The sequence below is a fragment of the Chrysochloris asiatica genome, unplaced genomic scaffold, assembly GCF_000296735.1.
Source record: "Chrysochloris asiatica unplaced genomic scaffold, ChrAsi1.0 scaffold00014, whole genome shotgun sequence".
NCBI classification, from domain to species: domain Eukaryota; kingdom Metazoa; phylum Chordata; class Mammalia; order Afrosoricida; family Chrysochloridae; genus Chrysochloris; species Chrysochloris asiatica.
The window spans coordinates 4167382-4239470 of NW_006408532.1; positions in this window are offsets into that span (position 1 = coordinate 4167382).

A 72089-nucleotide genomic window follows, 5' to 3' on the forward strand; every position below is an offset into this window, starting at 1 on the left:
GCTTGGGTCAGGCTCATCTTAGTTCTCAAAGTGACATCTTTGCTTTTTGATGCTTTAAAGAGGTTTTTTGTGCAACAAATTTGCCTAATGCAATACCTGATGTGATTTCTGGACTGCTGTTTCCATGGGCATTGAGCAGACCCAAGGAAAATGAAATGTTGGACAATTTCAATATTTTCTCTATCTATCATAATGTTGCTTATTGGTTAAGTTGTGAAGATTTTTGTTTGCTTTATGTTGAGGTGTAATCCATACTGAAGGCTGCAGTCTTTGATCTTCACCAAGTAAGTGCTACAAATTCTCTTTGCTTCCACCAAGCGAGGTTGTGTCATCTGCATATCGAAGGATGCAATAAGTCTTCCTCGAAACCTGATGCTGCATTCTTCTTCATGTAGTGCAACTTCTTACATTATTTGCATGGCTTCTGTCTACAATGTTTCCACTGGCTATTTTTGTTTTGTGGGGGAAGTGTGTCCACAGGCCCTTCTTCCTAGGTTGTCTTAGTTTGGAAACTCCATTGATACTCATCCACCATAAGTGAAATTCTAGCATCATAGCAACAGGAAAGCTACAACAGTATAACTAACAGTCAAGCAGTGAACTAAAGTAGAGAATAAATATATATACTGAATATATATATATATGTTTGTATTGTTGTTAAGTGCCGTAGAGTCAGTTCTGACTCATCGTGACCCTATAAGTATATATACTCTCCATTTATTAATAGGATTAGGTTCCAAAGATCAGACCATTGTGGAAAATAAATGTTGTGAGAAAATGGAGGATGACTACATAGCATTTTTAGAAAGAAAGCATTATATAACCGCCAAATGACGTCATGACATAACTGCTGAGTTGTATCATAACATAACAATCAAATCACTGAGCCTCATGGTCTAGCCATAGCCATACCAGTCAGTTCTACTCTCCTGTTATACTGTGGCACTCATTACTGCCAGAGGTAAGTTGTTAATATGCAAAATCATCTGATAGTTGATTTTTTTAAACTATTGTCATAAATGTGAAATGTCAGATAATGAGATAGTTGACAAGTGAGGAGTAGGCGTATGAGGGTAATTCAAAAAGTATTGCTACAAAATCAGCGAAGACTTTATTAAATAAAAATTAGAAAGTGAAGCTATTGTTTCTCAACACGTCCTCTTCTAGGCTTATACACTTCTGAAAGCAGATGTTTCCATCTTTCTAACCCTTCCCCAAAACATTCTGTCAAAATGGCAGTTTTGGCACTCTTGAGGGACTAAAATTGTATTCCTTTTAAGTGTTCTTTGAGTTTGCGGGAGCAAAATGAAGTCTGAAGGAGCAAGATCAGGACTGGAGAGTGAATCGGATAAAGTTTCCAACAAATTTCTCATGGAACAGCCCTAGTTACCCTGGAAGAATGGACAGATGCATTGTCGTAATGGGAAAAAAATTTCTCTGTGCAACTTTTCTGGCCCTTTTCTTACCAGTTAAGTTTTAATTAAAAAAAAAAAAAAACAAAAAACTCCCTTATAATAAGTTCCCATGATCACTCTTATTTCCCTTGAGAAAATCTATCAAGATGACCCCTGGAGCCCCTCAAAACAGTTGCTGTAACCTTCTGAGCTGACTCTCTGCTGTAGAGCTAACAGACCTTTTTTTTTGAAGGCAACCTAGTAATATAGTGAGATGAAGACAAGTGTATTACTGAGAGAACTTGTCTGTAGCCAGCCACTGATGGGAGAGGCATATTTAAACACGTTGTTTAGAAAAAACCTGTGATGCATGAACTGGCATCCTAGTAACAATGCTTTTTAACTTACCCCCATAAATCTTTCTCCTCTCTTTTCTCCTCCATTTCCTTCCCCATTACCCTCCCCAGGTGACAAACATAAGCTCTGCAGCTGGACAAACCTAGGTCCAAATCCTTATAGCCTTGGCAGATCACTTAATCTCCGTGAGCCTCATTCTCAATGTGAAGTGGGCATGATTTTATCTGTCTCTTAGGAATATTGGGAAATTTCCATGAGGTTGTACACAGAAAGAATTAGCACCAACACTGTCTAATAGGAAACACTCAACAAATGTGAGCTAATAGCAACATCAACCTCCCAATTAGTTTCCAAGGAACCCTGGTGCCACTCTAGGATAAACACTTGATTACTAACCACAAGGTTGGCAGTTCCAAACCTCCATCTGCTCTAGTAAAGATTTACAGCCTCAGAAACACTATGCAGGGTCACTAGGAGTTGAAATTGACTCTATGACCGTGAGTTGGGTATTATTTTCTTATTGCTGCTGTAACAAATTATCACAAAATTAATAACTTGAAACAACACAAATTTATTGTCTTATACCCACTAGCTACTCCTCAGAAACCCTATACAGGATTGTTAAGTGTTGGAACCATCTCGATGGCACTTAACAACAACAACAATACCTCTAGAGGCCAGAAGTCTGAAATGGGTCTCACCGGACTCAAATCAAGGTTTCATCAGGGTTGCATTCCTCCTGGAGGCTCTAAGAACGTATCCATGTCCTTGACTTTTCTAGCTTTAGAGGCTGTCTGCATTTCTTGGCTTGTGGCCCCATTTCTCTGTTTTCTAAGGCAACAATGTTGGGTTGAGTCCTTCTCACACTTCCATCTCATTAATTCTCCCTCTTCTAGCTCCCTCTTCCACATACAATGGACCGTGTGGTTACATTGGTCCCACAAGGATGACCCTGAAATCCAGGCGTCTGTTACAACAGACCCATAATGTGCATTAGTTTTGCAACAAATTCTGTCTGCCACAATTGTGCTGTTGTGTTGTTCATCTGTTACACCTGTGTGGTGTGAATCTATGTTATCTGTGCTTAGACCCCTGTCACTAGATGCCCTTGAGTGTGTTGGGACCACCAGCTTCACCTGGGTGGGCTGACCTTGTGGTTTCTCCAGCTGCTCTGCTGGTCTGATCACAGAGTTTCCCCTTCAGTTTCTAAAGAGAACTAACCTGGGGTCCTCTAGGGAAACTGAGGCTGGACAGCCATAAAAGGAATTGGGACAGAGGTTTGAGGTCAGCCATTTGGACTTGGGGCTGCCAGGCATAGAGGGTGATAGCAGCTGGTGGGCCCAGAGTGGGTGGAGTCTGAGATGTTAGTTCCTCCAAGGACAGCAGAAAACTTGGCAGAGGCACCCCACAGGGTAGTGTAGGGGTGCTGTAGCCTCCAGGATCACCCAGGTCAGTCCAGTGCAGCTGCAGGGCAGACTGTAGAGGTGATGTCCATTGTGTGTGAGGGATGTATGTGAGTGCAGGTGAATGTGGCGGGTGTGGAGAGGTGTATGTATAGAGCACATTTTGTGAGCAAGTGGGTGTGACTGTGTGTATGATACTAGGTACATTGTACACACCCACCTCATGCTGGCGGCTGGGGTGGGGGTCTTCCCTTGTTGGGTCGGCTGGAAAGGGTGATGAGCAGGGGTTCTGGAACCATTTCAGTGGTGGGATCTGAAGCCAGAGGTCTGAACCTCAAGCACAGTGCCAGGAGCCAGACTCTCTCCTAGCTCCTCTGCATCCTAGCTGAGTGATCTCAGGCTAGACATGTGCCCTCTGAGCCTTGGTTTCCTCCTCTGGGAAATGGGAAGAGATGTCTTCCTTATCATTCTATTGGGAGGATTAAGTGAGATCATAGATGGAAGAAAGTCTGGTATTTAGGTGGCATGCAACCAAAACTGGGTCATTCAATCACCTGTGCATTTATGACCTACTTACTGAGTGCCCGTTTGTGCCAGGCTCTAGACATGGAGCAGTAAGCAGCTGGCCTGACCCCTCTCTACTGCTAATGTCCCTGTCACCCCATTTATAACTGCAATCCCTACTGAACAGCCTTTGGTCTCCCTGCCTGGTTCTTCCTTTGCTGCATCTCCATGTCTGTCTAGTGGGCTTGTCCCTCTCTCTTGGTCCCTCTGTCTTCTCATGTTCCTGCCTCAGTCTCTGTCTCGCTGCTGCCCCCCGAACCCTCATCAGAGGAAAAATCAGACTTGCCACCCTACAATTATTGGAAATCACCTTCCAGCCTCTGACTCTTACAGAAATAGAGTTTCAGTTTTCCCTTTGAATTGTGCATCAAAAAGAAAAAAAAAAAGTATGGCTTATGCATAGTTTTCTTGGACAAGGTGTCATTTGCTCTGAGGCCAGGACAAGTGATTAGGAGGGGAATTTGCTTCCAGATTGAACTCATGTCTTCACAGAAAGGGGTAGCAGTGGGCGACTGGGCACAAAGTGGCTATGGGAAGAAACGGCTCTAGTATGGAAGAAGCTAAGGTCTGAGGGGCTGAGTTCACGGCCTGGAAATACTGCATTTTGGAACTGACGTGGGTGGAAACTTACACATGGTCTCCCCATACCCCCAGCCAGGGGCACATCAATGATAATGATACCCCTGGCAGTCATGGGGTCCTGGGCACCCTTACAGCACTGCTGAAGTCCTGTGCTCTTCTCATGCGAGAGCAGCTTCACTCCTACACTAACTCCCAGGATCCACAATTCTGTTATCGCCACTTAACAGAGTCAGAAACTGAGGTTCCGATAGGGTTGAAGGGATGAGACAGCAGAGCTCTGGAGCCTAGTGACCCCACTCCAGGGAGTCTTTTTCACGAAGCAGATAAGATGGTGGTTTTGGATTCAGACTCTGCCTCCAGTAGGGGAATTGGTCTGGGGGCAGAGATTCTGGGGTTATCCTGCCATGCCTCACACAGTCCCTGGGTCTCTGTAGCCTTCAGTGAGGGTCTGGGAAGGAGCCATGTAGGAAGGGAAGGGAAGACTGGAGTTTGGACATTTCGTTGGTCCTGGAGAGAAACGATGAGGCCTGAAAGGCAGTGGCTGTATAAGAGGGAGGGAAGGAGACCAGTGGTGTTGTTCTAGGGGCTCAGTTCTCAGTCTTGGATGCTCAATAGAATCTCATGCCAATCTGATTCAGTTGGTCTAGGGTGCAGCCTGGGCATCAGCATTTATTAAAGTCTCCATTCCCCTGGCAGCCTGGACATCAGCATTTATTAAAGACTCCATCCCCCTGGCAATTCTTTCCAGAGGGGAAGCTATGGCTGTAGGGCTGCAATCCAGGCCTAGAGCATGAGTCAGGATGATGAGTCTGACTAGGGTTATGGATGGAAACCCAAGAGGGCCAGACCTGAGATGGGGGCCCATGGATGTTATGCTCTTTCTCCTGCCCGGTTGGCATTGTTTCTGAAACTGGAAGGCAGGTGGAGGCATGGACAGGGATAGAGGTGTGGCATGGGTGGTCACTGCCTTGGGCAGGTCATGGCAGGCTCAGGCTGCTCAGCCTTGTGAAGGACCTGCGCTTAGACTGAGGGGACAGCTTGACAACTGCCCACGCTCTTTCCCTACACACCGCCTTTATTCAAAGCAGCTTTCTGGGTCCCAGGACTGGGTATGGATATGTATCGTGGTGGTAGAGTGGAGCCCAGAACAAGTCCTGCAGCTGATCCCTCCTCAGACCTGCAAGCTGCAGACAGACAGGGTTTGCTTGGAGACAATGTCAACTGTCCAGAATGTTGGGGAGAAGAGACTATGTCTCCTGGAGCTGAAATCTGGCTGGAGGAAAGGCTAGGCCTACATCTGCGGGAGTTGTCGCCCAGAGCCCACAGACTTTCTCGACTTCAGATTTACAAATTGAAAATCATTAATAATTCTAACCAGGCGGTGATAAATCTGAGATCTCTCTCGATGAACCCAGACAGCATTTCATAAATCAAAAAGATTACTTAGGAATTTTTTAAAATCTGACGTCAAAATGTCATGGTTACTAATGGTTTCGGTAGATCTCGCATGGTGATATATCATTTATCTACGCTACATCTCAGATGTGACACAGGGGGCAGAAATGGGATGTCTTTTCATATCGTGAATACATTTCAGCCCATAATAAAGGTATTAACAACTTCTTGGTGCAATTTCTTCTTGAGCCGAGGGTCTGATTTAATGTCATTGTGATGGTGGTCCCGCCCCCTCACTCCCCAAACTTCCCTTAGCCTGATAAGGATCTGGAAGATTCTTGAGAGGCGGACAGAGGCGGCAGCCCCAGCCTGGTTAGGGACAGGCTAGGTTGTTCAAATCCAGCTCCTGTCCACAGAGAAAAGACCCTAAGGCATCCACATACTCTACCTCCCAAAAAAGGCTTTTGTTGTTAAGTGCCGTCGAGTTGGTTCCGACCCATAGTGACCCTGTACAGGGTTTCCGAGGGTGTAAATCTTTACGGGAGTAGAAAGCCTCATCTTTCTCCCGTGGAGTAGCTGGTAGTTTCGAACCGCTGACCTTAAGGTTCACAGCCCGATTCGTAACCACTACGCTACCAGAGCTCCCTCCAAAAAAGGCTAGGAATTGTTTAAATATAAGCATCAATAATGACAGCTCTTATTAATTGAGTACTTACTATGTGCCAGGTAATATACTAAACACTTGATGTGCATTAATCCACAGACTCTTCACTGCCGCCCTGGGTTTTTCAAAGTTCAACATGCTCTGTTTCATGGCCACCTCTCTGTCTTTGCCTTCCACTCTTTCCTGGGGTTGCTTCTTCAGGCCCAGATCTTCTTCCTCCTCCTCCAATACATCCTGCCTCAGGGCCTTTCTCCCTCTGTGAGGAACAGTTTTCCCCAGGCATCTGAAGGAGTATGACTAGGACTCCCTCCTTCAACACTCTCAAGTCTTTGCTTGAATTTGTCCTCTTTGATGAGGCTTACCTGATCCCTTGTTTAATCCTCTAAAATGTCCCCATGTCCTACCCTCCTCTCCCCTGTGTTTCCATAGTGCTGACCTAACAGGGTGTATAATTCACCTCCCTCTTACATTTGTTTTGGGAGCCCGGGTGGTGTTGTAGGATACGTGTGGACTGCTAACAGAAAAGTCAGCAGTTCTAACCCACCAGCTGCTTTGAGGGAGAAAATGAGGTTTTCTGCTTCCATAAAGATCTACAGCATCTGAAACCCTTATATAAGGTTGCTGTGAGTTGGGATCGATTTGATGGCAGTGGTTTATGTTTATTTTGATTTTGTTAGGTTTGGTTTATGTTTATTTTCCATCTCCCCTGCTAGAATGTTAGTTCAATGAGGGTCAGGATCTTTGTCCGTTCACTGAAAGGTCAAAAGTCCCTCCAACAACTAAAAGTCCATTTCACAGAGAGGAAACCAAGGCTTAGAGAGGGGCAGCCACCTGTCAAGGGCACACAGGTCTGTCCTGGCATGTTGGCACAGAGAGGAAGGGAGCCTAGTGGGTTGCCCTGGGAACACCCATTGAGTGTGGAATCTGTGCCAGGCTGGGCTCTTGTCAGAGAGGCTACCTCATGCCCCCAGAGTAGGTGCTGTGCGTCAAGAAGGTTCCAACTCCTAGTGACCCTACAGGGCAGCATAGAAGTGCCCCCTCCTCCCCCATGGGCTTTCCTAACTTGTAATCTTTCCAGGAGCAGATCCCTTGGGCTTTTGTCCTCTGCAGCCACTGGGGGGTTCAGATTGCCTGTCTTTCAGTAACAGTCGAGTGCTTATTCACTGTGTTACCAGGATTCCCTCACTTGGAGCTGCACAGCTGCAGTTCAAAGGCAGGAGTGACAGAGGCTCCCAGAACAGCCTCTCATTCCACTGGAACCCCAAAAGTGGCTCCTACCTCAGTTCTGCCACCTTCAAGCTGTGTGACCCTAGGCTAAGTCTCTGCCTCTCTGGTTCATTTCTTAACTGTGAAGTGGGGGCAGGATTCCTGTCTACCCTTCAGGATTGCAGTAGGTGGTGACAGGTGGTGAAGACATGGGTAGAACACTGCACATAGTAAGTGCTTGAAAAATTATTTGTTGTTGTTGTTGTTATTCTCCAACTGCCTTACTGCTCAGCAGAGAGATAATAAGCCTGGACCCAGAGAAGGGCAGTAACTTGGCTGAAGATTCACAGCATATCCCAGGATGCCTTTTTATCAGGCTCCAAGGATACAAATTGCTCTCCAGAGTCCTCATTGGATTGGAAATGGCCATTGGCCTCTGGCATATGGGTTTGGAGATCCCAGAGGTTACAGTTCTGCCTACCTTGGCCTACCAACTAGTCTTATCCTCCATAAGCAGGAAAACCTCATGTTGGGCTGTTTCTCAGAAGAGCTCTGGGGACTGGTACAACCTAGGCAAAGGACTTGACGACACCTAACAATAGCAACGACAATAACCACATCCAAGGCATGAGGAAACCCTGTTGGTTCTACCTTCAAAATATCCCACATCAGCCACTTCTCAACACCTCCTGGTCCAAACTACCATCCTCTCTAGTCTGGATTAATGCAAAAGCTTCCGAAACACATCTCCTTAGTCCTGCCTGTGTCCCCTTCACTCTTCTCCACTCAGTAGTCACAGGGCTCCCTTTTAAATCTCTGCTCACACCCTTCACTGCCCTCCCTTGTAGGTTGCTCCTTCTCAGATGGCCTGTCCTTTGTCCTCTGCCCTCCAATACCTTGCCTGTAGCCAGAAGAGCCTCCTGCCTTTGCTCCTTCCTTCCCTCCTGGGTCCCTGATCAGCTTTCACACCCCCAGTGAAGTCCATCCCAAAGACTCCCTGTTAAACATTGCACATACCTCACTCCTGTAACTCCCTCCCCCATGCTCCTACTTACTTGTCACTTACTATGCATTTTTTATTTGTTCTGCTTAACGTCTGTTTCCCCCACTAGAATGTCAGCTTTGCTGGCTGCTGTATCCCCAGCTTCTGGAAGAGCTCTTGGCACATAGCAGGAGCTCAATAAATATTTGTGCAATGAATGAAATCGTTGAATGAATAAACAAGTAAAGGAGTGATTCTGCAAAGGCTGGGAGGCTAGATCTTCCATTTCTTTCATCTCTGTCCTCTACCCTAAGCTCTGGAGCAGGTGAGTGTGGGCCTGCTATTGGCTCTGTTTTCCCTCAAAGCCACTTTGTCTATTCTGGCTCCCACACAGGTCCCAGATGGAAGAGCAGCTCAGAGGAGTCAGAATGGCCAGAGAGTGAGTTCTGACTCTGCCTCGTTCTAGTCCAGTCACCTGACCTTTATGGTCTCCTTTGTCTATAAATGGGGATAATGATCACTTCACCAACAGTTCTGAGCATCCTCTATGAGCCAGGTCCTTTACCCTCTTCCCAGGTGAGATAAGGGCAGAGGCTCAATGAAGGCAAAAGAATGGGCATCACCATACTGACCAATGGGAGGGTCTAGCCTCACCTGGGCATCTTGGTCATTCTCCAGACCTATGTTTGTTGTTAAGTGCTTTCAAGTTGGTTCTGACTCATAGCAACTCTGTATAGGGTTTCCAAGGAGCGACTGGTGAGCTTGAATGGCAAACCTTGAGGTTCAAACTGACCTTGTAGTCCAGTGCATTAACCAGCAGCGCTACACCAGGACTCCATGTTTAGTGTGTGGCTTATTGAAGCCTGGCAGGAAAGGGGGCAAATCGACCAGCCTGCCTGCCTCCCTGGGGAGCTGGAGAAACACTGGTATTTGTGTTGGTGTTGCCTGTACTTCAAAGTTCTGTGTATAAGGAAGAGTGAGTCCCCCACCCCTACTTCTAACCCCCCTACTCGATTCTACAGTCTGCCCCCAAACCCGACCCCCTACTCTGGTCTGGGCAGCAGATGAACCTGTCACATTCAGGGCTTTTATTTCACACAATTGCTTCTGCCTCTGGGAAGAGCTGATCCTTGCAAATCAAATCCACCCCAGGTGAAGGGAGTGAAAATCAATGCCCGGTAGAAAGTTCCCCAGTGAAAACTAATTGGTTCTCCTGGAAAGTTCTTTAACGGCAACAGGCTCTGGCATCCCCAGAGCCCTGCAATGTTTGCCCAGGGCTTTTTGGGATGCTAGTAGGAGGGCAGAAAGAAGCAGAGTGGGATTTCCTGGGCTACTTACTGGAGGCCCAGCAGCGACCCAAGCACTCCCAGGCTGGGGGACAGAGTGGTGCAAGGGAGAGGTTTAGAGTCACACTGGTGTCTGTCTGAGTTTAGCTTCACCACTAACTGTCTGACTATCCCAAGACAAATCACTTCACCCCTCGTGATCACTGTACGGTTGTAGCTAGCATGATGAAAGAGGCCTAGACAACCCAACAGAGCTCTGTTGTTGGGGCAGAGATCCGAGTCTTCCAGCTGCCTCTACCAGTAATAATTATTTTAGTTGTTCCATTTATGAGGTGTCCTGGTGGTTGTGTGGGTTAAGTGTTGGGCTGCTAACCACAAGGTTGTTGGTTCAAATCCACCAGCCACTCCTTGGGAGAAAGATGAGACTGTCTGCTCCCATAGAGATTCACAGACTCAGAAACCCTATGAGGCATTCCTTCCTTGTCGTTGCTGTGTATCAATCAGAATCAATTAATTCCACAGCAGTGGGTTTGGTTTGGGGTTCTATGTGCTTGGGACTGACTTTGTGTGTGTAACTTAATCTTCTCAGAGGCCCAGTAGATGACTATTGTTAATATTCCCATTTTACAGACTCTGAAAGGTAGAGAAATTAATTCTAGGTCACACTGCTGGCAATTCCCAATCCTAGAGGCCCTGAGAGCCAGTCTGGGAGTTCATCTGCTGCCCTGGGCCTCTCTGGGCACCCACTCTCCCAGAGGATCCTGCGCTCACTCCTGTCACAGCTACTGGGCTTTGCCTGGTGACTCTAACCCTCCCAGAAGTGACATCTATATAAATATTGTTAATGGCCTGAACATAATGTTAAGTCAGGTTTTACTGGACTCCCTCGTCCAGCCTGCGGATTTATGGCGATAGGATTTGAGGTAAATGTTTATTGGCCCAAGTGGGAGCCGAGCCTTCCTCTCTCCTGTCTGCTGGCTCCCAAGGCTCTTGAGAGCCCTCAGTCCACCTGTCGGGAGCATGCCAGGATAAATCTCACCGAATGAAATATTTATTAATTTTGCTAACCAGTGTTGATCTCATAAATTATGCCGACTTTTTCATGAAACGGTTATTAACATCTGAGGCGCTGTGTTAATGGTTTATTGACCAAATATGGGATAATTAGGCCCGGGGAGCATGGCCTAGCTGATCTGCGAGAGGCCAATTTGGCCAGGATTACGCCAATGACCTATTTTACATTGCAGCCAGGGTCATGGGGAGATTCTGGAGCCTGGGGCTTCTGAAAGCTGGGTTCTTAAGGGGGATCTTGGCAAGGAGCCACTCTGCTGCCCTGCCTTCATTCCAGCCCCCAAACCACCCCAAATGTGGTCAGAATTACTCTTCAGTAAGGAAAAGGAGGAGCAATGCCAGATGCCCTGTCCCATCTGCTCGTGCTGAAGAAGGGAAGAGACTGGCTACCTTAAGAGAGCATGGCTTCTCCAGGTGGCCTCTCTCTGGGCAGTGGGCAGGCAGCACCTGAGGAATGGAGGTACTGCATCAAGCAATGAGCTCTCCCCACCCCCGGGCACTGCACATGGGTCTGCTCCTGTGCACGCTGCTCAGGTGCACCTGGATGACCTGGATCCCTTCATTGTCCCAGGTCTGTGACAAGACCTTGATGTGTGGCTCCATGTATATATGAAGCTTGTGTAGGCTGCCTCTTAGAGACCTCGCTTGCCTGTGTGGCCCCAGAGTTTGGGAATTCTGGTCAAGAAAAGACAGCATAGGTTCTCCTGGAATCAAAAGTGAAAACCGCTCTCTCAACAGCCAACGGCCCCATCCCGGTTACCCCAGGTGAGGTCTTCAGAAAGTTCCTGGAAAGATGGAATGAAAAAGTAATAGAATTTCCCCATGAACTTTGTGAAGCTCCCCTGCCTCGTACTAGTTTCCTATTCCTGCTGTAATACATTACAGGGATACCTTGTTTTAGTGTGTTTCACTTTCTTGCACTTTGCAGATGCTCCATTTTTGTAATAAATTGAAGATTTGTGGCAACACTCTGTCATTTGCCATGCTCTCACTTCTGTTTCTATGTCACATTTTGGTAATTCTTGCAATAGTTCAAACTTTTTCATAATGCTACTGCACACTTGAAGTCCTGATATGGCATTGTAGGATCAGCACTGGACTGTGAAAAGTTGGTGGTTCAAACCCACCAGCTGCTCCTTGGAAAACCCTATACAGGGTAACTATGAATCAGAAGCGATTTGACGGCACTTACCAACAACAACATTAGATCCTTAATAGACTACATATGAGCATATGAAGATCGTTTAATAGGCCATCCACCCACTACCATCAGATTAATCCCAATACATAGCAACCTTTACTGGGTGTCTGAGGCTATAAATCTTTATATTTTTCTCCTAACGAGGGGTTGGTGGGTTTGAACAGATGACCTTGCAATTAACAGTCCAGTGCTTATCCTATAGCTTTACTAGGGTTCCTTAATAGACTACATATTGTGTAAACATGACTTTATATGCATTGGAAAACCAAAACATTCACCTGACTTACCAAATTGCCATACTCGCTTTTTTGCAGTGGTCTGGAACTGAATAGGCAGTATCTCCGAGGAGTGCCTATATAACAACTGGGGGGCTTAAAACAACAAAGACTTATTTTCTCACAGTTCTGGAGACTAGAAGTTAAAAATCAAGGTGTAGGCAAGGCGCTGGTTCCTTGCAAAGGCTCAGTTATTGTTACTTGACATAGAATTACTTCATAGGGCTTTAAAAGCTGTGACCTTTTAAAAGCAAATCACTAGGCCTTTCTTCTGAGGTGACTTTGGTTGGATTTGAAACCTCTAATCTTTAATTAAGTGTTTACACCACCAAAGACCAACTTCCGTAGGCTCACGGGGAAGGAGGTCTTTCTTTGCCCCTTCCTACTGGTGGCTCTCCTTGGAAACGCTAGACAGGGTTGCTATGAGTTGGAACTGACTGGATAGCACTTAACAACAACTGGTTGTTCCAGGAGTCCTGGTGTGGCGCTGTGGGTTAATAAGCTGGACTGCAAAGGTGGTTTAAACTGAAAGGTCAGTGGTTCAGGCTTACCAGTTGCTCTTCAGAAACCCTATACAGGCTTGCTATGGGTCGGAATCGACTCTGTGGCAACAGCGACAACAATTGGTGGCACCAGGTAATTCTTGACATTCCTGGGCCTGTAGCTGCATCACTTCAATCTCTGCCTCCATCTTTACATGGCCTTTCCCACTATGTGTTTCTGTGTTCCTTCCTCTTCTTATGTGGACTCTACTTATTGGCTTTAGGGTCCACTTTACTTCCATCACTATGACCTCATTTAACTGATTATATCTGCAGAGATTTTATTTCTACATCAGGTCACAATTCTGAGATTTTGTGTGCACATAACCTTTTTTTGGGGGTGGAATACTATTCTACCATTACAGCACTCACTAAAGACGAAGAAGGGGGTCTCAAAACCAGAGATGTTCTAAAAAATCTCATCCTTCTCTTGCTTCCTGCACCCATTCAGGGACAGGGCCCTCACACCTCTCTAGGCAGGACTTGCACTGTTAAGCTTCAGAAACACAATTGGGAACTTGTGAGGGGTCTTGGCTCGTGGGTTCCCATGGACTCCCTGATGCAGAAGACTATCCTCAGCTACCGTCAGGGAGGATCATGTTGGAAGCCATGTTTGTTTGATGTGGCTTCGCCCCTGGCCTTAGGGAACTAATCTGGCCTGGGTATCTGATCCCACCTGGGCTAATCTGGTTCTCTCCTGGGTGGGCTCTGAGGAGGACATGACTGGTGACCTCTGTGAGAGTCTTCCTCAGAGTGAACTCGGAGAAGCAGAGAGAGTCTGCAGATGACAGAGGTCATTTGGAGAGAGAGACAGAGCATGACCCCTAAGGCCCAAAGTCCAAAGGAGAGCCTGGTGGAGCTGCTTCCTCCAACCCTGGCCTGTGGGGACCTACTGCTGCACCTCTTTCTGTGGAACCAGCGCAAGGGATTTGGTTATATGCTAACAAAGGGACTTGGTCTAAAGTGAGGGAGAGGAGCTTCCCCCAACTCCACCAGAACCATCAATATGGTCCTGGAATACCTTTGAGTCCTTTGGGAGTTGGAGACTCTGTTTGGAAGATGCATGTGATGGGAACCAATCAGTTGCTATCAGGGGAGGGTAGGCAAATCTCCAAGCCCACCCCAAGAGCACAGGGCACTAGGACGGAGTACACTACCTCCAGGCATCCTCTCCTGTGTCAGAAGTCTTTGGAATCAGCCTCTCAGCCTTGTGCACAACCACACACCAGATGGTCACCATGACAGACTCCACAGAGTGCCTGTTTGCCACGTGGCTTTGTATTTCCTCTGTTAGTGAACTCTTTACCCAATCTTCATTTTATACTAAGTACACTGTGGAGCAGTGCTACCCTGGAACAATAGGGTCACCACGACTGGGGCAGACGCACAGCAGCTAACAACAGCAGTAGCAGCATACTAACCAAGGTGTGGGGGCCTGGTCCATGTGGCAGGGGACCCGCTGAGCTTGTCATTTATCTAGCACAGCTGTGGTCTTTGAGTCTGTGGGTCCTGCAGGGGGATATAGGTGATGCCCAACAGTGTTCTCTTCAGGTCATTGCACCAGTAGAATCTTTCTTGAGCTTCAAATCTCAATTCCACTGCTTGTCCTCTGAGTAGCCACAACCACCCCTCTGGCTGTGAGAGGTCCCCTGGTCCCCTTCATTATTCTCTGCTGCATTCCCTGATGATTCCCCTCCTGGACTCTCTGTCCCTTCATTTGTTGTCTGCTTCACCCTCTGAACTGCAAGTTCTGTGAGGGCAAGGACCTGGTGGGGCTTATTTACAGTCTGTCCCCAGTGACTGGCAGTGAGCCTGCTGGATGAATGAGTGAATGTCTCACAGCTCTGCAGCATCTGTACGGTTGCTGATCGTCAACCTCTTCTGTTCCCATCCTGACTCTAGCTCCAGGCTTTATCATGTTCTAAGTATCTTTTTGCTTCTTCTTCTTTTTCCCACTGCACACCCTTGTAGCAACTGAGGTGAACCACTGAACCCCTCATCACAGCTCATAGGCAGGTCCTGGGCCTCACCTCACTCTCAGGGTCTCTGCTTCACTCCTGTTACAACCTCAGACCTCAGTGGCCAGCTTACCTCCGCGCTCCATAGCTGCTCTCCAGTGCCACTCTCTTCCTTCTTCAGGACAACAATGTGTCTGTTGGTTGTGTTTTGGTTTGTTTTTATCTCCCTCACTAGCCTTTAAGCCCTTGAGGACTGGGGCTCAGTCCTGATTTACCCAATAAGCAAGGTAAGTAGGGGCTTTCTTGTGCATACTTACTAATCTGTAGTGAACAGTTTTGAGCCTGTAGGAGATAGTTCTGTAAGATAAGCATTGGACTGGTAACTGCAAGGTCTGCAGTTCAAACACACCAGCCCTCTCAGAAATCCTGTACAGGGTCGCTATGAGTCATAACTAACTCAATGGCACTTAACAACAACAGTGAACAATTTCGTATTTTTCCACTACATCAAAGATTCTGTTTTTAGATATGGTTGGCATCTGTTTCTCTTCCAACCTCACAGTACCTTCCTATAGAATCAAAGTGTCTTTTCAAATGGACAATCCCTGACAGGGATGGAGTACCCAGTAAGCGAAGGAAGCACAGGCTTACTTGTGCTTGCTAATTTGTAGTGAACAGTTTCATGTGTTTTCCACAACACTACAGATAATGAGTAAGCACAAGTAAGCTGTGTTTGCTACCTTTTTTATTGGATAAACTGTCCCCGACTTAATGTTTTGCCATCATGTCTCAATGCCAGACTGTTAAGGAACATTTGCTGAATGAGTGAACTAATGTGGCCAAAGTCACCAAACCAGGAAGTCATGTACCAGGAAGTCTGAACCCTCCCATTCCTCCCACAATGCTTATAGGTGTTCCCTGCTGTGAGCTGAATGTATTTTCATAGATCGTATGAGCAGTTGATGAGCATTCTTTGGGGACATTTGAGTCAGTGACTCACTTGGATTTTTACCTTTCCGTAGGCCTTCCTCTGTAGGGAAGCGCTGACTGATGGAGCAGTTTTGCCACCAGCCAGCATGGAGGGGCCCAATGTCACAGATGCAGACAGGGCTGTGGCTGTCATCAGCACCAGCTGTTTCACCTGCTTGTGCAATGACTCCTCCCTCCCCACTCAGGTCCTGCTCAAGAGTCACTTGGAAAATCTGAATCCGGCATCCAAACCCACCCGAAGCTATACAAGGGACACAGTGTTCCTCCCCTCCACCAAGGCTACTGGAGAGGATTAAATGAATGAATTTATGTGAGGCTTAGGTCATAGAAGATCCTCTGAGTGTAGCTCTGAATTAGCCAAGGAGGAGAGACCACAGCTTGGGCTCCAGGCCCTGGCTGGTTGGTGGGCGTGGGGACATGGACAGTTCTAAAGGAGGACTGGTGGTGGTGGCTATGTGCCGTGGAGTTGGTTCCGACTCATAGTGACCCTGTACAGAGTTTCCAAGGCTATAAATCTTTGCAGGAGCAGAAAGCCTCATCTTTCTCCCACGGAACAGCTGGGAGTTTCGAACTGCTGACCCTGAGGTTAGCAGCCTGATTCATAACCACTATGCCGCCAGAGTGCCTTAAAGTAGGACTAGCTCCCTCTTATGTTGAATGGGTTTCAGTTTCCACTGAAGGAGAATATCACCAGTTTACCAGTACCGCTCTGAGCAGTGATGAGAAGTCCCCATCTGCCTGGGACAGGGATGTCGGCAAAGACTGTTTAGTTACTCAGAGGTCTTTCAGTCTCAGAAATGCCCCAGATTGGATGCTAAGCATTGTCACCCCAGTTCTGAGTGACAAGAGTCCATCTGTGAGGTGGCTTCATAGAGTATTTTAAGATGTTTGCTGCTTTTCTGTAATTTCCACATGTTGCAGAAGGAGCATGTACTACTTTTGGAAAGTACAATACATGTGATAGAAACCAATGTCTCCCTCTCCCCAGATCTGCCTGGGGACTCTGCTGTGCTGAAAATCAGCACCTCCAGGGGTGGTGGGGCCGCTGGCTGCCCCAGGCCCTTGGGTTCTCTTCTTTCTACCAAGCAGGTCCTCCTGGGGTCTGGGCTGAGCTCCAGAGACTGGATTTTTAGCTGCTGGCACTCCCGACCATGCACACAGCTCACTGTGTCCCTCCATTTTTGGCCCCAGCTCCATGTCCCAGACTCTGGCCCTTGAGACCACTGTGGTTCTTTGGGTGACATTTAATGAGCCTGGAGAGAAGGCAATGCCCCACCCCCACCCTTGCCAGAGATGGGAATGAGAATTTTAATGAGGGTTTATTTTTAATAAAGGTTAATAAAGTTTAATTAAATTAAATTAATAAAGTCCAATATTTGCCAAGCCGTGCATCAGGCCTGGGTTTGCTGGGAGGCGCTGGGGATTAAGCTCTGTGTTTGTGTTCCTGGGTGGGGAAGGAAGGCAGAGGAGGAGGGCCATGGGAACCAGCTAGAGGGACAGATTGGCTACTGGGGCTTCAGGCAGGAGACAATACCCCATCCATCATGGTGGTGGGCTCTCTGCTGCCCAATTGGCCTTGAGGATGCTGGAGAGGGAGAGGTGGTCCAAGTCTAGAAAAGCTGCCTACCGCAGAACCTGGGCTCGTCCCAAAGCCCCTCTTATCTTCCAGATGCTGCCTGAGCCCTTTATTCTGACATTCAAGACCCTGACTTTTGAATAAATTATGTCATTTAATGTCCCAGCAGCCCTGGGGGTGGTAATACTGCGCCCATTTACAGTGGAGGCAACTGAGATTTGGGAGATGCTGGTGACTTGTGATATGAATGTGCCACTACTCCCTTTCTCCCTGTGGGACAAGTGGGGCCTCAGCCTAGAACTCCCCTACTGCCCTGTCCCAGGTACTCCCCCCTCCCAAGGCTCATTGTGGATGTCAGTGTCTCCCAAGGGCAATTGGTGAGGTGGTCACTCAGTCCATCTTCACAACTCCCCAGGGAGGAAGGTCTGTTACTGTTCCCCTTCTGGGAATATGGAAGCTGGGGCTCAGAGAGGCAAAGCCATTTGTCTAAGGTCCAGAAATTTGGCAGGGAGGGGAGGTGTGTGGGGTGGTTAGAAGGATGCCCAATGCTCCTTTGCCTTCCTTTTCCCAGCACCCATGGCAGGTATGCTCTATGCAAGGACTGGCCTATGCCACTCACTCACCATATGACTCAGGGGGTGCCTTCAGCTCTTGAAAGTGTAGTGTTAGAAAAAATAATTGTAGCCACTTCATGGGCTAGTTAAGGATCAAGTGTGATGTTGTAGGTGATGGTGGTGCAATGCCTGGCTCTGGGGATGCTGGCATTGTGACCACTTCAGAGGAGCCTCTGTCACCAGCCACAGCCCTGAGGAGTCACAGCAAAGGAAGGCAGACAGGACCAGCTCCAGGATATCTCCACGGTGTCACCCTGGGCACTGAGAACAAGTCCTCTGATATCTAGACTCAAAGTAGCAAATAGCAAGGTTGGCAGTTCAAACTCACCAGCTGTTCCTCCGAAACCCTACTCAGGGTCTCTATGCAACTGCACTTAACAATAAGAACAACAGGAGAGACACAGAAAGGCGGCCCCGGAATCCAGAGGAGCCAGAAGGAACCAGGCAGTAAGCACATAGCTGTGTGAACTTTGGGGTGTGTATGGGGTGGTGATGGAGAGAAGGCTATTGCTGGAGGAGGGACCCTCAGGGACAAAGGCTTGATGGCAGGGTTGATGGCAGGGGGAGGAGCTATGCTGAGAAGTGGTCAGCCCTGACCTGGAGGCAATGGGAGTGGCTAGAGACATTTGAGCCGGCCCAGGCAGGAGAACAGATGGGAATAGAGGTAAAAGTTAGGCCAAGAATAAGATGGATAAGAAGTAATTGCCTCTGGGGTTTGAGTGCAGGGGTGCCAGCATCTCAAAAGATGTGCCTCATGGTAGAGCTCAGTCCAGGGAAAGATTTTTCTCATCTTTTGCTATTGTTGTTAACTGCCATCGAGTTGATTCTGACCCATAGCCACCCTGTATAGTTTCTGAGGAGCAGCTGGTAACCTTGAACCGCCAACCTTGCAGTTCAAACGGCTTTGAAGTTGGGCGCATTAACCCACAGCGCCACACCAGGACTCCTTGTTGTTGTTATGTGCCGTGGAGTCGGTTCTGACTCATAGCGATCCTGAGTAGGGTTTCTGAGGCTGTACTGGGAAATGAGAAATCTCCCAGGTGGCCAGGGTGGCTATAACCAGGGGAGGGGAAACAGCAGTGCTAGTTTACCCAGCACGGAAATGTCCTATGTTGTCTGGGTCATTGCCTGCATCCTCACAAAAGTCCTTGAAGGGAGGGAATCTTCAGAATCCCATTTTATAGATGAAGAGACTGAGGGTCCATGATCTGTTCAAGAACCTAGGGTGTCCCTAGGTTCTCAGACACTGGGAGGGACTCAGCACTCTGGTGGGCATCTTCCCAGCATTCCCAGCCTGGCTCCTGCCCCAGAAGGGCAAAGGGCACAGGCCTCAGGGCCAGCTGGCACCTGGTCCCTGTGGCAGACACTCTGTGTGGTGCCTCTGGCGCCAGCTCCAGTGGGCAGGCCTGCCTGGCAGACCGCATGAAAGACGGGGAAGAGTTATTAACACAGGCATTGATTTTCCTATCTCTACTTTATGCATTTTATTAGCCAAACACTTCACCGTGTAACCACTCAGCGCCACGCTGGCTGGCGATGAATCTGAAATGTCGGTGCACGTAAAACGGAATTGACCACATTGCTTATGCACCAACAAAAATAACAGGCAAAGTGTAGTAAAATGAATAGCACCCAGCAATGGCAGTAAAAAAAATATTACTCAAGGGCCAGGGAGTTTCTTCTGCTGTGAAGCAACTGTGTGAGGGGCCACAGCACTGTAATGGGGGCAATTTCCATCCCCTTGGCTTTGGCCAGTGCCCAGACCTCCCCATAGCAGTCGTCTGGCTTTGGCAGGGACCGTGAAAGGCTGAGTTGGTCACCTCTGGCCAATCCCCTTTTCATTTGGGGCACAAGAGATATGAGCCCCGTGGTTAGAAGAGAGACCCCTGAAGTAAGAGAGACTGGGTTTCAGCTCACTTGCTCAGACTGTGTGACCTTGGCAAACCATTGGCCCTCTCTGTGCTTGATTCCTCATGAAGACAGGCAAAAGAAAGCAGGCTCTAACTTAATACTTCATTAAGCCATATTGTTGTTAAGTTCTGTCAAGTCAGTTCTGACTCATAGAAACCCTTTCCAAGGAGTGGCTGGTGGGTTTGAACCACCAACCTTATGGTTAGTAGTCCAGTGTTTATCCTACAGCACCACACCAGGACTCTCAAGCCATAAGTACTTTTAAACAGTAGCTGAGAATATGGTATGCTCATTGTTGGTAAGAGAAGAAAGGTCATCCCTGTGAATTTTGGAGTGCTCAGCCAGCTGGTTCTTAGGCAGAGGGATAGCTGAGATGACCTCTTCTCCTATAGAACCAATGGCCTATGCCTTGTCATCAGGGCCCTCCTTCCCTTGGGTCCCACTTGGTCTCCTTTAAATCCTCACTAATGACCATGTGTAATGAGAAGAGAAAAAAATATGAGCCCTAAATCTATATATGGATTCTTCCATTTCCCCAGCTCTAAATTCTGTGACAACTTCTGGTAGGTGAGGGTGACTTGTGTCAGAAGGCAGGTGGCCAGAGTGGGGCCAAGGTGCTCTCCAAGGGACCTCCCTGGGGTGAGAACACCAAGTGGGCAGATGCTTCCCAGCATTGAAGCGTCTCTCCCATGGAGACCAGACACAGACCCTACGTGTTTTGCCAGCCTTGGGAGGGGCAGGAGGTAGAGGGTCTGGATTGACAGAGTAGATGCTCAATAAAAGTTTGGAACTGAGTGGAGGAAACCAGGTGTGATGAGTACCTTCTGTGTGCCTGGCTGGCTCAGTGGGGGTACTTCATACTTCAGCCTTTCATTTCTTTGACACAATGAACTAGCAAAGGACAGAGGCCTCTTTAATGGATGAGGGGGCGGGTACACAGAGGGCAGGGCTTTGCCCCAAGCTTCCCAGCCAGGCCATGGCAAACCTCCTGCAGTGGTGCTTAGACTTGAGTATGCATCAGTGAGAGAGGGTATAAAAAATGTATGTGTGGGGATGTGCCCCAAGTCTGTTGGCAGTTCCCAATGCCCTGGAATCTTCACGTTAACAAGTTCTCCAGGAGATTCGCCTAATGAGGCTCAGTCAAGACCTTAGAAACATGATCATAGGACCTCCCAGGTCAATAGTTCTGTGCCTGCCAACCCATTTCTCTGGACTTGCAACCCCCTTCTCCTGACCTTGGGATCGGTACCTTCTCATGATTGCTGTCCCTGAACAAATGACTGTCCTATTGTCCACTGTCTTCTGGGCCACTTAGGGTCCCTGAAGCCCAGAGTAGGTAGCAAAGGTTAGGAACTCCGAGTGTGGACTTGGAGCAGAGAACTGGTTTCTATAGACCCACTAAGTTATGTGATTTCTCTGAATCCTTGTTTCTTTATTTGCAAAATGGGGAGAATAATACCTCCTTTAAAGTGGTTTCAGTTAAGGGCAGTGTGAGGACTTAGAATGCAAGGCTCTTGTCAATTAATGGCTACCCTCCCTCCAGGAAGCCAGGCAGCTGAGGTAGTTCTGGGAGGATCGGAGCAAGGCTGTGGGAGTGTCTGGAGCAGGCTTGAACCCAGGTCTCGCCGGTATCAGACTCCACCTTCTCAAGATCACTGCTTCTAAAATGGGGGAGACAGCCTCATCTCTCAACATGATGGGGGAAGCCTAGGAGGCTATGGGATCCCACTCTGGGCCCTTGGTTCAATCTTGGAGTGGTGGTGGGTGGTAGTCAGAGAAAGTTTCCTGGAAGAAGAGGCAAGAAAGTTCAGGAATAAGGTTTAAGGCAGATGGCACAGCCCATGTGAAGGCCTGGAGATAAGAGGCTGGGGAACTCTTGGTTGCCTGAGGTATAGGTGTGAGGAAGCTGCTATGGAACAGCTGGGTCACCCAACCACAGGGCTATGGAGCCACAGTCTGTCCTGGCCTTTTTCTAAATCCCAAGATTCATCCAGACAAGATTCAGTGATTTTTAAAATTGTGTTCTTTTTCCTAATTTTTTGGTGATAATTATTTTTCTCAGTATGCGATTTTGAATTTCCCAAAGGTGCCCATTCCTTGGCCTCCCCGAAATCAGGGTGAACACACAGACCCATTTTGTCAATTCGGGGAAGAAAACAGCCTAGTTATTACACAGTATCTACTGTGGAATTACCTGATTATTTAGATTTTTCTTGCTATGTAATTGTGTTTGGCCTTAGCATGTAAATTGGGTCATAATTACTGTATAATTTATAGTTTTTATATCTTATAACAAGTTAGTGTCTAAATCACACACCCCCATGTAAATACTTTAAAATTATTCAGTAATTACTTATTTACATTATAATTAAAAATAAGTAATTAGCATACATTTACAAAGGATTTACATACTTATTTCTGAATATCAGTTCTTGGCAGCTCTAGTGGAATCTTTGGTTGGTAATAATGGAGGCAGGGGAAGGAAAAGCTTCCTCTAGTTGGGAAAAGGGACATAGCTTTGGGGAACTCTATCTTCTCAGAGCTCACCTTCTAAGGTGGCAGGTTGGGCTTCACCATAGAAGGACACCCGAGGGAGGAGAAAACATAAACATGTTCTTCAGATATCATGAGGGACATTTTGAAAGAAGAATCAGTTCTTCTTTCCCTTGAGGATAAAACAGGCTTCACCTGCAAGATGAGGGGGTCAAGGTGGAAGCTGAGAAGGGAGTAATTGGAAGGACGCATTGGTGGCTCAGCAATAGAGTGCTCACCGTCCATGAGGGACACCTGAGTTCAATTCCTGGCCACTGCATCTCAAGCACAGCTGCCACCTGTTTGACAGTGGAAGATTGTATGCTGTTATGATGCTGAGCACATTTCAGTGGCATATCTAGGCTAAGATTAGGAAGAAACACTTGACAATCTCATGGACAATCAGCCAGCGTGCACCCTTTGGTTCTCAATGGTCCTCACCAATCTTGGGGATGATGCAGGCCTGCTCATTGATTTGTTCTGTTGTGTATGGAGTTGCCACAAGTCAAGGACCAACTCAATGACAGCTGACAACAACATGGAAACCTCCCTACTCCTGGTGTGTCTTTACCCTAACCCTGACCTTGATGAAACAATGTCATATTGGCAGGAACATTTGACTTTTCAAGGCTGCTCACAGTGTGTCTTAATGATACAGGATGTGAGCTTGAAAAACATTGTCCATTTAATCCTCACAGCAAGATACTTCATTGATTCCCATCTACTAGCTGGGAAATTTAGACTCTAAATAATGAACTTATCCAGACCTCTAGTCTTGTAGAGCCCCAAGTGGTAAGAACTTGAAGCCCAAGAGGACCACTAGGAGTGGTGGTGAGCCAGGCCACTCCTGCTTCCACCTCTTAGTTTCCAGGACCAGAAATTCTACCTGTTGGGAATACTGCACCATAGAATGACTGTTGGTTTAAGGTATAGTTCACATCCTAATGGATAGTGCTCTATCCTCACAGGGTATTGCCTCCAAGATGGTACCTCAGTTGGCCCATCTCTCCCATCCTTAGGATCTACCTTTGCTGGTTGCTCATCCACCCCACAGCTCTGGTAACTTCAGGAACAAGTGGTGTGTTGTGGGTCTAGTGTATCGCATGGTCAAATGCCCACATCACACCTCCTTTACCATAAAATGCAACTGGGTCTGTTGTTTAGGATTCCATTGCAATAGATCAAAATATGGTAAAGCTATAGATAGTGGTGCAAGCTGAGGCCCTGTAGGCAGGAAGGTAAAGCTCATACCTGGGACACACCTACATCCATCAGGATGATTTGTTGTCCTTGCTAGGATGGAATGGTCTGATGCAATTAATTCACCAAATCAAAGGATGGTGCTGTATCAGGCACTGCATGATGGCATCTATTGCTGGCAGATATGACATGCAGCAGTGGAAATACCTAGATCAGCCATGGTGAGAAGACGCCCAGGCTCTGGGGCTCAGGCAGAGTACTTATTGCTGCCACAGTGACCACTTTTTCATAAACCCATTGCACAAGTACCAGGGGACACTGAGGACAGAGACTGGCTGATATCTACTGGCTGAATTATCTTGCCTCTCCTGACATGGATGGTTTATTTGGCGGTGGAGGTGGGGCTTCCCATGTGATTCAAAGGTTTTCATACTTGGTGTCCCTGCCCATAGGTCCTTCCACATGCTCCCTCCCCAGCAGACTGGTAAATAAATAGGAATTTGATGGTGACTACAATCCTTGCAAAAAGAATTGGTTGATGTTCAATCATTTCAAGAGAGCATATGATCAAGCACCTATGGTATTGAAGAAGTCCAACTTGAAGACATTAGCAAAAAAGAAGGCTCCAGGAATTGCTGGAATATCAATGAAAATATTTCAACAAACTGATACAGAGGGGGAAGCACTCACTTATCTATGGCATGAAATTTGTAAGACAGCAATCTGGTGAATTTACTGGAAGAGATCCATATCTGCATACATTCTAAAGAAAGGTGACCCAACAGAATGCAGAAATCATTGAGTGATATCATTAATATCACAGGCAAGTAAAATTTTGCTGAAGATAATTCAGAAATAGATGCAGCAGTACATTGTCAGAAATTCAAGTCAGATTCAGAAGATGAGGAATATTTGATATCATTACTGACATCAAATGGATTTTTTGCTGAAAGCAAAGAGTACCAGAAAGATGTTTGCTTGTGGTTTGTTGACTTCTCAAGGGCTTTTGACTATGTGAATCATAACAAACTATGGATAACATTGTGAAGAATGCGTATTCCAGAACATTTCATTGCGCTTGTGAGGAACTTGTACATATACCAAGAGGCAGTCGTTAAAACAGAACAAATGGATACTGAATGATTCAAAATCAGAAACGGCGTGTACCAGGGTTGTATCCTTTCACCATACTTATTCAATGTATGCTGAACAAATAAACAGAGGAGCTGGATTATGTGAAGAAGAATGCAGCATCAAGATTGGAGGAAGACTCATCAACAACCCGTGATATGCAGATGATACAACCTTGCTTGTGGGAAGTGAAGAGAACTTGAAGCACTTAACTGATAATGATAAAAAATATAGTCTTCAGTATGGATAGCGCCTTAATGTAAAGAAAATGAAAATCCTCACAATTAGACCAATAAATAACATCATAATCAACAGAGAAAATACTGAAGTTGTTAAAGATATCATTTTACTTGGATCCATGATCCATGGAAACAGCAGTTGAGAAATCAAGCACATCTGCTGCAAAAGATCTCTTTAAAGTGTTAAAGAGCAAAGATGTCAGTTTGAGAACTAAAGTACGCCTGACCCAAGCCAGGGTATTTTCAATCACTTTATATGCACGTGGAAGATGAACAATGAATAAAGAAGACTGAAGAAGAGTTGACACATTTGAAGTATGGTTTTGGCTAAGGATAGTGAGTATAATACCATGGACTGCGGGAGGAATGAACAAATAAGTTTTGGAAGAAGTACGGCCAGATTGCTACTTGGAAGTGACAATGGCGAGACTTTGTCTTTAGTACTTTGGACATGTTGTCAGGAAAGACATTTCCTGGATAAGGACATCATGCTTGGTAAAGTAGAGGATCAAGGAAAAAGAGGAAGACCCTCAATGAGATGGGTTGAAGTGGTAGCAGCAACAATGGGCTCAAACATAATACTTGTGAGGATAGCACAGGACTAGGCAGTGTTTTGTTGTGTGTATGTAGTATTGGTATGGGTTGGCACCTAACAGCAACATTTGCATCCTTTAAGTCTTTGAGATGGCACTAATCTCAGCCTTCCCACCTGGGATACAATATTACTTTGGCCTTTTTCAACCTTGTCCAGGGGAGAAGGGCATTTCAGGAACTTCTACTTGGTCTTTCCTACTTTAATAGCTCTTGCTCTATTGACTAAGAAGCTAAGGTAAGGGTTCTGTTAACTGGCAAATATGAGGTTAAGTCAAAAAGGATTGTTCCAAAACCATAGAAACCTTTACTAAACAAAAAATCAAAATGTGAAGCTATTGTTTCTCAACATATCTGAATGAAGTGTTTCCATCTTACTAACTCTTTTCCTGAAGAATTCTGTGTCCTTTAATTTACACCACATCAAAACGGTACTTTTGGCATCTGCCATTGACTCAAGTTGTGTTTTCTTTAAATGTTCTTTGACTTTGGGGAACAAAAAGAAGTCTGAAGGGGCAACATGAAAGCTATAGGGTAGATGGGGTATGTTTTACCAACAAAATTCTTGTAGGACAGCCCTTGCTACCCTTGAAGAATGTGCAAGTACCTTGTCATGATGGAAAAAATCCCCTGGCGCAACCTTCCAGGCCTTTTTCTCTCCAATTCAGTTTTCTGTTTTCTTAAAACCTCTTTCTAATATGCCCCCATGATTATCCTGTGTCCTTTGAGAAAATCTATCAAGATAATTTTTTAAATAAAATCCGTAAAAAACTGTTGCCATAAATTCGGAGCTGACCCCTCTGTCTTGAATTTAACTGGCCAAGCAGATTTCCTTGGAAGCTACTGTTTTGATTGAACTTTTTTTTGAAGGCACCTTAATGAGCCTAAGACAAGTATATTACTGAAAGAGCTTACTTTCAGCCATCCACTTATCACAAAGACATGTATAAATATGTTTTGTTTGGAATCAGCCAATGCATGTATGAACTGGAAGTCAGAAGCAATACTGTTTAACTTACCCTCCTACATGTCCATTCCAATGATACATTTGAGAATCCTGGAAATGACCTCTGAGTGGTCTGTGGACCCTGTAGACTCACTTGACATGACTTGTGTAAGGATTCCATTTATTACCTGACTCTCATGGACCCCTACTCTAACAGGGAGGCTGTGATACTTCTTTGGGTCCCTGGGTACCAGCATCAACTCGGGGGCCCTGGATCAAAAAGCCCCGAGTGTTTCCCTTTTCCCCAGTTACTTTATAGTTACGTAAGTAAATGGCTGTAGGTCCCTTTGGGGGAAGGACTAAGGAATCAATACTGTAAACACTTGTGCTATTGTAGGATCCATCCTCCTGGGGACCAGTCTCTTCTTCAAGTTCTGGATCTAGAAACTGGGCAAAGGATTATGATTTCTCCTTGCAATGACAGCTTACTGCTTTCGTCTTCTGCACATTCATTCTTGTTCTCTTTTGATTAAGTAACACCCTTGCTGGCTACTCATCTATCCTGTTCCTAGGATCACCAGGACCCCTGGCAGTCCAGTATAAGCTCTGGACTGCTAACCACAAGGTCAGTGGTTCAAATCCACCAATAGCTCTTTGGAAACCCTGTACAGGATTACTATGAGTTGGAACCAACTCAATGGCACACAATAACAACAACAACAATAGTAATTATGGAGTCCTGGTGTGGTGCTGTAGGACAAGCACTGGACTGCAAACTGAAAGGTTGGTGGGTCAAACCCACCAGCCACTCCTCAAAAACCCTCTACAGGGTCCCTAGGAGTTGGAAGTGACTTGACTGCACTTAACAACCACCACCACTTGTCTGTCAGTTTGTTGGACTATGGTGGCTTGTGTATTGCTGATATGCCGATGTATTGCTGATAGCTTGTGTATTGCTGATAGTGCATAGCTTCCAGCTATGTCACAGATATTTTAAATACCAGTAGCGTCACCCATGGTGGTCAGGTTTCAGTTAAACTTTCAGACTAAAACAGTAGGAATAGGGAGAGGTGGACTACTTCTGTGTGTTTAGCCACTGAAAACCTTATGCCTACCACTGGAATCTTGTCAGATATAGTGTTGTTAGATGAGCCCCTTAGGTTGGAAGGCACTCATGGTGGCAGCAGCAATGGACTCAAACAAAACAACACTTGTGAGGATGGTGCAAGATCGGGCAGTATTTCATTCTGTGTACATAGATAGGGTTGCTATGACTCGGAGCTGATTTGATGTCACCTAAAAATAACAATAACATAGCAATTATGTCTGCTTTGCCTCTGACCAGTAAACACTGTCACCTGGCCTTGTTATTTTTATCCCCAATGCCACTAGGGAGCCCAGTCCTCTAACAGTATCCCCAACCACCAGCCCTGGGCTATATAGGACAGGCACCACTGAGCCTCTCAATGTTGGTGCCTCCCTCACCAGTTCACTTCTTATTACCTTGGCAAATGGAATCTCTGGATCCTTCCAAGAAACATAGCTGACTGATAGGTTTTTGGTTTTCTGTGGAAGATCCATTCTAGCTGCTCTCTTCTTTGAGCATTTTGTTATCCTTTTCTACAGTCTGTGAAGGCTGTCATGCCAAATTTGGAATTTTCATTTACTGAGCATTATTTCTTGGCATTCATCATCAAAAAGAACATTTCACTGATAGATTTATTTTATCAGTGATGAAGTACAAAATTATCTGTAATAGGATAATATGTATATGCCTACACAAAGATCAGTTAATACCACTACTATTTAAATAAGCCTGAACTTGCATATGAGAAATTGATGGTCCATTCCATAGTTGGGCCCTGGTCTTGTTTAGGCTGATGATATTGAGCTTTTCCACCATCTCTTCTTACAGATTTAGTAAATGTGATTCCTGTGTATTTCGTCTGGTGACATCCTTTTATGTTGTTTAAAAAGGTATTTACAATTAATAAGTCATTGGTCTTACAAAATTTTATCATGTGATCTTCAGTATAATTTCTATCACTAAGGCCATATTTCTGTAAATAAGAAACTACTGATCCTTCCTCTTTGTTTCCAATCAACTTTTGCATTCCAATCACCACTAATTTTCAATACATTTTGATTGCATGTTTGATCAGTTTCAGACTGAAGAAATTGGTAGAATTCTCCAGTTTCATCATCACTGGCTTTATTGGTTGGTGAGTAAATTTGAATAATAGATGTGTTAACTGGTCTTCCTTTAGGCAACAGAGAGGGCCCTTGCAGAGCAGATTCACACAAACAATATGAAAGGTACGATTCCTTCCTTTTCCCCATGTTCCCCTGATGACCAGAGGTGTGACCAGCTCCCACCATCATACACGCTCAGAGCAGACCTTACTCTCCTGGAGTTCAAAGCCCTGTGGCCGATATGAGTGTGAGGTAGGTGCTGGCTACACCACTTTGGTGTCAGGATTCAGGTGGCTCTGCTCCAGAACTACAGACATGCAGGCTACCAGACAAGCAATAGTCTAGCAGAAACCCTTATAACCAGTCACCCTGGCCCAGTTGCCCTGTGGTCCTAACAGACACTGAAATCAGCTCCATCAAGGGCCTACACAAACTACTTTCCAATGGAGTGCCCTGAAAATAGATAACACCTAGGCCTATAGGAACTCCATCTAGGGCCAGGAACTCTGCTGTCACATCCCTCTCTTACCATCCTTGAATTTTATCCTGTTTACAGTTTTCTTCTTCTGCTTTTTTTCCCCCTATTCTTTTTTTCCCCTTTTTGTCTTTCTTTAATACTCTCTGCTTCTTTCTCTTTTCATTGTCCCTCTCTAGTTTTCAAGTGTTTTAAAATTTTCTTCCTATTATTTTCGCTTCTATAGCTCTGTTATCCTGTGCTTCTTTTCTCTTTTTAGTTATTTTATTCTTTTCTTCTGGTTGTTGCCTGTTTTTATTATTTTTGTCTCCTTCATTATTTTCTTTTTTCATTGTTGGTTACCTGTTAATTTTGTTTTGTTTTCTTGAGTTTTCTTTGTGTGTGTGTGTGTGTGGCTTCTACTCTTTCCCAACTTACCTGAGACAGCAACTGTGCACATACAGCCCAGGCACAACTGTATCTCCTGCAGCTCCATCCACTGGGAAAGAGTCAATTCCAGCACCTATACCACCATATCAATGATAGACAGCAGCCAATGCCAATCAAACTCATCCTAAACTGAGATGCGTGAATGGCAAACAGAGAATGGTGAATATGCTTCCATTCTCTAACTACACTCTCAGGAGGCAGTTGGTGAGAATCTAAGAATACATCAACATACAATCATCAACTAAATACAAATACAACAACACCATTATGGCCTGAAGAAAACAAAAAATTTTAACTCACACAAAAACAAGAGAGCTGGAAAATATTTCTGAGGAAGAAAAGATAATGAAACTAATTGAAAAAGAATTCAAAAGAATGATATTTAGGTACCTTCAAAGGATTGACAGAAAGAGTGAAACAATATCAAATCAGCAATTAGAAATCAAGAAGATTAATAACAAAATTTCAGAAAAGGACAATACATTGGAAGGACAATAGATTAGAAGCAATGGAAGCCTGGATTAGTGAGCTTGAAGATAAATAAAAGAATACTAGTATACTAGAAGAGCAATCAGAAAAAAGAATGAAAAAACCTGAAGAAAGTCTTAAGTTATATGAGACACCATGAAGAGGAATAAATTATAGGTGCTTGTAATTCCACAACAGGAAGAGACAATAAAAAGCACATAGAATATGGCCAAAGAATTGTTGGAATAAAATTTCTCTACCATTATGAAAGACGAGAAGATAAGCATACAAGAAGTTGAACAAACCCCAAGCAGGATATATCCCCAAAATAAATCACTAAGACATATTGTAATGAAATGCTACAAAATCAAAGACAAGAGCATTTCCAGATAAACAGAAATTAAAGGAATTTGTAATAACCAGACCAACTTTACAAAAAAATGTTAATGGGGGTTCTTTGGATTGAGAACTAACAACAGTAGACAACAACCTAAGATTACCATACATGACAACACCACCCAGAACTCAACCAAGATATAGATGTATTAAAAGTAAAACAAACCTACAAGATTGAAAACAGGAAACCAGAGATATAAATTTATAATGAATTCGACTACAAAATAAAAAGAGGGAATATTTAGGTACAGAACTTCCAAATGGTGAGGAAGTCAAGTAGATTTCAAGATAAAACAGACTGTTTTAAATGGGAAAATTTAATAAATTACAGGGTAACTTATTAAATTAAAGAAAATTAATATACCTTTACATCAAAATAAAAAAGTAGAAGATCAGAAATATTTAGTAAACATTAACACAAGAGAAATAAAAATGAATAGAAAGCTCACAGACAAATGAATTCTGCACAGAAAATTATGTGGAACAAGAAACCAGCAGCAGCACAAAAAAATACACAGCAAAATGACAGCAATCAATTTATGTTGTTGTTGTTGTTGTTGTTAAGTGCCATCGAGTCGGGTCCGACCCATAGCGACCCGTAGATAATTACACTGAATGTAAATGGATTAAATGTACCAGTCAAGAGACAGTAGCAGAATGGATTAGAAAACAGGATCCTTAAATATATCTGCAAGAGACACATTAAAATGTTGGAAACAGCCTAAACGCCCATCCACATAAGAATAGTTAAACAAACACAACAGAATGGCCAACCTTGTGGTTCAGACCAGCTTTGCAGTCCAGTGCATTAACCCACAGTGCCACCCCAGGACTCCTATGCTTAATGAAACTAGTCAATCACCAAAGGACAAATAAATATGATATGAGATCAATGTTGTTAAAAGTTAAGAATTTTCTTGATAAAAAAACATCCTATGATGGAGTCCTGTTGTGTCACTGTAAGATAAGCACTGGACCAAAAGGCCAGTTTGAACCTAAAGGTCAGTGGTTCAAACTCACCGGCTGTTCCTTGGAAACCCCATACAGGGTCACTGTGAGTTGGAACTGAATCGATGGTACTTAACAACAACAATAACAACAATGATGGTTATAGGGGGTGGGATAAGGGAAAACTATTCACAGACTAGAGAGAGGGGAAGACACATGTTAACATGGGTGACAGGATAGGTGATCTACAACAAGAGGGAGATTGGAAGAGGAAAGAGGAAGGCTGTAGGAGACACAGGGAGGAATGCAAGAGTTAAAATGAATAGAGGTAAATGCTGTTAACTGATTGTACATGGAGGGGATTGCAATCATTTTAATTAAGGAAAGTATATGATTTATTGAATGCAAACTGATGATCTGCTCTGTAAATCTTCACTGAATTCACAATAAAATAAAATAAAACATCACATATCCAGCAAAATTGTCCCTCAAATATGAAGACAAAATTAGGTCACTTTCAGAGAAACAGAAATTAAAATGATTTGTAAAAACCAGACCAACCTTACAAAAAATGCTAAAGGGATTTCTTGGGGCAGAAAACTAACAACAGTAGACAACCTGAGACTAACATACATGACTATATCACCCAGAACTCAATCCAGATATAAAAGTATTCAAGGAACACAGACCTACAAGACTGAAAATAGAGAACTAAACTTGCAACAACAACAAAAATAAAGTAAAAAGAAGAATAATGTAGTTATAGAACTTACAAATGAAGAGGAAATCAAGTAGATTTCAAGAAAAAACAAAACAAAACAAAAAAAACCTAACTGTAACCCTCAAAACCAGACCAAGCCTTACTCCTAAAACTAGCCCAACCCTTATCCCTAACACTAACCTTAGTCCAATCCAAAACTCTAAATGAAATCCTAGGTCTAGCCTACACTTAGCCATAGTCCTAACCCTAAGTCTCACTCCTTACTCCTAACACCCCCTCTTAAAAGAGATCATGAGGAGGGAAAAAAAAAATGCACTGGAGGCAACATGTGAGGGCTGGGGGTGGGGAGAGGGTGGAGAAGACAGTGCTCAGCAGAGCAAGGCCTTCTGGAATGGGAAGTCAATGCACCCTCTTCTGCCTTGAGAGAGACAGTGATCACTATTAAGAGCCCCTCCGGTTCCATGTTCAGCTCCCATGGTCTGGGGGAAGGACAGGACCATGCTGTGGCACACGCAGCTGTCTTCTGCAACTCTAACCCTATCCCAAACTCGGGGATGACACAAATCTACCCCCGCCCCTCCCCCGCTCATCCAGATTCTGCCTCCAGTCACCAGACCCCAGCCTTCCAGAGAGCTAGGGAACTGGGGAGAGGAAATCACACACCAAGGCCCTATCTGATACCCATAAGTTTGCTCAAGCTTATGTAAATCACACAAAAACTGACAAGTTTTCCTATTAAAAGATAATTGTAATCAGGGTGCTGGACGTGCCGCGTGGGGATGATTGGAGATAGACGGACAGCACGGAAAGATGGATCGTTTTAATTTGCACCAATTAAATTGAAGTTCATGGGATCATCTTCTTCAATCTTCATGAATACTTTATTTTCTGGCTGCTACGGAGCTATTAAAAAGAATGATTGAGGCACGCGGCAGGCCGGGTATATTTTATGAAATATCACCTTTAAAGAATTTGAGTACGCCATTTTCATAATGAGTTTTCTAGTACCTAATCCTCTTCTCTATTACTACATTTAAGAAGTGGATTGATCTGGGAAGTGCGGAGGGTGCAGGTAATGATACATTTTGCCAGGCGCAGGCGGTGATAATGGATCATGTTTTGGCGAGGAGAATAATGGATGGGTGCCCAGAGGAGGTGTGCTGGGGAGTTTGGTGATGAGGGGCCAGCTTGGGTTGTAGGGACCGGAATGCCTCCTTAAGTTTTCATCCTTGCTTTGTGGTACTCTGGGTTCTAGTAGGAAAGGGGTGAAGCTCAGAGAAGGAGTGGTGCAAGGCCTAGGGGAATAAAGATGAGAGGGACTCAACTGTCTAGGGGTCTTCAGTCTCAGCTTCAGGGAGAGGCTGGGGTTACCTGGGTTGCCTGGAGCCATTATTTATTGCTCCAGTGTTTAGCCAAGAGTTAGTGTTTTCACAATGGGGGACTCTCTGAGCCCATGAGGCAATTTACTAGGGATCAGACAGTAAGACACAGTCTGCAGCAAGCTCAGCTGAGGGTCTGACCACAGCAACCCCCCTTGGGGCCTATAATTCGTTCTCTGGATCCCTCTCCTAGGTACAGTGGTCTTTGGACCTAGAGAGGAAGGCAGATAAGGAAGTGGGTGGTGGCATCTGTCTTCAAGACAGTTGGGTAGGTTTGGGTCAAGGTGTTCCTGCCAGGATGGAGTCTCAGAATCCATGCTATGGAAGCATCATGATGAGGCAGAGGCAAGGGCTTTATGTGACATGACAAGTTGGTCAGAAGAGCCAAACCCATGGTCACTGGTCTAAGTTCCCTAATTAGCTATGGCTCTGGTCCTGATAGGCCCCACATAGGGACTCAGATGGACTGAAAGACAGCATCAGTGGCTTCCTGAGTAGCCCAGGCTGGGCCATGACCCCTGACCTTGACCCTGTAAAGGGAAGACACCAGGTGTCTGGCAGGGCAGCCTAGGGGAGCAGGCAGAGAGAAACATCCTGCCCCACCCAGGCTGGGTCTCACTCAGCCACTTGGCTGGGCTTTTCTCCCCAAGCTTCAGCGGCAGCAGCCGTCATAATTAACCCTGCTAATTAATCAGGGCAGGATGGATTAATTAGGATCACAGGAGACCAGGAGAGCAGGTGCAGCTTCGGGGCTGACGGGATAACGAGCTCTCTGGATGCCCAGGGGGCCTGGCCCTGCCCGGGGGAGCACTGGGCTTGCTCAGCAGTAAACTGTGCCAGGCATGGGCTTGAGGGACCTAGCCCTACTGGGGTGTTATGGGCCTGCTTGGGCAGGTTTTGCCAGGCAGTGCCCAGAAGGCTGGTAAGGTGGACAGAAACTCTATGAAGGCTAGCTAGGTAGAACCAGAAGTTCTGCCAAGGCCCCCTGGCAAGGAGGCCCCAGACTTCAGGGACACGTGGAACTGAGAGCATCCCTTTCTCTCCACATTACTTACTCATTGTTCCAGAGACTCCTGGGAAGAAGCCTGAATTTGAGTCAAGACTACCAAACAATGGTACCCCACTAAACTATGAGAGGGAGAGCACAATACAGTTCCAGCAAGGGAGTGACATGGTCACTTTATGTTTTGCTAAGATCTTTTTAGCATCCATGTGGAGGATAATTTGGAAAGTGCCTAGTGTAGGCTAGGAACCTAATGAGGAGGCAGCAGCAGTGGTCCAGATGACAGGTCATAGTGACCTTGATCTTGAACTAGGATGGTGGCAGTGTAGGTACATCCAAAGCATCCAGTTGAAGGTATCTGAAAGTTGGAACTGAAAGAATCCAATTGATGGATTGGATATGAAGTGAGAAGAGATCAATTGTTATTCTTCTGTTTCTAGAAAGTTTCACTCCTGGGATGGGGAGTATGAAGGAGGTTTGGAGAATGAGAAGATGAGTCTAGTTTTCAAAACATGCAAGTTATGACCTTGGCTACCCTTCAGACTCAATAGCTGCTGTCTTGCCCTAACACCATTCAACCTGCCTTGGGCAGCCACTTCTTGGATCTGTTGGGCCTCAATACCAAGTCCTGATGGTTGGTCCTCCTTCTAGAGAACTCCTAGCTTCTACCTACTAAATGCCACTGTCACCCCCAAATTGTGGCCACCAAAAATGTCTCCAGACATTGCCAAAAGTCTCCTGGGAGGCAGACCAGACATTGCAGAATGTCCCCTGGAAGGCAGAGCAGACATTACTGAATGTACCGAGGTAGAATTGTTAAAAACTCCTGCTTTAAAGAGAAGTAAGAAGAAGCTTAAGAAAATTAATGGGACGTGATAATCCCAAATCCTGGGCAACAGATCCTGGGCTCAATGCTATTCTGGAGTGTGAATTCTGAGGCTATTAACTTCATGATAAAACAACTCCTAGTGTTTTTTCCCAAAAATAGAGGTTCTTAACTTTTGTACAAAAGCTTTCTAACAATCATACACACACACACACACACACACACACACATGTGCACACACACCCACCAAAAGATACATGTGAGAATTTTCATAGCAACCCCATGACTGAAGCTCATAAAGATAATGTGTGAGAAAACAGCCAGACACCATGTAATGAATGCATCATCTGTGACTCCATTGATAGTAACTTCCTGGTGTTAGATATCAGGCTGAGGATTACCTTGGGGATAGTGACTGGAAGAGGACATGAGTGGACTAGTGATATGTTTCTTGATCTTGGTTTGGATCTGGGTGCTGGTTATAGGCATATTAAAATTATCTGAGCTGACTATAATTTGTGCATTTTTCTGTATGTGTGCTAATATTCAATAGAAACATTTTTTTTACATTTAAAAATAATAAAATGCCATTTAAAAATATACAAAAGTCTTATTGTGAAAGTTGAACAGTAGATGGACCCATTGTAAGGCAGAGGATTCTGCTTGCTGAAAACTAACAAATACCATGAAATCCTAAATTGGACTTAACATTTTATGTGCAAGCTCCGATGTTCCATTTCTAGCATTTGGTTTTCATTCTTAATTTTGTTTTGTTGCCTTCAAATTGATGCCCAATGCCTGATTCTAGATTAGAGAGGAGTTGATTGACCACCTTTGCAGTGTGGATTTTCATCTGTGCCTCAAATGCATGAGTTATGTTTCTTAACTCTACATCAACACAGTCTTTAAAAATATTAACATTGTGCTAAAAAAACTCCCCAAAGGCAGAAATGCAAGAGAAAAAAAAATAAATAAAAAGATCTAAATCTTTGTAAGCTCATACCAGGAAGGACTTTAAGAAAGCTCTTTAAGAGCAAGGTGGGACCCTGTGTGCTGGGATGAGAGGTGTTCTTAGATAGCTGAGGCACAAAAGTTGTAGTTATTAGCAGAATCAAACGCATGTTGTTGTTTTTTTAAATGGTAAATGATAAGAATGTTTAAAAACAATTAGAAAAATCAAATAATTTACATCATCCAAACCATGAGTCTTATTTATTGAGTTTGGATTGTTTCTATCAGTCCCAGCCAAAATGTGCTACCTCCCATTTTGTTAACAAAACCCTCCTAGGAGACTTTATCTTCCTCCTGCTTCTCTGCTTCCTGTTGAAGTCAAATGCCTCGGGAGAGTTGACTTAATTCACTACTTTCACCCTTCTCCATCCAGCAGGCTGTCCACCCTCCCCTGAAACACGGACACATGAATTGATCTCCTGTTGTCTATTTTCCTTTGTCTCACTAGCTGCTTTTTTTCAGTTTTTTGTTTTTCTTTTTGCTGACTTCTTCTCTGGTGTTGATAAGCTTCAGAGCTCTATCCTTGTAACCTGTTTTGGAGTAACTTATATCCCCACCACCAAAGATCTGTTGCTGTCCTAACTCTTGGTACCTGTGAATGTGACCTTATTTGAAAACAAGGTTTTGAAGGTGATCTCAGTTAACATGAGGTCAGATGCAGTAGGGTAGGTCTTCATCCAACTTGAGTGGTATCCTTATAAAAGAGAAGAAACGAAAGCATGGACAGAGGAAGGATATCATGTGAAGATGGGCTTATCCTGCAGCTGTAAGCCAAGGAACCCTCAGGGTGACCAGAAGCCAAGAGAGAAAAGAAGGGATTTTCAGAGAGAACATGGATTTCTAGTCTCCAGAATCATAAGACAATAAGTTTCTGTTGTTTAAAGCTACCCATTTTGTAGTACTTTATTACTTTGTGGTACCTTGTCATAGTAGCCCTATTGTTGTTGTTGTTAAGTGCCGTTGAGTCAGTTCTGACTCATCATGACCCTGTCTAGGATTTCCAAGGAGCAACTAGTGAATTTGAACCACCAACCTTGAGGTTCAAACCGACCTTGTTGTCCAGTGCATTATCGTGTAGCACCGCACCAGGACTCTTAGGAAACTAATGAAGAGCGCTTCTCTTCTCTGGATCCCTGAATGACTGTGTGCAGACTCAGGGCTAAGACTCCTCAAAATCTCCACGCTTGACTCCAGCTTCCAATGCCCCATCTGTCTGTATGACAACTGCGTGTGATGTCTTAACTTCCCCCACTCCACCCACACCTCCCACGATCTTCCGTATCTCAATAAGTGACAACTTTATCTTTCTAGTGTTTCATCCAGCTCCCTGGAGTCACTTTGGATTTCACAGGTCATCTACAATGTCATCAAATCCTATTGGCACTACCTGCAGAATAGATCCAGAATCTGTGTATGTCTCACCATCTCCACCACCACCATCCTGTTCAAGTCACCTCTTGGACCATTGTAGTGCTTTATAGCTGAACCCTGCCTCCATCCTTGCCTCCCTACAGTCTGGGTTCTACCACACAGTCAGAGAAATACTTCTAAATGTTAAAGTATGACATTTCTAACTCAAACCTTGTAGTTCCAGCAAAATCCAAATTTCTGCCACATCCTACTAGTCCCTTATGATTGGGCCTGTCTGCCTTTTTCCTGTCACTCTCTTCCATCTAGAAAGCAGAGGAATGCCTCATGGCCTTTGCACCAGCTCAGACACCCACCTATACTCCCTTACAGGCTCCAATATAGTCCTTTAGAGTGACCTTCCCTGAACACTTGTCCAGAAGGTCCTCCCCAATACCTTTTAATCTTTCCCACCACTATTGTTAGAGTCCTGGTATGGTGCTGTAGGATAAAAACTAGACCACAAAATTGGTTTGAACCACAAGGTCAGTGGTTCAAACTCACCAGCTACTCCTTGGAAACCCTATACAGGGTCTCTATGAGTCAGAACCAACTCAATGGCACTTGCAAACACCAACAACAACCATTACTATTATTATTTTCTGTCTTTTTATTCAAAGCTGTAATTGTATCTTCCCATCGTATTTTATATTTGTTTTGGGTTTATTCTGTATCTCCATTCAGTAAAATACAAACCCTAAGAGCAGAGGACTTTCCCAGTCTTGTTCTAGAACAGGGCCTGGGCATAGTAGGTCCTGTCTCACTCTGAAGGCAGACTGCACTGGATTTGAGTTCTGTCCTGCCATTCACAGACTGTACTTTTTCTAAGTTTCCTAGTCTGAAAAATGGGGTTAATAATAGTTCCTCCCAGGTTCAGCAGAGTATGCCCTTTTAGTGGAGACATTACAGGATGGACTCAGGAGTGAGCTACTGTGACGTGAAGAAATTCACCCAATGGAAGACAAGTGGCCAAGGAATAAATCAATGTGTAAAGAATGAGCCATATGCATGGAAATGGATGGATTTAAGGAGGAGATGGGTTTGGGACAATCTTGAGTGATGATTGTTTGCCAGGGGATTAAATTTACAGTGTCTCTTTTGATCCTCATAATAACACTATGAGGTATGCTATACTCATCATATATATAATGAAACAGCTTAGAGAGGTTAAAGAATTTGCCTTAGGTCAACAGCTAAGGAAAGACACAAATGAGGTCCCAACCAGAGACATTAGTGATGCTGATTACTAGCATTGGTTCAGAGTTATTGTGGTTTGCAACCTCTTTTCTGCTTCCATTTGTCTGAGGGACTTCCATCTGGCTCTCTGAGGATGTGACTGTTGTGGGTCTGGGAGGAGGGAAGAGGGACACAGTTTGAAAAAGCCTCCCCTTCCCCTGAGACTCAGGTACATACTCAATTAAGATCTAGGAAGATCTCTAGTGGGCTTTTCCTCATTCACCATTTTCATTAATGATTTGAATGAAGACCCAGAAGTTCTGCTGGTCAAATATGAAATGATAGGAACCTGAGAGAATGTGTGTGTATGTTTGTAGGGGGGACAGAACTTCAGTGGGTATTTGGGAATTTGGAGGGGGAGAAAATGGAATTTATTTGATATAAAGAAAATCTCAAAATATCTGAGCAGATTGGGTGTTGTTGTTGTTGTTGTTAGGTGCCGTTGAGTCGGTACCGACTCATAGTGATCCTAAACACTGCCCGATCCTGGGCCAACCTCACTACTGTTGCCACACTTGAGTCCATTGATGCTGCCACTTGGCCAATCCATCTTGTTGGGGGGCTTCCTCTTTTTCTATGACCCTCCACCTTACCAAACATGATATCTTTCTCCAGTGACTGGTCCCTCCTGACAATATGTCCCAAGTATGAGAGTCGAAGTTTGGCCATCTTGGCCTCCAAGGAGCAGTCTAGCTGCACTTCTTCCAAAACACATCTATTGGTTCTTTTGGCAGCCCGTGGCATTTTAATATTCTCCTCCAACACCATGGGTGATAGGTTGAGTATATCTCAGATAAAATAGAATCAACACAGAAGCCTGTACTCAGGTCCCCAAACCCTATTGCACTCATGGGAGACAGGTGAGCAAAACATGCAGTACTAAAACCAAGAGCAAGATCTTTGTCAACCTGCTCCATTGTGGGCAAGAAGGAAGTGAAATTAAATGAGAGGAGAGTCATGGGGACCAGTACCCAGACTGGTGAACATCCCACTGAACACACTAGCTTACTAAGACACAACTTTCTGTGAAAGGAGGCCTCTAACAGAATGATACAGGATTCTAATATAGATTGTTGTTGTTAAGTGCTGTCGAGTAGATCTCGACCCATAGCGACCCTGTATAGGGTTTCCGAGGAGTGGCTGGTGAGCTTGAACTGCCGACCTTGCAGTTCAAATGGTTTTGCAGTCCGGTGCATTAACCCACAGCGCCACACCAGGACTCCTTAATATAGATTACCAACTGGAAAAATAAAACAATCTTTTGGGTAAACTTTTTGTAGTTGGGCTAATTGAGTTGCAGGTGTACATAAGTCACTAAGACACTGGCTGAAAGGACAAAAGTGTCCCAGGGTATGTTCCCCAGGCCTTCCTGGCTCCTTGTGGTAGTGGTGGTGTTTATGTACTGTGGAGTCGATTCTGACTCATAGCAGATTCTGACTCATAGGGTTTCTGAGGCTGTAAATCTTTACAGGAACAGAGAGCCTCATCTTTCTCCCATGGAACAACTGGTAGTTTCAAACTGCGGACCTCGAGGTTAGCAGCCTGACTCGTAACCACTAGCTGTCATTTCTGTGGGGTCCACCTCACAGGTACACTTGGGACAGACTTTGGCAGTTTTAACAACTTCCCATTATTGCCCTTCCTGTCTTGGGCATAACTGTATCCTGGTACAGTGCCTGACACATAGCAGGAACTCAATACAGAAATGGAAAACAAGCTACAAATCTAGACTAAGGTCCTTTTTCTCCTGGGTGTGGGTGTGTATGTGTGTGAGTGTGTGTACATGAATCTCTTTTTCACACCCCAGCCCACCCCTAAGGTAGCCTAGTCTAGTATTTCTGTCTTGTGCCAACAGTGACAACCCAGGCCTTCCATCCTGCACCAGCATTCTCTTTAATTGCTTGGAAATTGACGATAGATGCAAGGAAAATAATGAGGCCTAATTATGTTAATTAAGCGACTAATTCATTAATTAACACACTCACATCCTCAGCTTGGAGAGTCCCTTTTCTATGGCCGCTTGGTTGATTCAGTTCATCAGGAAAGGAAGGGCCCGAGCCTGAGCCAGGAGTCAGGTTACCCTCTTGGGAGGAGTGTCAGAAGCTGGGCTGCTCTAACCCCCCTCCTCAGCCACTATTCTCTGGCTACTCTGATCCTGGGACCCTGGAGGCTTCTCCCCATTCTCCCTTCCTGCCCATAGGTAATTAAGCACTGGGCAGGAGATCATAGCAGATATGGACAAGTTGGATCTGTGTCCCCAAAGAACTTACTGGTGACTTCTTGGATGGTCTTCCAGCCTGGAGGAGGTGGCATGGATGGGCAGAGAGGGAGTGGCCAGGTCTGTCCCCTGATGACAGCTTGGGCCACAGAGAGGCCCATACATAGAAGGACATGTTGCCAGCAGGAGGAGAGAAAGTCTGCAGCTGAGAAGGTCCTTATGGCCCCAGGACTACATGGCACTTGGACCCTTGTGGTTAAGAACAGGGTAACTGAGGTCTCTGTTAGCAACTTGGTCACTGGCATGCTGTGAGCTCAGAAGGGAGGACTCTGGGTCACAGCATATCGACAAGTTTTTCACCATGTCCCACCCCGCAGCCTGTGTGGGCTTGACTTCACCACCCTGGGCAGCTTCAAATTTCTCCTCTCTGTGTCCCTTGTTCTCTACCTTGCAGCTTTCCTGACCTCTCATTTCTCCCCTTACCCCCAATGTCACATCTTCAGGTCAGAATCCTAATGTGCTCTAGTAGTACCCTGAATTTGTCTTCAGAGTGCTTAGCATAGTTTGCAGTTATTGAATGAAGCACATGTTTGTTTCACTTTTCACTCCCCAACAATCCCCTGGGATCCACATAGAATGTGCTCATGTCTGTCTGTTGTTGTTAAGTGCCATCTAGCTGGTTCTGACTCATAGCGACCCTGTGTAGGGTTTCTGAGGAGTAGCTGGTGAGTTTGAACTGCTGACCTATTTCCCTCTATCCCCTTTAGTCCTTGCATACTTTCCTGTGTCTTCTTATCAATGTATTCATTGCCATTGTTTCGATGTTTACTAAATCTTCATCATTTTCCCTTTTCTTGATTTGATGTGAAGGTGTATTAATTTTCTCTCAGATTAGCCTGTAATTTATTCCCCAGTTTAAAACAGTCTGTTTTATCTTGACATCTCCTTGACTTCATGGCCGTTTGGAAGTTCTGCAACTGCACTTTTCCCTCTTTTTGCTTTGTTGTTGTCTTCCTTTTAAATTGATATCTCTGGTTCCCTATTTTCGGTCTTGTAGATTTGTTTACTTTGGATACTTCTATATCTGGATTGAATTCTTGATGGTGTTGCTGTGTATGTCAACCCTGCTGAGAAATCACAGCTTAATCTTTTGGTTTTCTGTTGTAGGTAACTTCATTTTTTCCAAACTGTTCTCAGGACTCTTGCCTTGTGTTTGATTTTGGAGAGTTTGACTATGCTATGTATTGGTGGTTTTCTTTTGATGTCTATCTTGTTGGGTTCATTTAGCTTCTTTTGAATGGTCATTTTCTTGTCTTTCATATGTATGAGAAATTTTCTTCCAATAGCTCTTCGATTATCTTTTCTGTACTTTTCTTTGTCTCTCCTGTTCTGGAATTCTGATTACTTGTAAGCTACTCCTCTTTGTATTGTCCCACATGAATCTTAGGCTTTCTCCAGATTTTTTCATTCTTTTTTTCCTGATTGTTCTTCTAGCATACTAATATTGGGAGATTTATCTTTAAGCTCACTAATTTGGGCTTCCAAGGATTCAAACCTTCTCCTTTGCCCTTTCAATGTATTATTATCCATTTCTGAAATCTTAGTATTAGTCTTCTGGATTTCTATCTGCAGGTTTTGTACTGTATTGTTTCCAGTCCTTTATCTATTTTTCTTTATTGTTTCTATAGTGTTTTCCTGAATTCTTCTTTACTTTCCTCAAACATTCCATCAAGAATCATTTGGAGATACCTACATATCATTCTCTCAAATTCTTTTTCAGTTAGTTCCAGTGGCTTTTCTTCCTTAAAAAGACTGTCTGCCTCTTGATCACTTGTTTGAGCCACTTCATTTTGTTTCTTTGTGTGAACAGAAATTGCCTGTTGCTTTTGAGATATTATAGTGTTGTATTTATGTTAAGTTGTGATTGTATGTTAGTGTATTCTTAGGCACTCACCAACTGATGCCTGGTGGGTGCTATTAGGGGATGCTCTCTGATGTTCATGCCATTCAGTTTAGAATCGATTTGGCTAGTGTTGGTAGTTGTAGTTGATCTGGTGTATAGCAGCTAGTGTTGGCTCTTGCCCAGTGGATTAGGTTGTGGAGGGTACAGTTGTATCTGGACTGTACAGACATGGTTGCTGTCTCCTGTCAGGTGAGGCAAGAAGAGAAAACACACAGAAGAAAAAAAGAAAACAAGCAGGCAAACAATAGCCAAAAAAAGTCAAGAAAAACAAAAAGCAGGTAACAGCTAGGAAAAGAATACAAAAATCTAAAGAGAGAAAATAAGGGGAGGAAAAGAGAAAAATCAAAGATAGAAAATAAAAAGAAAGAAAAAGACCTAAACATAGGGAGTGAAATGAATAAAAGGGAAAGAGACCACAGAGTAGTAAAGAAAAACAAAATGGGGGAAAAAAAAAAGATAAGAAAGAAGTAGTGGTTGGGGAAGAAAAGTAGAAAAAAGGAAAAAACCGAAAGCAGAGATAGAAAGGATAGAAAACAAGGGAGAGGAAGAAGGGGAAGAAAGAATAAACAAACAGAAACAATGATATGAAAAACCAGAGCATGTGCCATAACTAGAGAGGAGAAAATTTTGGGGTGTCCTAGTAGTCAAGGACCTCACATCATGGATGGGCAAGGGATGAGAAGGTAAGACTTTCAACCCTAATTGGATTTCCTGTAGGGCGAGGTGCTATCTGTTCTGGGAACCCAATATGAAAGTAGTTCATGCAGACCTGAAAGCAACTGAGGGATCAGGGTATTTCCATTCCAGAGGGCATGTTGTGGGTGGGAAGGCCTGCTAGGTCAGGGCTGGTCAGAACCTCTGCAGGTCTGGAGTTACTAGTTCCCCACTCCATTTGATGTGACTCCAATGGCTCAGAGATCAGGAGTTTCCCTGGGAGTGTATACAGGTGGGCGCCAGTTACAATTCTGGTCACCAGCATAACGTGGAGTACAAGAAAAAGTTTCTCTCTGCCAACAAGTGGTGTGCCTCTGTGCCACCTACTGACTCTTGCCTTCAAAATTGTCCACAAAAGTTCAAGATGGCCATGCCGTGCCTAGCTGAGTGGCACAGATCACCACTCTACTTTCTTCTCCCCCACCCCCATACATCTGTTTAGCTGCTTCTCCTAGTGAGGGCTAGTTCAGGACTGGTGAAGGCCTGCTCAAACGGGGTTAATGAGGATAGCTTCCTTATCCTTTAATGGGGCTCAGAAATGTGGTGCTCACATCCGTATAGCTCTGGAGAGTGAGAGCTTCCCTAGGAGTGTATGTGGGTGGGAGCCTACCACACCTCTGGTCTTCAGAGGTGTGTGGGAAACAAGAAAATAAAAACACTTTTATCTCCATGAGTCACCTGTAGGTTTCTGCAATACCAATATGTTTTCTTGTCTCTAAAGCTGCTCACAAAAGCTTAGGATAGCTGCACTGTGTCTGCTTGGCCAGCACAGGTCACCAGTCTGTCTCCTTTTTGAGCTGTGTCTATACAGCTTCCTCTCCTAGTGCATTCAATTCACTCTCTATCCCTTCATCTGAAGCTCAGGGTTCCAGGACTATCAACTGTGTCTGCTTCATTTGGCTTTCTGTATTTTTGTTGTAGAGGATCTGCTTAGTCTTTCTGCCTAGTCTGCCATCTTGCCTCCTCCCATCCTCTTAAATTTTGTACTGGAGGTGAGTGCCTCACTTGGCTCACCTGAGTCTAGACGCTGCTTCCAAATCCCTTCCTTAACACACAGGGCAGGGATGCTGCTCCCCATCCCCATCTGCTGGGTGAGACTCTCTCTGCCTCTGAAGTTCTGTCTTCACAGCGACTTCTGTCCTGCAACTCTTATGCCCTCACAGAGGCTGCTTGGAATAAGCATCCTCAGTGAGACCTGGGATGGGCAGGCCTTTCTATTTTGGGGCCCCTCAAACACATCTTGCAGGAGTCCCTGGCAACTTTGTGTCTAGGAATCTACTGGAAAAGGGTGAGTCGAGGAAGAAAAGTGTGGCTCTCACCCAGCCTGTCTCCTCTTGTGTTCCCTCCAAATCTTGCCTTCTGTCTGTCCCTTCTGGGACTCTTCTAATAGATTTGGGCTCTGTTGGTGGGTGAAAAGGAAGTTTTCTCCTTTTCACATTTTCCTTTGTTATCTCCCTTGCTGAACTCCTGCACCAAGGTTTGAATACCAAAGCCAGGAGCATGGCATCTTGGCTCTTCAGTTTTTCCACTGATGGCTTCTAAAGCTACATACAGCCCTCTCTTCTGGGTGCCTGACAGGGCCCGGCCAGCAGGAAACAGGAGTGTGGTCTCCAGCTCTGTCTCCCAAGTTTTCCTGCCTCTCCTGGTGTCTGGCAGGCCTTGCTGTTCCTTAAGCTGGCCTGGAGGTGGCTAGGTATGGACCCTCCTTCTAACCAGTACTGGACTAGATATATGACTCCCCAAGGTCCTGGGAGTCAGTCAACCATGCACACAGGTTCCCCAAATGGCAACAATTCAGCCTTGGTGTGGGACAATTCTACAGGGAGACTCAGAAAGCTCCGGGCTGGTGCCAGATGGAATTTAGCACCATTTTCCAGGGAGAGGGAATCGATTGCTTTATTGTTGAGACTTAATTTGAAGGAAGTGAAACTAAAGCTTCATAAGAAATATGATTATTATAAAATGCTTAAGCTTCTGCCTGGGGGCCCTGAGCTCTGCTTGTCTCACCCCTGTCTGGGGTAGCAGCTACTGCAGCCTCACCTTCTAATTGGAATAGATTTCAAAAGTGCAATAAGAACAACAATCTAGAAGTGGAAACTTGTCGCTGGGAGCTGTCCCTGGGCAGACATGATGAACGTGGGGGTCTGCAGAATTATTCTCTCCTGTGCCCTGGCTTCCCAGACCCCCACTCTCATGGGTGACGATAAGAATAATGCAAGGAAACAGTCATACTACTACGAGCATTTACTACGTCCCAGGCACTGAGCTCGACACTTTACAGCATTCTCACTGAGTCTTTTCATTAACTCTATGGGGAAGTGGATCAGTCAGCTCTTGCCACAAAATGTTGCATCGTAAATGACCCAAAACTCAGTCATTCAAAACAGCAATAATTTATTTTCATATATTAGAGGGTTGCTGGGGAGTCACTTGGGGCAACTTGGCTCTGCTCAATGTGTTTCATCCTCTTCAGTCAACCAAGGTCCATTCTTCTCATGTAGACAGAAGGGGCACAGAGAACAAGTGGAAATACTCAAGGCCTCTCCAGTCTAAGGCTCAAACCTGGCTCCTCTCCCTTCTACCTCATTCTGTTATTAAAGCAATGCACCAGGTCAAACCCAAAGTTGGAGAACAATATCTTACTTCTTTAATGAGTGATGCTGCAAACTTAGGTGGGTGTGGATATAAGAAGAGGCAAATATTGGGCTCATTCATGCAAACTACCACAAGCAGGTTACTGTTATTATCCCCGTTTTTCAGGTGAAGAAAAGGAAAGCCAGCAAGGGACAGTTGCTTACTCAGGGTCATACCGTTACAGTGGAGCTGGGATTTGGAGCTTAGCTTGAGTCTGTGCCCTCACGAATCCTTTCTTCCTACTTGCTTCAGTCCTGAGCCCACCCTAACTGAGGCTATCTGTCAGGAACCAGCCCATCCTGACCCCAGACACCTGGCATGTTCCCCTCAGCTGAGGCCTCATTCTCACCAGATTAGGAGTGGGCTCTGGGAAAGAGGAAGATAAATCTAGGGGGCCAGGCCTCATGCAGGGAGCTCTGCAGACACCTCCTCCTCATCTCCTCGTCACTCTGCCCTCTGAGGAGAGAACTGGCTTCCCCAGGGCATGAAGGGAGGAGCTAGGATTTGAACATGATTCTGTCTTAGAGCTTCCCTGGTTCCAAGACCTCAATCCAGCACAGCCTTCCACCAGGATCTGTCACCCTAAGGCTCTCGTCACCTTCCCTCCATCTCTTCCGTCCTCTGACTGATATGAAATCATCTTCCTTCCCAGCCTCCTCTGGGGGAACATTGGGACTTGGCTGTGGGAAGCTAATTTTGCCCTCAGCACTCTGACCCCTCTTCTGGGGCTCCCTAGGGCCCTGGGCCAGTGTATCCTGCATCCAGGAACATGTAACTATGTGATCCTCAGGGACACATGGACTCTCGCCACCTGACTCTTTTTTAAGCTTTATTATTTTTCTATTACCCAAGTAATACATGTTCATTGCAGGAAAATTAGAAAATACAGAAAAGCATAAAGAAAAAGAAATCAAGTGTAACCAGTTTAGAGGCATCCTCACTCATTAGGGGTATAAACATGAAACAGTTTTATATTTTCCAATAACTGCCACCGACTCTGCTCTTTCTAAACTGCCCTCTCCCTTTCCCGCTGGGTGGTGAGTTCGTAAATGACATCTCAGTCTATTCCTTAACTTTCCACTTGGGGTTATTAAGATAGGCTCATTCTCGTATCTAAGATTCAGTCTCATTTGTTTTAAAACTCCAGCCCTACATTCGGTTTACAGCTTACCCCCACTCTCCCCTCTGGGCAGGCTGGCCCACAGTCATAGCTGCCCAAGGGAGGGATAGAAGCATGGCTATTTGTACCCTGCTACCCTTTCCTGGGGAGGCCAGTACTCCAGAGGTTGGTGGTTCAAGCCCACCAGGTGCTCCACTGGAGAAAGATGAGGCTTTTTGTTCCTGCAAAGATTTCAGAGGCTTTAGAAACCCTATACAGGGTCGATATGAGTCAGCACCAACTCCATGACACTTCACAACAACAAAAACAACCTTTTCCTGAGCGGCCTCTGGTTCTGGGATTGGACTGAGGATACTGAACTCACATAACCCCACATTGGTAGGTTTGGGCTGCTGAAGTAACTTGTCCATGAATGACTGACTCGTGGCTCCAAGAGGTCTCCCATCTCTCCCCAGTCGATCCCTGCAGGCCTTGCCAGCCCCCACATTTCGGTCACATCTCAAGGCCAGTCTCAAGCTGGAGCCTCCTGCCAAATGCTGAAGTGTGGGTTTTTTCCCCTGGCTACTGTGACCCCTGCAAGCTTGTGACCCTAAAGTTTGTCTGCTCAGGTGGTCCTCAGCTATGGGGCCGGTGGCACATTTCCTCAGTGTCCACACCTCAGGATCTGGGCATTCAGGAAAGGGCCCCTTTTCTGCTGCTCTGGGCAAGCCACACCCTCTCACCACGGACAGGCTTGTCCACCAGTCAGGTATGTTCCACTGGGTTGAGAGCTGGTCTGTCCTCCATGCAGGCACCTGAGCTGGAGGGGAGGCTCCCTTGGATTTGGGGGAGGAAAACGCCAGACTTCTCACCCTCAATGCAGGAGAGGTAAGAGAATGCATACTTTTCCCTCTCAGTCTTCTCTCACCTACATGGGGGAGGTTTTGGGGGCATGCTGGCCTTGGAGGCTCTTGACCTCCCTAAGGGAAACTCATTTAACACCTGGCCTGAGAATTTTCACTCAGAGTAGCCAATTATGGAGTGACTATCCAGCTCATGACCCATGGTCCAGAGACTCCTTGTCTCTAGAACGTCTCTCTTTTTCTAGGGTGCATCACTGATAGTTTAGCCTACCCCCTGAGCTGATTGGATGAGAGACAGACATCTGACCTCAAGGGGGCCAAGTGAATGCCCTTGTCCTGGACAAGAGACAGAGATGGTGTCGCTACAGGACCAAAATTTGAGATCTTGGGAGTGAATGGTACAGGGTGGTCATCTTTCTCTGAGAACTGAACCTCAGAGAGAGGAAGAGGAAGACATTGGACGAAGAAGGGAGCTCTGAGAGTTGTCTAGCTCTTGGTTCCAGTTTCTCAGGGGCTCCTGGGTACCCTCATGTTCTTGTGGAAAAATCTCTTTATCTCAAGCCTGTCAGGGAGGGTCTATACTTGCAATAAGAGTCCTAACTAGTACAAAAATTCGCATATATGAAAGTCAATATGTAATGTTTAATTATATATGAGAAGTCCTGGTTTAGCACTTAGGATTAATGCGCTGGACTGCAAAGTCAGTTTGAATCACAAGGTCGGTTGTTCAAGCTCACCAGCTGTTCCTTGGAAACCTTGTATGGGTCGCTATGAGTCAGAACTGACTCAATGACACTTAACAACAACAACAACAATTATATATGATTAAAATGGGATCATAGTTCCAACATTTCCCAAATTGTTGTCTACTGATGGTAAATGGGATCCTGTTGGGGAGTGAGTGGAAGGTTCTGTTTTGATGTTTGGACTGTAGTATTGGCAATGAATATTGACTACCCTGTGGCCTGCCAAAAGAATGAACAAATCTGTTTTTGAAGAAATATACCAGAATGTTCCCTAGGTGAATATGGCGAACCTTTGACTTGCTTAACTTAGACACATCATCAGCAAAATCCAATCACTAGAAAAGGGCCAAGAAAAATGAGGGAACCCCTCAGTGAGATGAATTGTCAGAGTAGCTGCAACAATAAACTGAAACGTATCAGCATTCATGAAGATGGAGAAGAACCGGACAACATTTCATTCTGCTTGATATTAGGTCTCCATGGGTTAGCTGGAGCTTACTTGACAGCAACTAACAACAGCACCACACTCTAGTCAGTTTGGAAAATACTGGTTGAACAAAATAAGTCAGGGATCTTTACTTAGTGAGTCCTTCTCAGAGCCTGTAACATGAAAATGTGCATTTGTGAATATGCATGTAGTTTCCCAAATTTACATGATTATGAAGTATCTCTTAGAACTGTATTCTATAGAGAAGGGTCTGACTGGTAACAGTCCAGTGCTTATTCTACAGCACAATGACAGAACCCTCGTGACTAAAGTATATCAAATGTATTTGAGATTTCGGTGCCGTGGGTGATAGAGAGAGTTATTAACCCTTTGGCCAACTGTTAGGTTGTCTTACATCCCCTGTTTGAGCAGCCTTAGTGCTGCATTGGTTCAAGCCCATTTGGTATCTCTTTTAGGCACACATCAATGAATGTATGCCATCTGGTGTGAACTAAGGCCCTAACAAAGAGAGAATGTATGTAGAGCATCCTGTATTATTTTTGGCACACAGCAGCTGCTCCATAAATAGTAGATCCTATTACTATTATTTTTCCATATAGAGCAAGAATTAGAATTTTGCTGATAAACAAAAAGTCTAACTTCCTGGACCAGGAAAAGAAGTGAATGCCCAGCTTCTGGACACAAAAGGACTTGGGGTCTTCTTGTTGGGCCCAGAAGGAACCCTGGTAGCACAAAGATTGTCAACTAATAACCAAAAGAAGGAGCTCTGGTAGCATAGTGGTTACGAATCGAGCTGCAAACCTCAAGGTCAGCAGTTCGAAACTGCTAGCTGTTCCGTGGGAGAAAGATGAGGCTTTTTGCTCACGTAAAGATTTACAGTTTCGGGTTGCTATGGGTCGGAACTGACTCGACGGCACTTAACAACAACAACAACTAACCAAAAGAAGTCCTGGTGTGGCGCTGTGGGTTAATGCGCCAGACTGCAAAGCTGTTTGAACTGCAAGGTTGGTGGTTCAAGCTCACCAGCTGCTCCTCGGAAACCCTGTACAGGGTCACTATGGGTTGGAACCAACTCAACAGCACTAACAACTAACCAAAAAGTTGGTGGCTCGAATCCACCAGCCTACTTTGGACTCTATGGGGTAGTTGGTTCTACTCTGGAATTGAAGGCAGACATCACCAACAAGTGCACCAAGCACTAAGTAAAGGGCTTCTTTTGTGGGGTTTTCATTATCACCCCCATTTACAGATGAGAAAACTGAGGCTTTGAGGAATGGAGTGATGTGGCCAAGGTCACGCAGCTAGTGAGCAGTATACCAGCTATCACTCAAGGTGTCTTCTAGGAGTTGAATCACATCCTAGCCCCATCCCTATTACCCTTTTGTCCTCACTGCCATCACTGAACTCTCAAAGGGACAAACTCTTCTTGAATCAAAGAATAAATGAATGAATGAAAGCAAGAAGTACTCCTCTTTTTTTCCCCTCAAGGATGTTTCTGGAGTCTGGAAAACCGTGTATTCCCATTCTCCAGATGGAAAAACTGAGTCCAAAGTTACTCTGTGAGGCTAGAATAACTCTAGGTAACTGAGACAGGGACATACCCCTGAGTAGGCGATGACTTTTTAGCTAGAGGAAAGAGCTCGCTCGCTAGGAAAGCAGTTTTTACCTCTTTTTTTCTTCCTTTCCACTCAGTCCCCATCCCGAAGGTAAAAAGTTCACGCAGGCGGCCATCCGTCGCAGGCTGTCAGGCGTCCATGTAATCTCTCTGTGGTTTTATTACTTAAAAACGGCGTGGAGTCTGGGCTGGGGAATTTTCCAAGGTGTTTGAGGCTGCCACGGGCCCCATTTATATTGTGCCTGAGTTTCCTTCCCAGTCTCCTTGAGACAAGTGACCAGCAGGCCTCCCCGTGAAGGCCATATCAGTCATTTGCCAACGGGAGCCGGCCGTGAATTATCAGGGGATGGCGCAGCGGGGAGCGTGGGCCGGGGGCGCGGGGTGACAGTAAACATGTCCCCAGAATGTGTCCCCCATCAGTCATGGGCAGATAGAAGATCTAGGCACACACTCGACTCCTACCTCTAAATCTTGGCCTGACCTGTGGAGAGATGGAGGTGACTTTCAAGGGTGTCTGTCTGCAGGGGATCTTGGAGAAGTTTATGGCAGGCTGTGCTTGTCAGCCGGTGGGGACAGTACCTGGTTCCCAGCGGCCAGCTGGAAGATGCTGACCTTCTGGTTAATTAATATGCCCATCCATTTATATTTTCATTCAACAAAAATTTATTACTGAGCATCAGTTTTGTGAAGGGGATACATATTTTGAAGTTCTTGTAAAATGCAAAGTGAAGATCTTTATTTTAGGGGGGCAATGGGGTGTCAACCAGGCTCCTGTTGGCCTCTGGCTCCAACTTGAGTTCCCCTACCAGTCTGGGGCTGAGAGTGTTGGGAGAAGTGGCTGTGCTCCAGATTATCCCTGCATGGAGGGTTCTCTTCCTCAAGATACCTGCTTGGTTCCAGACTCTGTGCTGGGGATCTAACCACTAGTTCCAGGAGTATATCCCATTATCATCCCATTTTGCAGATAAAGAGACAGGGATTTAGAAAGTCTCCAAAGTCAACCAGCTAATTGGTCTTAGAGTTTGGATTTGAACCCAGGTCTGCTGGCCTCTAATGCCCCATTGGAGGGGAGGGTCCTGGTGGTGGGGGTCGGATATAAGAACCCTGAGAGTTTCCTGAGCTATGGGCTAGGCTGCTGGCTCTCCCACCTGACTACTAGCTATGAAAACTCTGACCCTTATACCCTCGTCATGCCCAGGATGGCCCTCTTGGCGTGGGCACTGGGCTGGTTCTATGTCTTTCACCTTGTCTTGGTGTGCTCCTTGTATGCCTTGATACTTTTCCTTTCTCATATGTCTCTTTTTTCTCTTGTCTGTCTTTCTCTGTCTTGGGTTCCTTTTGTTCCTGGCCCATTTGTTCTCAAGCCAGATCTAAGTGAAGTGGTGGTGGTGTGCTGTGGAGTTGGTTCCGACACATAGCGACCCTGTATGGGGTTTCCTTAGCTGTAAATCTTTACGGGAGCAGAAAGCCTCATCTTTCTCCTGCAGAACTCCTGGTAGTTTCAAACTGCTGACCATGAGATTAGCAGCCTGATTCGTAACCACTACTGTACCAGAGCTCCTTTCTAAGTGAAGTACTGGCTCCCAAGTTCGCAGTGGCGTGATCTTGACAAATGGCTTTGCCTCTCTAAATCTTAAATCTCCTCACCTGTAGAATGGGGTTATCAGTGCTGTTGGCTGTGAGGATCCTGGGAATAGGGTGACTAACCTGTCCTGGCTTGTCTGGGACTTTCTAATTTTAGCGTTGAAGGTCCCGTGTCCCAGAAAGCCGTCAGTACTGGGCAAACCAGGATGCTCAGTCATTTTGCAGGAGATAGTGGAGAAAGGTTTCTGGCACACAGCAGGTGCCAAGCTATACTTGACACTCCCATTTCTCTTTTGGCCTTTCTGGCTTGTCTGATCTCTGGTCCTTACTGGCTCCTAGCACCACTTTGGTTTCTCTGGCTCTCCCCATAGCTCCCACTCTCTCCCTTGTTCTCCCTCCCAGGTATCTCTTTCTAGCTTCTGCTTCATCTCAGCCTCCTCCCTGCCCTATATTTCCTATTTCTCTTTTCCCGGGCCCTCTTCTTAATTTCCAGGGATCCCTGTTGCCCCTAATCTCTGTACTCTGCCAGAGTGTCCTTCTGTAAACCATGGGCTGGATCAAGATGGGTGGGATGGAGGGTCAGGCAAAGACACCCTCGCTCCTTTCATAGACACCTACAATCCTGACATGATACCCTGAGACTGGGCCAAGGGTCCCAAGGCAGGTTCAGGGTTAGTAAGAAAGGTGGAACCAGATGGTCCACCATCCATCCCCTCCCAGGTCTGGGCAGCTCACCTGGCTGAACAACCACCTGTGCACCCTTCCCGGCATCAGCCCTCAGCCTATCTGTGTGTGCTCAGACAGGACTGACTCTTTCAAAGATAATTTATTGGCTGATACCTCATTGCACATGGTAATAGCTTGTGCTTAAATAATAATAAGCTTGATTGCCGTGCAGTCGTTAAACTTTTTTCCCATTCAGTTTAACTGACCATTTTGTGTGTGGTTTTGAAGAAGGGGGGAGAGAGAGCCCGGTCATTATCCTGGGCCTGAAATGGGAGTTAATTTCTAATGAAGGTATAATTTTATTTCAATGATTTTACATTTAATTAACTAAAGCTACAAGTAATTTGAAATTATATGGTGAGGGGGCCTCACTTTGGGGCTCACAGAGGGCAGAGTAGGGGAACTGAGGACAGGAGAGCAGAGGGGTAAGGGCAGCTAGGGAGAAGGGGCGGGAAGAAGAAGTACGAAGGGAAGAGGACCTGTATCAAGCAGTGCCAGAGTGGCCACGTGAGGCTTGTTGCCTCTTAATGCTAGCATCAATCCTTTGTGTTAAAAGTACTCTTGTCTCCACTTTATAGATGGGGAAAGAAAGGCTCAGAGAGGTGGAGAAGTGGAACGTGTTTTCTCCCTTCCCTGTTCTGGGAACAGCACCTCCATAATTCCAGCTCCTTCCTTCCCATTACAGTTCATCTTTCTGATTCCAGCAGGTGCTGCCATGTTCTTTTGGGGCCCTGACCTTCTGCACTGCTGGGACAATTGATTTCCTTCTTGGGATTTTAGAACTTGGTGGCTAAAGGATAAGAGTTGCTTTTCTTTCTTACCTACTGGTAATTTATCTTATCTACAATAGTTCATGTTTACATCACATGACCATTACCCAGATCAAGCACTCAAGCTGACTCCCTCATGCCTCTTCCCAATCAATATGCCCTCCAATTACTATTTGCGATGCCCATCATCATAGATTGGTTTTGTTGTTTTTGAACTTCATAGAAGAAAATCAAATAGCACATACCCTTCTATGTCTAATTTCTTTCAGTCACACTTATGTGACAGTTCTGTGAGAATTGCCCAAGTTGTTGTGTGCTGTAGTTTGTTCTTTTTCATTGCTGTGTGATACTCCATCGTATGACTGCCATAACTTAATTACTCATACTCTTGCTGATAGGCATTTGAGATGTCTTCTATAGAAGGTGTATTCATTATATATAAAAACTGGGGCTACCCTCAAATGCCTATCAGCAAGAATATGGAAAAAAAACCAATATATATATAATATATCAAACTATGTTGTTGTTGTTAAGTGCCATCGAGTCGGTTCTGACCCATAGTGACTCTGCATAGGATTTCCAAGGAGTGACTGGTGAGCTTGAGCCGTTGACCTTGCAGTTCAAATGGCTTTGCAGTCTGGTGCATTAACCCACAACACCACACCAGAACTCCCATATCAAGCTGTAGCCAATTCTAATGATTCACAGTAGTTATATTTTATAAAGCCCTCATGAATACTGAATTAGCAAATAGTGAATCAGTCTTGTTTGACCTCAGCTAGGAATTCTTCCCAGGCTGGTTCATACCCATTAAAGTGCTATGAATATCTTTAATGAATAGGGAAATTTGTGAATTCTGAGTCCTTGAATAATACACATAAACACACATATACACATGCTTACTTAAAGAAATTCTAATATCTTGGGAACTCAATTATACTTCACTCATGTCCATAGGTGTGGAAAATGGTGGAGTGTGCTGAAATTTGCTTTTCTGATTAAAGTGAGATCAGAAACTTGGTGCTGAACTGAACTCAGGAATCAAGTAAAAATTGAAGTCAGAAGTTAGAGAATTTCTGAGGTCAGAAGCCAGAAAGTAGCTGAGGTCAGGAATTAGCTAAAGATTCAAGTTGGTACCAAATTATGGAATGAGGCCAGGTACCAGAGAAGTAGATAGTGGTTGATCTCAAGAACCAGTACTGTTTTAGTGTCTTGGAGCCCCACTTAGTCTCTGGGAGCAGAGTGCTATGACAAGGAGCAATGTTTGCAATGGGCACAAGAGGGGGATACATGACAGTCATGCCACTAGTCTGGAACACCCTCCACCTGCTCTCTCCCCCTCCAAGTACCCTATTTTTGGTAAGAACTTTCTTGAGATATAGCCAATAAACTATATAACTGACACATTAAAAGTATACAATTCAGTGCTTTTGAGTACGTTCATAGAGTTGTGCAGCCATCAACACAATCGTAGAACATTTTCAACACCCCAAAAGAAACCCTGTGCCCATTAGCAATTACTCTTCATTTCCCCTCACTCCTGGACAACTACTGATTTACTTTCTGTCTCTATAGATTTGCCTCTTCTGGAAATTTCATGCAAAAGGAACCATATGTGGTCCTGTGTGACTGGCTTCTTTCTCTACTTTAATGTCTTCAAGGTTCATCCATACTGTAGCATGGATCATTACTTCATTTCTTTTTATTGTCAAATGATATAGCATCTTTATCTATTGATGAAATTTGGGTTGCTTCTACTTTTTGGCATTTATGAATATTGTTACTTTGAACATACATGTGCAAGTTTTTATGTGAACAGATAATTTCATTTCTCTTGGGTATATATGGAAGAATGAGATTATCTTATTCAAGATTTTCTAAAGGTTTTGTATTTTCAGCTTTTTATGTCAGTACCACATTGTTTAGAATACTGCAGATTTGAAATGAAATTTGAAAACAGGTAATATGTGTTCTCTAACATTGATCTTCTTTTTCTAAGATTGTTTTAATGCAAAGATAGCCAGCCATGCTGCCAGATCTGGGCCTTGAGCATCCAGGCAGTGTGCCCCACATGAGCTCATTTATCAACTGGGGTACCAAAGTCCAGAATGGCTGCTAAGCATCTGTTGGGTGTTCACGCCAATGGAACAAGGATCTGAGTTATATGAAATCCATCTCTCCTCTCAGGTCGCTCTCAGATGTCCCTTTTCTTGAGACTTTCCTTGGCCTTCACCTTACCCAAATAGATGTGATATTGTTCTCTTCTGAACCCATCTTTGACTTTTTATGTTTTTTCTGTCCCAAATAGGCCTATGTCTCTTCTTGCCTTGTGTTAGATTGGGAACTCTCCAAGGGCAGGACTGGGTCTCCTTCTTTTTAATACCACCCTAGGAGGGAGCAGTCGCTAGAGAAGGATGTTATGGAGGGTCAGAAAAAGAGAGGAAGACCCTCAATGAGATGGATCAGCCAGGTGGCATCATTGATGGCGTCAAGTGTGGCAGCAGTAGTGAGGTTGGCCCAGGATCGGACATTGTTTCGTTCTGCTGTGCATGGGGTGGCTATGAGTTGGTTCCGACTCAATGGCACCTGACAACAATAACAACAGTGTGATCTGGAGTCCTGGTGTGGCGCTGTGGGTTAATGTGCCAGACTGCAGTCATTTGATCTACAAGGTTGGTGGTTCAAGCTCACCAGTCACGCCTTGGAAACCCTACACAGGGTCATTATGGGTCAGAACCGACTCAATGGCACTTAACAACAAGTGTGATCTAGTCCCTCATTTTCTGGAAGGCCAGCCTGGGCTTGTTCACATGATGGCAGAAGTCCCAAGAGCAAGGGCACAAAAGCTAGAAGACCCCTTGAAGCTCAGCCTCAGAACTAGCACAGTATCACTTCTGTTTCTACCCATTGGCCAAAGCAAGTCACATGACTAACCCAGCTTCATTGGGATGGGAAATAGACTTCACCATTTAATAGAAAAGGTAGCTTAGTGGTTACGAACCACAAGGTCAGTAGTTCGAAATTACCAGCTGCTCTGCGGGAGAAAGATGAGGCTTTCTGCTCCCGTAAAGATTTATAGCCTGGGAAACCCTGTTCAGGGTCACTATGGAACCGACTCCACGGCACTTAACAACAACAACATTTAATGGGAGGAGCTGCCAAGTCACATTTCAAAGAGACATGAATGTAGGAAGAATAATTGGGGCTATTTTTTGCAAAAAGTCCACCATTTTATATATACGAGAGGTTAACTCACTTGCTCAAGGCAGGAACCTGCTGGGATAGGAGTGGGTCTGGGTGGCCTTTCCTCTTGCCTCCCTTGAAGAGGGCTAACTAGGCCATTCTCTCTCCTACAGGGACTGTATGCTTTTTTCTAGTGAGCCCTTTACAAGTGCTACTGATGAGGTAGGGACCTGAGGAAAAAGGTGAGGGAGATTTAGCAACCACTGGGAGGAAACTCCAGGGGCATCAAAGGGGTTGGGGCCTGGGGGCTGGGCCTGGATCCCATCCCAGTGACACCCTTGAGGTGTCAGGCAGATCCATGTGGTTGGGTGTGAGGTGGGAAGAAGGGATTTTGAGAGAAGAGGCTAAACAGTGGGCAGGAGTTCCCTTAGGCTGGGGCGTGTACAATCTGTTCAGGAGGTTGGACTTATTCCTGAGGTCACAGGGAGCCAAGGAAGGGCTATAATAGGGAGGAAACATGTTCATTCACTAAGTATTTCCTTACTATCATGATATGTCGGGCTCTGGGCAAAGGAGTGGGCACTGAAGTTACAGGGATCAGACTCAGACCCTTCTCCCTACAGAGGTGAGAGGGCAGGCAGAGGCATGGAGGCAAGCCCGGGGCACTATGGGGCATGAATGAAGGTACCCAAACTCTGCAGAAAGGAAGGTTTCCTGGAATAAAGGGCATTTCTGATGTGTCTTGACTGAAGAATGGGCTGGGGAGAGAGGGTTGTTGTTGTTAAGTACCGTTGAGTTGATTCCAACCCATAACAACCCTGTATAGGATTTCCAAGGAGCAGTTGGTGAGCTTGAACCACGAACGTTGCAGTTCAAATGACTTTGCAGTCTGACGCATTAGCCAGAGGGTAGAAAGGCCTTTTGGGTAGAGAAAATAGCATTGCTAAAGGCCTGGAGGCAAATAACAGTACACTGCACTGGAAGAAGAGACAAGGGACTAGCCTATATTGACTGCGGGGTGGGGGGGATTGACCAGAAAGCACTCTAGTTTGCATTTTGATAATAGCTAATAGCGAAATGGTTACAAGTCGGGCTGTCAATCTCAAGGTCAGCAGTTCAAAACTACCAGCGGTTCCACAGGAGAAAGATGAGGTGTTCTGCATCCATAAAGATTTACAGCCTCGGGAACCCTATGCAGGGTCACTCACTATGAGTCGGAACCGACTCCATGGTACTTAACAACAACAACAATGCTTCTTGAGCACACACCTGTGCCTGACTAAGCATGTCACACAGATCCCTGTAATGGATTCTCCTAGCAGAGTCATGAAGTAGGGACTGCTATTGACATTCCCACACCCCACCCTGTGTTATAGAGGTGACACTGAGGCTTGGGAAGACTGGGTGACTTACTTGGAGTCTCTCCGCTAGAGATAGAGCTGGGATTTGAACCCAGGCAGGGACTACAGAGACCAGGTGCTTTACCTCCCCACTAAGATATGGGATAGGAGTAGGTCTGGGTGGCTCTTGGGGAACCTGTGATGGGAACAAGTTTAGGGGCTAGGAAGAAGGGTCAGGAAAGGATCTTGAGGCAGTTGGCTTGGGGTCAGGATTTGGGAGCTGGGAGCTAGGTGATAATTGTATCCTAGCAAAGGGGAGTAGCAGCCCCAGGTAGGTCCTGGAGACAGGCTCCTAAGACTGCCTGGGGAAAGGTGTACCCTACATGCCTATCTGTGCTGGGCAGAGTCTGCTTCCTACATCTCTCAGGAGGGGCCTGCAGGCAAGACAGCCCTGTGAGGCCAGGGGATCAGGGTGTGGGCACGGGGAAGGAGGCTGACCCAGCATCCAGAGGCCATGGAGTGAGAAGGTCAGAGGGTCAGGTTAGGGACCAATGCTCTGAACTATACATTCACTCATTCATTCAACAAACATTTATTGAGCGTCTGTGACGTGCTGCCACCTGATCTAGGTTCCCAACAGGAAGAGTGGCAGCCAGCCATGGTAAAGCTGCTCTGGTTCCCAAGATGGCAATCAATCTCTCCGGCTGGACCCCTCTCCTCTGCTTCTCCTGCTGTTGCTCTGCCCCTGCCTTTGCAAGTCTCCTATCTCCCCTCTGCCTCCTCCCTTACCCTCTCCTCCTTCCTCCTCTTCCCACCATCTTTCCTCCTCTGCTGTCCTTTTCTGTGACCTCTGAGAGAGCTTGAGCACCACAGCTCAACAGGCAGCACATGTTCACTCTCGCCCCTGGAACTCCAGGCTCCGGAGGCCCTAGAGGTGGGTGCCTCTAGGCACCTATAGGTGTCGAGCACGCAATCTGTGTCCCCAAGACCGAGGGACCCGTTCCCTCCAAGCTCTCTTCACAACTATTGTCCTACTGTCTAAGGGGTTCCTGAGGGACTTTAAAGGGCTTTGAAGAGCCTGCCCCACCCTCAAGAAGGGCAAGGGGTGGGGGATGGTGGGTGGGGTTGGAGTGGGTCAGGAACAACAGCAGTCCCCCAGAAAACTCAGAGACTTTACCCAGAGCTGCGTGGGGTGGGACAGACTGGGCAGGGCCTTCCCTTTTCCCCTAAAGTTGTCCTGGTGTGGCGCTGTACTACTAACCAGGAGGCTGGCAGTATAAACCCACAAGTGGCCCCTTGGAAACCCAATACAGGGTTTGGTACCCACTGAGTTGGTACCCACTTCAGGACACAACAGTAACAACCCCACCAAAACTGTATTCTACACACTGAGTGGGGACAGGGTGGGGTGTGTGAATGAGGAGATGGTCTGGGAAGGGTAGGAGGTAGAGTGGGGAGACTGAGGGAGTGGTGGGGTGGTGGGTGCATGTGGGTGCACTATGGGTCCGGGCCTGCAAGTCTGTATTTGTGTGTGTGTGAGTGGATACCTTGTGCATACAATATGCCTGCATTCATCAAGCCTGCACACAAAGTGTGCACACAATCTGTGCACCAAGTTCACATGTGCACATGTCGGTTCACAGGCCTGCAGGCCTCTGAGTTTGTGTACGTAAGCGGGTGCCTGTGTGTGCATGCTTGTAGGCATGCTGTCTATGCTGTGAGAGGATGCATGTTTTTACCTTGTGGCTGCATAAGTGCAGACCTGTTTGTTCATGAACGTGTATATGGATGTTTATGTGTGTCAGCACGATTGTCAGAGACACACATGTAAAATCTAAGCCTTTGGTATGCTTAAGGTCTGATTCCTCCCTCCCCACCCCCTACACACATACATAACAGGGTGTGCTTGGAATTAATTGCCCAGTAGGGAGTAGAGGGGAGTGATGTTACTTCACAGAAGTTTCTGAGCCCACTGTGTGTGAGTGCATGTGGATGTTGTATGGATGGACCACAGAGAATGTATTCCACCTTGTAACTGAGCTTTCGAAATTCTACAGTCCCTGCCCTTGACCTCTGCCCCTCACCTACCACAGCTTCAGCCAACTTTCACAACTATTCAGCAAAATTTTCACCCAAGCAAGTGGGAGATGACAACTCTCCCATCCCTACCTACCTCCAACCCATGCAGTGCCTTGTTTTCCAAGACCTCAGGCCTCAAAAGTGAATCGTGGGCTCAGGCCTCCTCTCTCTCCTGCCAGCCAGAGCTGTGGTAAAGTGAGTGGGGCTTAAGAAAAGGCCCGAAGATGTTCCCTATGGGACAGTGTTGGAAGTGGGGTTCAGGGCTGAGGATTCCTCTACTTGCAGGAGTTCCTGGAGGGAGGGGTTAAGAGGGAGAGAGGTGGTTATTGGAGGGAGGAAGAGAAATAAGGAGGACTATACAGTCAGAGCAACACTACCTCTTCAGTGTGTCAAGCCCCATGCAAGGTGTGACTTGGAGTTGCTCACCTGTGTTTCATAGCCACACCCCTTTTACAGGTGAGGACAGTGAGGTTCATGGAGGTTTACAAGTCTAGGAAGCACAGAACTTCAGTTCCAACCCAGACCACAGGTCTGCTCACAGGTGCAGAGTTCTTTATTCCATCACTGCCTTCCAGCCAAGGGTTTAGGGTTTGACCCATACTCAGATGGGGGCAGGGAGATGGAGTGAGGCCCTGGGACCTGGGGAGCCTGGCATGGGAGGATGGCTCCTTTAGAGTGGGAATATTCAGTCTGCCAGGCACAAGAGAAGAGAGGGCTTGTGGCTTCATTGAAGACCATCTCTAGTGGCAATGCCCAACTGTGAACACCCACAAGGTGGCCAGTGGGAAAGACCAAAGTGGTTGGGTTTCTAAGTCCATGTAAGAGAGGCATCCTTAGGGGACTCCTAGAAATACCCAGGCATCTTTGAAGGCTGGTGAGGTTCTGCAGCATGCAGGTGTGGTTGGCCACCAGCAAGAATCTCTGGTGTCATGACCCGATTTGTACACAAACGTGGTGGTGGAGGGCTACAGGTATTTGCGTTTCTTCTCTGAAGCAGACAGCAGTGTCAAACTGCAAAATGGTGCTTGGAATCCATGTAGGGTCCCTTAGGAACTTGGCTTTGGTCTCTGACAGCTCTGGTGTGGCTCCCCTCTGCTTCTACATCTGTAAACTGGGACCTCACTAGGAGCCCTGGTGGTGCTATAGGATAAGCACAGGATTGCTAACCACAAGAAGTTCAAACCTACCAGTCACTAGATTTACAGACTATACAGGGTCACTATGATTAGGAATCGACTGGATGGCAGTTGGTTTGATATTTTGGTTTATAAGATTTTACCAAATGGAATACATAGGAACCAAATCTACTGCGTCTGTGGAAAGACACAATGGAGAAGTTCACTATCATCAGTCAGAACAAGGCCAGGAGCCAACTGTGGAACAGACCATCAATTGCTCATATGCAAGTTCAAGTTGAAGCTGAAGAAAATTAAAACAAGTCCACGAGAGCCAAAATATAACCTGAATTTAGAGACCATCTCAACAATAGTTTTCATTAATTGAACCTTAATGTTTGAAGACCCTACAAGTTGTGGTATGACATTAAGAACATCATACATGTAGGAAGCAAAAGGTCACTAAAAGGAGATAAAGGAAAAAAACAAAATGGATGTGAGAAGAGACTTGGAAATTTGCTCTTGGAAGCTAAAGTGAGTAGACTAACTGGTGAAGTAAAAGAACTGAACAGGAAATTTCAAAGGGCAAGTGGAGAAGACAAAAAACATATAATGGCATATGCAAAGACCTGGAGTTAGAAAACCAAAAAGAAAGAACACACTCAATATTTCTCAGGCTGAAATAACTGATGAAAAAATTCAAGTCTTCAGTTGAAATATTGAAGGATCTTGGTGTGGTGCTGCAGGGTAATGCACTGGACCACAAGGTCGGTTTGAACCCAAAAGTTAGCAGTTCAAGCTCACCAGTCACTCCTTGGAAACCCTATACAGGGTTGCATTGAGTCGGAACCGACTCAATGGCACTTAACAACAACAACAAAAATACCAAAAAAAAAGAGGTAAATTTTCAGCCATTTCAAGAGTATAGCAGTGTATGATCAAGAACCCATGGTATTGAAGGAAGAAAGAAATCCAAGTGGCACTGAAGGCATTGATGGAATTCCAGTTGAAATGTTTCAACAAACTGATGCAGAGCTGGAAGCATTCACTTAACTATGCCAAGAAATTTGGACCAACTGGTGAACCAACTGTAACAGATTCATATCTATGCCCACTCCAAAGAAAGATGACTCAACAGAATAGAGAAATCATTGGCTAATATCACTAACATCACATACAAGTATAATTTTGCTGGAGATAATTCAGAAATGGTTGTTGAAGTACATCATCAGGGAATTGCTAGAAACTCAAGTTGGATTTAGTAGAGGATGTGAGTGAGGGATATCATGCTGACTTCAGATGGATCTTGACTGTGAACAAAGAACTCAAGAAATGTTTTACTTCTGTTTTATTGACTATGCAAAGACATTTGCCTGTGTGGATCATAATAAACTATGGGCAATATTGTGAAGAAAAGAAATTCCAGAACACTTAATTGTGCTCATGAGGAACCTGTACATGGAACAAAAGGCAGTCATTCAAACAGAACAAGGGGATATTGAATGGTTTGAAATCGTGAAAGGTGTATATCAGGGTCGTGTCCTTTAACCATATTTATTTAATCTGTATGTTGAGCAAATAATCTGAGAAGTTGGACTATATGAGGAAGAACATGACATTAGGATTGGAGGAAGGCTCATTAATAACCCGTGATATGCAGATGAGGCAACTTTGCTTGTGAAGAGAATTAGACTCACTCACTGATGAAGGAACTCTGGTAGTGTAGTGGTTACAAACCAGACTGCAAACCTCAATTTCAGCAGTTCAAAACTCCCAGCTATTCCATGGGAGAAAGATGAGGCTTTCTGCTCCCATAAAGATTTACAGCCTTGGAAACCCTGTACAGGGTTGCTATGAGTCGGAACCGACTCCACAGCATGTAACCACCACCACCACTGATGAAGACCAAGGACTATAGTCTTCAGTATGGACAGGCGGTAGTTGGGGTGGGGATATGCCATCTAATCAAAATAACCTGTATACAGTTTCTGAGGCTGTGAAGTCTCATCTTTCTCCCATGGAGTATCTGGTGGATTTGAACTGCTGAACTGCTGATGTTGTGGTTAGCAGTCCAACGCATAACCCTCAGCATAAAGGAAATAAAGCCATCACAACTAAACTAATAAAATCATGATAAATGGAGGAAAGATTGAAGTTATTAAGGATTTAATTTTAAGCAGCAGTCAAGAAGTCACGAAAATATTGCATTGGGCAAATCAGCTGCAAAATGTCTTTTAAAAGTGTAAAGAGCAAAGATGTCACTTTGAGGACTAAGGTACATCTGATCCAAGTCATGGCATTTCTAATAGTCTCATATGCATGTGAAAGCTGCTCTTTAGAATCATAATGGTCTTTAGAATCAAGAATGGTGAGACTTGGTCTCACATACTTTAGGAGGGACCAGTCTCTGGAGAAGGACATCATGCTACGTTAAGTAGAGGGTCAGCAAAACAGAGGAAGAAACTTAAGTGAGATGAACTGGCACAGTGGTTGCAACCATGGTCTCAGACATTGTAGGCTGCTGCAGGACTGGGAAGTTTCTGTACATCGGACCACTATGAGTTGGAACTGACTTGACAGCACCCAGCGACAACTCTAGGGGTTGTGCCAAGGTCTTATTGAGATAATCGGCACAAAGTGCTTGTTAGCACAGTACCTGGCCCAGATGGAGAACTGAATTCATGTTGGGGCCTCTGCCAAGTTGGGTGGTGGTGACTGGGAATCCACTTCTCCCACACCAACCTCCAAAGTAGGGTGAAGTGTCACCTGTCTTTTTTTTTTGCAGGGCACAGACCACCCCATGGCATTGCTGGTGATTTTATGAGTCTTGGAGATTAGTTCTTTAAAGAAGGAACTCATCCTCCTGGCCCTGGAAGGGACAGGTTGCTGGGCAAGCTGTGTGTTGAAGTGGCCACGAGTGATGCTTTATGGGGCTTGTAAAAGCTGCTGACCCTGCTCCTTGTACTTAATGAGATGAGCAGGACTCTGGCGGTTTCCAATAACCTTCAGCTTCAGCTGAGTCCTGCTGACCCTGGAGCAGACAGGAAAGGAGACAGGCCTTGTCTCTGCCTGAGACCCTAACAGTACTGGGTGAGAGTTGCTGAAAGAAGGGGGCTGACTCCCTCTGTGCCTGTATGCAGGAGGGCTGGATGCAAACACAAAGCCATCCCTGTTCTGGGAGGGCAGAATCAGAGACCAGGGCTCACTCAGTCTTGGACAAGCTGCTTTTACCTCTGGGCCTCGGTTTCCTCACCTGAGAAACAGAAACCATTATTCACAGCTGGTAGTGTTGTCCTGGGTTCAGGTTGTCCTGGGGTTCAGCACAAGGACCTCAGGAGGTGTTAGCTCGGCAATTCTAAGGTAAACCCCAGAACATTGGCTCAGCTGCGATGTCCCCTGCTCCTATCTCTCAGCCCAGGTTTGTTTTGGGTTTGGCCAGTGGATTTCCATGCCCCAACCCTGATCCACATGGCCACCTGCACCACGCTCAGACCACGTACCCAACTGCTTGGCTGGAGAATCCCCTGGAGCAGGTGGGGACATGCACTGTGGGGACAGTGTCTCTTGGTTTTGGGTTCACAATCTGGGGGTTGGCTTCTCTGCTTGGCTGGCAGTGCACAATCATTCCTTCATCTTCTCAGCAATGCTTGTCCATTGGTCCCAGAACCTGTTTACGTCTTCGGTCAACATCCTTTATGCTGTTCTTCAAGGACAGTACTTTATATTTTACTTTCTATCAATCCTTTCAACACTCTGTGTAGGAGAACTGATTCCCCCCTTTGTCAGATAAGGAAACTGAGGTTCAGATACATCTGTTCAATCTCAAATTCCTTTCATGGCCCTATTGTCCCAAGAGTCTTCTGCAGGTTTGTGCTGGAATTAGTCAGGGAAGTGAGGAGGGTGGGCACTCCCCAAATACTAGCTCTCTGCCACATTGGTTCTGTCCTTAAAACCAGAAACCAGTCTCACTTTCCCTGCCCCAGGTCTCCATGGGGTCATAGACCTAAGACTCAAATTGATTCTCTGAGTTCCTAACAACTCCCACCCTCTCCTCATCTGCCCCACTCCAGCCAGATCCAGCTCTTAATTTTCCCCTTTTGTTGTTGTTATTAAGTGCCGTTGAGTCGATTCCAACCCATAGTGACCCTGTATATGGTTCCAAGGAGCAGCTGGTAAGCTTGAACCACTGACCTTGCAGTTCAAATGACTTCGCAGTCTGACGCATTAGTTCACAGAGCCACATTGTCTCTTAATTTCCCCCTACTGACTCTTAGTTTCCCCCTGCTGTCTAGACCTCAAAAGGAGCCTGGTTGTGCAGTGGTTAAGCACTTGGCTGCTAAGTGAGACATCAGCTGTTTGAACCTACCAGCTGCTCTGAGGGAAAAAAAGACCGGCTGATCTACTCCAATATGGTTACAGCCTTGGAAACCTGATGGGACATTTCTGCTCTGTCCTACAGGGTCGCTATGAGTTGGAATGGACTCAACAGCAAAGGGTTTTGTTTTTTGGCTAGAGCTTTCCCCTTCCCTCCCCTGCCACCAGTAGACCCTTGGAGACCAGTACTCTACAAAGATGTAGGCTGGCTGTACCCTTTGGACACAGGAAGGTGATGTGAGCATGGTTCAAATTCTATTGCCTCCTTCTATCCGTGCCATCTTGGGTGAGTCCCTGTTTCTCTTCAGTAAAAGAAAACTCACAGAATGGTAAAGTCAGGGTCCCCAGTGAGGTAACTTGTGAGACCTGGGGTGTAGGACAAACACAAAAAAGAGACACCTCCCTCAGACTCGTCCCCCACTTCCGTTTCAAATGGGTATTTTGTGTTTTTACTTTTTCTAAATCTTTTTTTTTTAATCAGAGTTGGAACAGCTATTGCACCAATGAATTGCCTCAAGAAGTATAAAAGAGATCCCCATTTTGGGGAATGTTTCTGGGGTGATGGTCTCTCCCTACAGGGCATTTGTGAGGATCTGGTGAGATGCCACACAAAAGCTCCCAGCACATAACAGGCCAAGGAGAATTCCTATGAACCTGCCCAGGTGAGGCTCCCAGAGTCCTTCTGCGGTACTGGAGTGCATCATTTTAGGGAGGGGGTGTTCAGGATCACACACCGTAAGCTTTTTTTGGCTGCTTGGGAATCTGGAGGGGTGCTGGACCCCTTTCTGAGCGTGTCCTTTTCCTTGTGGGATGTGATCCAGGGGTGTGTTTGGAGGGACAATGAGTGCAGCCACAGTCTCGGGGCTCTCATCATGTGACTTGAACATCCTGTCATTTCATGGGAAGACCCCTTGTGTCCCAGTCAGTCACCCCAGCCCCATGGTTTCCAGACAAGACATGTTTTCCAGACAACACATAGACAATCTGGGCTGCATCTCCCTACTATAGGGCAGCAGTGGTTAGCACTCAGGCTCTGGTTGCTAGGTTAGCCTGGGTTCAAATCTGAGCTCTTCTGCTTTTAGCTGTGTGAACTTGGGCAAAGTATTTAACCTTTCTGGGCCTCCATTTCCTCCTCTATAAAATAGAGTAATAATAGAACCTGTTCTATGGGGTTGTTAGGAAGATGAAATATGTGGACACAGTGCTTGGGAACCATGCTAGTACCATGGTCCTCCCCATCTTAAGACTGCTCCTCACTGATGAGCCTTGTACCCTTCCTGTGCTCATTGAACAGAGAAGGAAATGATACTCAGGTACCTGATTCCAGAACCCTCTGTTTGCCCTGATACTCAACACTGGCACCTAACCAGAGGCCCAGGGGCTCTGTGAGACGAGGGATCTCTTATCTTGTAGGGGTACACAAGGTTGGCCTAGAGCAGGGTGAGGGTCAGTCTGGCTGTTCCTTAAAGACCTGGTGAGTCCTGGTTTCACCAGAGACCCTACTGGATGAGAACTCCAATTAAAGGTAATTCCCCTTTTTCCTTCCTTGAAATTCTTATTGATTTCCTCCCTAAATAGAAATTCCCATTGATTCCTTGTCTGTTCAGATTAGTGTCCTTGGCTGCGGCCTTTGGTGCCTAATATCTTCTCCCTTCTGCCCAGGCCCCAATAACTCTCTCCAAGGTGACCTTACTGCCACCGGTGTGACTGGGCCCCACAGTTCTCTAGTTGGAGTGGGAGACAGTGGGCTGTAAAGAAGGCCTGGGTAGAGCTCTGCCCCCCTCCCCCAACCCTGAAGGCTGGACTCTCTCCTTCTGCCCTAGATGGAGGTGAGGAGGGGGCTGGAAAATAAAGATGTCACTATAGTTGGATTCTAAGGGAGTCACCTCATGGGTCCTATTGCTCAAGTGGGAAGCTGAGACATAGAATGATGATAGATAACAGTTTCCCTCCCATAGGTGACCAGAGGTGGGATCTAGTCAGGCACCCCAGGAGGAGGGCCTCATCTCCCCCAGGCTCACCTGTTCTTACTGGCTTACCAGAACTGAGTGTAAAAATCAGGAATTTTCTGGCTGCTTGGTGTCGCATTGTTGTGGCTGCTGATGTTAGTGCTGTCAATTGGTTCTGATGCCTAGTGACCCTGTACAGCATTTCTGAGGAGCAGTTGATCAGTTTGAGCCACTGACCTTGTGGTTAGTAGTGCAATGCTTATCCTTCAGTGGCTTGGAATTAGTTGTGGACCTTATGCAGGGTCTCTGTGAGTTGGAACCGACTCCATGGCATTCCGCTACCATCACCAGGAGTATTTGGGGACACTACAAATCAGGCCTCCACCCACCCATCCTCTTGCATCTTGCAACCATTTGCCAGCACATTTTGGGGTCAATCTCATCTCTCCCTTCTGCCAAGCCCCTCTCATTTCCCCCAGAATTGCTGGGTGGTTCCAGTTTTCTGAGCACAGTGGCCTCTCTCACAAACCCCTTGCCTTTGCCTTTGCTGTTCCCTCTGCTTAGAATGTCTTCCCATCCTTACTCCCTGGTGAAATCCTTAAAGACCATCTCATTTTCCTTCTGCTTCCTTCTTTCCCTTCTGTTTTCCTTTGAAGAGTGTAGAGGCTCAACAGTAAAGAAGACAGAGACATTTGGCCCTGTAGAGCGTGTAGTCGAGGACTGGCCTCAGACCCAGTTCATTCACTCAGGAACTAGGTGGGTTGGGACCAGTTGCTGTTCTCCTGAAGTGTTCAGTTGACTACACAATGGGTCTGAGCAGTCCCAATTGTAGTTATACTTGCTGTTGGGGAGCTAGGACTGAGCCCACTTTTAGCTGGCTGAATGGTCTCAACTCCCACAGTTGGGGGTCCAAATGCTAGTGTCATTTTGCCTGTGAGGAAGATGAGGTATAGAGAGGTGAAGGAAAGTTCCCAAGGTCACACAGTTGTAAGTTGTGGAACTAGGGTCTGTGCTTGTGAATATAGCATGTGTATCCATGGTACTATTGCCAATGATGAAACCCAGCCTGTGCCCAGGCTGATGCCCAGTTTCTCCTTTGGGCTTTCCTAGCCAGTTAGGAAGCTGACCACTTCACAACAGTTTAGAGTTTTCATAAAGATGGGTGGAACGGCTACTTAAAATGAGGGGGCAATAAAGACATGAAGTAACTGGCTTACAAGGTTTCAAGAGGCAGTTTAACTTAAGAGTGTGTGGGGGGAAGGTAGAGTCCCCACTGAGTAGTTTTCATCTTGTCTAGATGGGTCTGGTGAAAAGAGATGGGGGTAAGATTCTAATGATTCAATAGTGAGTAATTGTTATCATGACTAATTGCGACTTCACTATTGTAAAGGTAGAAGTTTTGTAACAAAAACAGGGGAATAGTTAATCTTACAGTCCAGAGACAGAAGACCCTAGGACCATCTAGGGAGAAGAGCACAAGTGGAATGTGGGACCTTATCCAGAGAAGCAGCGCACTAGAGATAGAGGCAGAGATGGGGACATGGAGAGAGGGAACAGCTGAGGACTCTAGATTCATGGAAAGAAAGGGACTGAGAGCTGGTGGCCAGGAGGCAGACTTGCAGAATATGCCCTTTGGTGGTGTAAATAATTATATATGCCTGAGTGTTTTTTTTAAAAAAAGAGCTAAAATGAATAGAGAGAAATACTGTTGACTGATGATGGTACAAGGTGGAGATTGTAATCGTTGTAATGAAACAAAGTATATGATTTGTTGAATGTAAAACTGATGATCTGCCCTGTAAACTTTCACTCAATTCACAATAATAATATTAAAAAAGATGGGTGGGACTGGATAGGACTCCCCTTGGCTCCCAGAGTCCAGCTCAGTTCAGGCTCTGATTTGGAAGTGACTTCAGATAGTTAGAGCAATAGGATCTTCCCCATCCACATGGGCACCCAAGTCAGTATCCAGGGTCAGAGGTGGAGGGAGAAGGAGGAAGAGGGAGTTGGCAGCTTCATTTCCTAACTTCACATTTCACTCAAAAGCTGACTCCACCTCTTCATCCTCTCTAGGTTGATTCATGCTGTAATCACCATCTGCCTCAGTTTCTTTGTCTGGCCTCCTTCCGCTGGAATTGGTTGGAGGTAAAAAGAAAGGACAAAGAGAATGGTTAGAACAAATGACATTTCCTGAGTGCTCACTATGTGTCAGATAGCTGACAGCTGATGGTGTCGTGGAAATGCCCATCAGCCATGTAATAGAGGAAGGAGCTGCCAAACCCATGCCCAAGGTCCCACAGAAAGGCATTTACTAGCCTGGAATTTGAGCCCAGGTTACCTGATGCTGACCTTTGCATCACACAACATCATGTAATGGTCAAAGGCAAACACTCTGGGGTCTCTCAGACCTGAGTTTAAAACTCATTTCTGTCATGTCTGTGTGTCCACTATGTCACTTGGACAAGTGAGCCTCAGCATTCTCATCTGTGAGACAGGCATGATAATAGTAACTACCTCTCAAGGCTGTGGCAAGAATTTCATGAGGTCCAATTTGTAAATCTCTTGTTGTTGTTTAGTACGGTAGTCATTTCCAATTCCTATCGACCTTGTATAGGGTTTCCAAGAAGCAACTAGTGGGTTTGAACCACTGACCTTATGATAATACGATAGCTGTTGGCGAGTGCTTTTCCTGGTACTGCCTAGACTCTATCCCACTGTTTTCTGGCTACAAGAGGACTGATCTCCTAGAACCTGAAACTCTCTTCCCTCACCTGGTCTACCCTTGGATTTGAGTCCTTTCTGCCTTGGACTGACTTCTGCCCTGCACACTCTATTGGAATGAATCTCTTGTCCTGCCCATCTGTTATTCTCATGGCTCTGGATTCCTGGGCCTCTGCCCCAGGGGTCTTTGGACAAGTTAGTGAACCTCAGTTTCCTCATCTATTAAATAGGAAAAAAATACTTCCTGGGTTAATTCCCAGGGAAGCCAGGTAAGGTGGGGAGGGTGTTCAACAGAGGGTTGTCACAACTATCAGGAGACCCCAGGTGCAAGTCTTTGGGGCAAGGTTCTCGATAATTATATTAAACACAAAATTGATGGAGCATTAAGGATTTCCCAAGTATAGTCTCATTGCATCGTCTGGCAGCCCCACAAGGTTCTATTACGTAGTCAAAGATAGGGGTGGAGTGGGATGGTGGTCGTGGCAGCTTGGGACTGGTTGCCACTCTGTCTTCCCTTAGACCTTGGTCCCAATTGTCAACTCCCAATCCCAGCTACCTGATGCTCAGACATTCTGCCACCTGAATAACCTGAGTATTTCCCATTAGTCACTCACCATGGTTAATCCACTCTTTCCATTGCTCTCTGACCCTTATGCAAGGTGTCCTCCCCCACAGCAGCCAACTGGAAGCTGATGGAAGCATCTCTGAGGGTGGGCAGTGGGGACCTGGGTGGTATTGGACACTGACTAGCTGTGTTTGCCTGTGGTTCAATTGGATTCCCTATCATAGGAGGGCAGTCCACGTGGGTGACAATGATATTTGGGTCTGGTGGGGACATTACCATTG